General features: G+C 33.0%; 5 protein-coding genes across 11 annotated transcripts; 2 read left to right on the plus strand and 3 right to left on the minus strand.

Annotated features, from left to right (window-relative positions):
* Positions 1–12,654: 12,654 nt before the first annotated feature.
* On the minus strand, positions 12,655–17,319 carry LOC107617250 (uncharacterized). 3 transcript variants are annotated; one of them, XR_015899999.1, is made up of 8 exons: positions 16,915–17,319; positions 16,770–16,816; positions 16,211–16,370; positions 15,907–16,096; positions 15,336–15,465; positions 14,991–15,161; positions 14,642–14,904; positions 12,655–12,982 (listed from the first exon to the last, which is right to left on the minus strand). XR_015899999.1 is itself a non-coding variant. In XM_016318995.3 (7 exons), exons 1-7 carry the CDS (start codon positions 17,120–17,122, stop codon positions 14,746–14,748), a joined length of 1,065 nt encoding a protein of 354 aa, XP_016174481.2. In that variant the 5' UTR covers positions 17,123–17,319; the 3' UTR covers positions 14,331–14,745. The 3 variants fall into 3 exon arrangements, 1 of the variants encoding a protein (XP_016174481.2); XR_015899998.1 differs by having other exon boundaries at positions 12,655–13,893; XM_016318995.3 differs by lacking the exon at positions 12,655–12,982 and having other exon boundaries at positions 14,331–14,904.
* A 661-nt stretch (positions 17,320–17,980) lies between these two features.
* Positions 17,981–20,291, minus strand: LOC107617252 (mitochondrial pyruvate carrier 1). Its single transcript, XM_088497804.1, has 5 exons — positions 20,069–20,291; positions 19,120–19,233; positions 18,937–18,991; positions 18,711–18,846; positions 17,981–18,364 (listed from the first exon to the last, which is right to left on the minus strand). Exons 2-5 carry the CDS (start codon positions 19,213–19,215, stop codon positions 18,325–18,327), a joined length of 327 nt encoding a protein of 108 aa, XP_088353930.1. The 5' UTR covers positions 19,216–19,233; positions 20,069–20,291; the 3' UTR covers positions 17,981–18,324.
* A 1,131-nt stretch (positions 20,292–21,422) lies between these two features.
* Positions 21,423–23,900, plus strand: LOC107617251 (kinesin-like protein). Of its 2 annotated transcripts, none has more exons than XM_016318996.3 (6): positions 21,423–22,029; positions 22,137–22,185; positions 22,313–22,364; positions 22,757–22,917; positions 23,037–23,150; positions 23,431–23,900. In XM_016318996.3, exons 1-6 carry the CDS (start codon positions 21,671–21,673, stop codon positions 23,587–23,589), a joined length of 894 nt encoding a protein of 297 aa, XP_016174482.1. In that variant the 5' UTR covers positions 21,423–21,670; the 3' UTR covers positions 23,590–23,900. The 2 variants fall into 2 exon arrangements, with proteins under 2 accessions (XP_016174482.1, XP_020966651.1); XM_021110992.2 differs by having other exon boundaries at positions 21,564–22,029; positions 23,428–23,749.
* A 194-nt stretch (positions 23,901–24,094) lies between these two features.
* Positions 24,095–37,131, minus strand: LOC107617253 (protein transport protein SEC24 C-like). Of its 2 annotated transcripts, none has more exons than XM_088498392.1 (25): positions 36,702–37,131; positions 35,582–36,522; positions 35,010–35,246; positions 34,624–34,698; positions 34,088–34,186; positions 33,513–33,624; positions 32,755–32,882; positions 32,072–32,191; positions 31,582–31,662; positions 30,987–31,064; positions 30,756–30,848; positions 30,254–30,308; positions 29,439–29,515; positions 29,247–29,318; positions 29,030–29,113; positions 28,579–28,698; positions 28,428–28,496; positions 27,812–27,889; positions 27,525–27,663; positions 27,179–27,343; positions 26,554–26,699; positions 26,041–26,220; positions 25,478–25,566; positions 25,356–25,387; positions 24,095–24,598 (listed from the first exon to the last, which is right to left on the minus strand). In XM_088498392.1, the coding sequence occupies exons 2-25, from the start codon at positions 36,434–36,436 to the stop codon at positions 24,489–24,491; spliced, it is 3,294 nt and encodes a 1,097-aa protein (XP_088354518.1). In that variant the 5' UTR covers positions 36,437–36,522; positions 36,702–37,131; the 3' UTR covers positions 24,095–24,488. The 2 variants fall into 2 exon arrangements, with proteins under 2 accessions (XP_088354518.1, XP_088354519.1); XM_088498393.1 differs by having other exon boundaries at positions 32,755–32,875; positions 33,509–33,624; positions 36,702–36,998.
* A 13,163-nt stretch (positions 37,132–50,294) lies between these two features.
* LOC107619787 (uncharacterized protein At4g15970) lies at positions 50,295–54,162 on the plus strand. Of its 3 annotated transcripts, none has more exons than XM_021110994.2 (5): positions 50,295–50,356; positions 50,634–50,897; positions 52,026–52,388; positions 53,242–53,723; positions 53,850–54,162. In XM_021110994.2, exons 1-5 carry the CDS (start codon positions 50,354–50,356, stop codon positions 53,902–53,904), a joined length of 1,167 nt encoding a protein of 388 aa, XP_020966653.1. In that variant the 5' UTR covers positions 50,295–50,353; the 3' UTR covers positions 53,905–54,162. The 3 variants fall into 3 exon arrangements, with proteins under 3 accessions (XP_020966653.1, XP_016177557.1, XP_088356706.1); XM_016322071.3 differs by lacking the exon at positions 50,295–50,356 and adding an exon at positions 50,384–50,508; XM_088500580.1 differs by lacking the exon at positions 50,295–50,356 and adding an exon at positions 50,402–50,433.
* The last annotated feature ends 6,138 nt before the right edge of the window (positions 54,163–60,300 follow it).

The raw sequence follows: 60,300 nt of genomic DNA on the forward strand, positions 1-60,300 counted from the left end.
AAAGAACCAGTGAAAATTGATTTGAATTGGTCGATTTTTGCCAAAATTGGCAAACCGACAATTTTAAATAATCTAACCGGTTCAAAATGTTTTTATTTTTTGTACACCTCCCCAAATGACGTTTTTTTTTTGTAGTGTAATATATAGGTTTAATAGTGGATTGTTTTTTTTTTCTGATTATTGGTGTATATGGTTTTTTTTGTTGCTGTGAATTTTTAATTTCATATTGTTGGATAGGGGATAGGTTATGTGAATTTAGGATACCTGCTACTTTTATATTGTTGCTTTTCCATATGATTTCTGACTATTTTATATTTTTATTTACGTGAGTTCAGTTCAATCAGTGACTCATCAGTTGAACCAATTAACCAATAGTCTGACTGGTTCGATTACCGATTCAATTCTAACAACTATAGTTTGCACCCAATAATGGCTATATACTGGCTAAAGATTTGTTGGTTATCGAATAAACTTCTATTTTATATTATTTTTCACTGTTTAATGTTGACTCATTTAATGCTTGGTTTTTTTTTTCCGAAAAATGATCGAAAATCCTGGCTTATTTTCCTCTCATTATAACATTACGCATATTTTGCCCCGAATCTTGGTTATACATCCACTAAAAAAGTTTGACTATACAACATGTACACTAAAATCAGTCACTAAGTCAACCACTAGTATAAAATACATATTAGAATACAAATATACATTGAAAATAAATTAAACCATATGTATTTATACACAAATATATTGGTGACTGATTTTAATGACTGATTTTGATGTACAAATAGCATTTTTTAAAAAAAATATTGGTTGTCTAATAAAATTTTATTTTATATTTTTCACTATTTAACATTAACTCTCATTTAATGTATTTTTTATGTGTATTCTCATTTAATGTTTGGTTATCTTTTCTTGAAAAATTACCAGAAATCTTAATTTGGTCTCTTACTTATTTTCTAAAATTAAAAAAAAAAAATTTATATTTAATATTTTGTTAAATAAGTATTCTAATGATAATTAGAAAAATGAATTACAATTCTCAATTATTATTTGCTCAATTTTTTGGAGTCAATTCATCATTCCTTTTTTATTAAATTGAAATCAACAATAATATTATGCATTTAAAGTTCTACAAAAATACGTCTTCACGCATGATTCATTATATTTTGCAAGAAATTTTTCGTGAACAGTAAAAATTGTAACTATTTTTTTATGGTTTAGATTGGACATGATGTCTTTGTTTTTTTGCTATATTGAAAAAGGAACAATTTTGGCTTTTCATTAAAAACACTCTTATTATAACATTATCTATACTTCGCACCTTGGTTATCGGAATTGGACCGAACCCCTTGTCCGGACTAAAAAACTGACAAAGCAATCACAAAATTGGTTCAGTTGAGATATCTGACCGTAAAAGAAAAAGAACCAGTGAGAATTGATCTGAATCAGTTGATTTTGGCCAAAATTGATGAACCAACAATTTTAAATAATATAGCTGGTTCAAAATGATTTTTTTTTTGGTACACCTCCCCAAATGACGTGTTTGTTGGTAGTGTAATATATAGGTTTAATAGTGGATTGTTTTTTTTCTGATTATTGGTGTATATGGTTTTTTTTTGCTATGCTATATTTTTGTTGTGAATTTATAATTTTATATTGGTAGATAGGGGATATGTTCTCTGAAGTTAGGATACCTGCAACTTTTATATTGTTGCTTTTCCATATTATTTCTGACTATTTTATATTTTTATTTACGAGAGTTCAGCTCAATCAGTGATTCACTAGTTGAACCAATTAACCAATAGTCTGACTGGTTCGATTACTGATTCAGTTCTAATAACTATAGTGTGCACCCAATAATGGCTATATACTGGATAAAGATTTGTTAGTTATCGAATAAACTTTTATTTTATATTATTTTTCACTGTTTAACGTTCACTCATTTACTGCTTGGTTATTGTTCACACCCTGGGTCGAGCTATCCGACCCGGGATGTTCAGTAACAAAGCGACCGACCTCTTCAGGTCAGGCTATCCGACTTCTTCTCAAAGAGCTCGGCCAAACCGACAGGAAACCCCAGTAAATGGCCCAAATAGAGGAACACGACCCAAATCCAAAGGCAGTCCCAGCCTATAGAGATAAAGGCGGTTCCCTTGAAGATAAGCTGACTTCACCCAAAGATATAAATACACTGGAGCACCCAGGTATAACTCATACTCTGATTCTACTAAAAACCTGTTTAATACCCATGCTAACTTAAGCATCGGAGTCTCTTGCAGGTACCCCCACCCTCCGGTGACAAAGGATCAGCAGTACAGCCAGTCCAACAAGTCGAACACGACAGCTCCGGCCGCCACTCACCAGCCGGACACGTCAGCCCCGACCAGCACAGAAGATCTCGTCCGAGATCGACCTACAGTTTCAGGTAACCCTCGGAACAGTTATCTTTTTCTGAAAAATGATCGAGAATCCTGGCTTATTTTCCTCTCATTATAACATTACGCATATTTTGCAACCAATGTTGGTTATACATCCACTAAAAAAGTTTGACTATGCAACATGTACACCAAAATCAGTCACTAAATCAACCACTAGTATAAAATACATGTTAGAATATAAATATACATTGAAAATAAATTAAACCATTAGTATTTATACACAAATACATTGGTGACTGATTTTGGAGTACAAATAGCATTTTTTAAAAAAATATTGGTCGTCTAATAAAATTTTATTTTATATTTTTCACTACTTAACATTAACTCTCATTTAATGTCTTTTTTTATGTTTATTCTCATTTAATGTCTTTTTTTATGTTTGATCTCTTAATTATTTTCTAAACTTTTAAATAAAAAATAATATATATTTAATATTTTGTTAATTAAGTATTCTAATGATAATTAGAAAGATGAATTACAATTCTCAATTATTATTTGCTCAATTTTTTGGAGACAATTCATCATTCCTGTTTTTATTAAATTCAAATCCCCAATAAAATTATGCATTTAAAGTTTCACAAAAATACGTCTTCACACATGATTCATTATATTTTGCACGAAAGTTTTTGTGAACAGTAAAAATTGTAAATAATTTTTTTTATGGTTTACGTTGGACATGATGTCTTTGTTTTTTTGCTTTATTGAAAAAGGATCAATTTTGGCTTTCCATTAAAAGACACTCTTACAACAATATTATCCATACTTCGCACCATGGTTGTCAGAATCGGACCGAACCACTTGTTCGGACTAAAAAACTGAGAAAGCAATAAAAAAATTGGTTCAGTTGAGGTATCTGACCTTAAAAGAAAAAGAACCAATGAGAATGGATTTGAATCGCTCGATTTTGGCCAAAATTGGTGAACCAAAAATTTTAAATAATCTAACCGGTTCAAAATGTTTTTTTTTGTACACCTCCCTAAATGACGTTTTTGTTGGTAGTGTAATATATAGATTTAATAGTGGATTGTTTATTTTTTTTCTGATTATTGGTGTATATGGTTTTTTTTGTTGCTGTGCTACATTGTTGTTGTGAATTTTTAATTTTATATTGTTAGATAGGGGATAGGTTCTGTGAATTTAGGATACCTGCTACTTTTATATTGTTGCTTTTCCACATTATTTCTGACTATTTTATATTTTATTTACGTGAGTTCAGTTCAACCAGTGACTCACCAGTTGAACAAATTAACCAATAGTCTGACTTGTTCGATTACCGATTCAGTTATAACAACTATAGTTTGCCCTAATAATGGCTATATACTGCCTAAATATTTTTTGGTCATCAAATTAAACTTCTATTTTATATTTTTTTTCTGTTTAACGTTGACTCATTTAATGCTTGGTTATCTTTTTCCGAAAAATGATCGAGAATCCTGGCTTATTTTCCTCTCATTTTAACATTACGCATATTTTGCACCCAATGTTGGTTATACATCCACTAAAAAAGTTTGACTATACAACATGTACACTAAAATCAGTCACTAAGTCAACCACTAGTATAAAATACATGTTAGAATATAAATATATATTGAAATAAATTAAACCATCAGTATTTATACACAAATACATTAGGGACTGATTTTAATGGCTGATTTTAGTGTACAAATAGCATTTTTAAAAAAAAATAATGATAGTCTAATAAAATTTTATTTTATATTTTTCACTATTTAACATTAACTCTCATTTAATGTCTTTTTTATGTTTATTCTCATTTAATGTTTGGTTATCTTTTTCTGAAAAATTACCTGAAATCTTAATTTGATCTCTTACTTACTTTCTAAACTTTTAAATAAAAAAATATATATTTAATATTTTGTTAATTAAGTATTCTAATGATAATTAGAAAAATGAATTACAATTCTCAATTATTATTTGCTCACTTTTTTGGAGTCAATTCATCATTCCAGTTTTTATTAAATTCAATTCAACAATAAAATTATGCATTTAAAGTTTTACAAAAATACGACTTCACACATGATTCATTATATTTTGCAAGAAAGTTTTTGTGAATAGTAAAAATTGTAACCAACTTTTTTATGGTTTACATTGGACATGATGTCTTTGTTTTTTTGCTCTATTGAAAAAGGAACAATTTTGGCTTTTCAATAAAAAACACTCTTACTATAACATTATCCATACTTCGCACCTTGGTTGTCAGAATCGGACCGAACCCCTTGTTCGGACTAAAAAACTGACAAAGCAATCACAAAATTTGTTCAGTTGAGGTATCTGACCGTAAAAGAAAAAGAACCAGCGAGAATTGATTTGAATTAGTTGATTTTGGCCAAAATTGGTGAACCGACAATTTTAAATAATCTAGCCGGTTCAAAATGATTTTTTTTGGTACACCTCCCCAAATGACATTTTTATTGGTAGTGTAATATATAGGTTTAATAGTGGATTGTTTATTTTTTTTTCTGATTATTGGTGTATATGGTTTCTTTTTGTTGTTGTTGTGCTATATTGTTGTTGTGAATTTATACTTTTATATTGTTAGATAGGGGATAGGTTCTGTGAATTTAGGATACCTGCTTCTTTTATATTGTTGCTTTTCCATATTAGTTTTTATTATTTTATATTTTTATTTACGTGAGTTCAGTTCAACCAGTGACTCACCAGTTAAACAAATTAACCAATAGTCTGACTGGTTCGATTACCGATTCAATTCTAATAACTATAGTTTGCACCCAATAATGGCTAGATACTGGCTAAAGATTTGTTGGTCATCGAATAAACTTCTATTATATTATTTTTCGTTGTTTAACGTTGACTCATTTAATGCTTGGTTATCTTTTTCTGAAAAATGATCGAGAATCTTGGCTTATTTTCCTCTCATTATAACATTACGCATATTTTGCACCCAATGTTGGTTATACATCCACTAAAAAAGTTTGACTATGCAACATGTACACCAAAATCAGTCACTAAGTCTGCCACTAGTATAAAATACATGTTAGAATACAAATACACATTGAAAATAAATTAAACCATATGTATTTATACACGAATACATTGGTGACTCATTTTAATGGCTGATTTTGGTGTACAAATAACATTAAAAAAATATTAGTCGTCTAATAAAATTTTATTTTATATTTTTCACTATTTAACATTGACTCTCATTTAATGTCTTTTTTATTTTATTTTATTCTCATTTAATGTTTGGTTATCTTTTTATGAAAAATTACCAGAAATCTTAATTTGATCTCTTAATTATTTTCTAAACTTTTAAATAAAAAATATATATTTAATATTTTGTTAATTAAGTATTCTAATGATAATTAGAAAGTTGAATTACAATTCTCAATTTTTATTTGCTCAATTTTTTGGAGTCAATTCATCATTCTTGTTTTTATTAAATTCATATCCCCAATAAAATTATGCACTTAAAGTTTTACAAAAATACGTCTTCACACATGATTCATTATATTTTGTAAGAAATATTTTGTGAACAATAAAAATTGTAACTAACTTTTTTATGGTTTACATTGGACATGATGTCTTTGTTTTTTTGCTCTATTGAAAAAGGATCAATTTTGGCTTTTTATTAAAAAAAACACTCTTACTACAATATTATCCATACTTCGTACCATGGTTGTCAGAATCGGATCGAACCGTTTGTTCGAACTAAAAAACTGAGAAAGCAATCACAAAATTGGTTCAATTGATGTATTTGACCATAAAAGAAAAAGAACCAATGAGAATTGATTTGAATCGGTCGATTTTGGCCAAAATTGATGAACCGACAATTTTAAATAATCTAACCGGTTCAAAATGCTTTTTTTTGTACACCTCCCCAAATGACGTTTTTGTTGGTAGTGTAATATATAGGTTTAATAGTGGATTGTTTATTTTTTTTCTGATTATTTGTGTATATGGTTTTTTTTGTTGCTGTGCTTTATTGTTGTTGCGATTTTTTAATTTTATATTGTTGGATAGGGGATATGTTCTGTGAATTTAGGATACTGCTACTTTTATATTGTTGCTTTTTCATATTATTTCTGACTATTTTATATTTTATTTACGTGAGTTCAGTTCAACTAGTGACTCACCAATTGAACAAATTAACTAATAGTCTGACTGGTTCGATTACCGATTCAGTTATAACAACTATAGTTTGCACCCAATAACCAATAATGGCTATATACTGGCTAAAGATTTGTTGGTCATCGAATAAATTTCTATTTTATATTATTTTTCACTATTTAACGTTGACTCATTTAATGCTTGGTTATCTTTTTCCGAAAAATGATCGAGAATCCTGGCTTATTTTCCTCTCATTATAACATTACGCATATTTTGCACCCAATGTTGGTTATACATCCACTAAAAATGTTTGACTATGCAACATGTACACTAAAATCAGTCACTAAGTAAACCACTAGTATAAAATACATATTAGAATATAAATATATATTGAAAATAAATTAAACCAATATTATTTATACATAAATACATTGGTGTCTGATTTTAATGGCTGATTTTAGTGTACAAATAGTATTTTTTAAAAAAATATTAGTCGTCTAATAAAATTTTATTTTATAGTTTTCACTATTTAACATTATCTCTCATTTAATGTCTTTTTTTATGTTTATTCTCATTTAATGTTTGGTTATCTTTTTCTGAAAAATTACCAGAAATCTTAATTTGATCACTTACTTATTTTCTAAACTTTTAAATAAAAAATAATATATATTTGATATTTTGTTAATTAAGTATTCTAATGATAATTAGAAAAATAAATTACAATTCTCAATTATTATTTGCTCAATTTTTTGGAGTCAATTCATCATTCCTGTTTTTATTAAATTCAAATCAACAATAAAATTATGCATTTAAAGTTTTACAAAAATACGTCTTCACACATGATTCATTATATTTTGCAATAAATCTTTTGTGAACAATAAAAATTGTAATTAACTTTTTTATGGTTTACACTGGACATGATGTCTTTGTTTTTTTGCTCTATTGAAAAAGGAACAATTTTGACTTTTCATTAAAAAACAATCTTACTATAACATTATCCATACTTCGCACCTTCTTTTCAGAATCGGACCAAACCCCTTGTTCGGACTAAAAAACTGACAAGGCAATCACAAAATTGGTTTAGTTGAGGTATCTGACCGTAAAAGAAAAAGAACAAGTGAGAATTGATTTGAATTAGTTGATTTTGGCCAAAATTGGTGAACCGATAATTTTAAATAATCTAGCCAGTTCAAAATAATTTTTTTTGGTACACCTACCCAAATGATATTTTTCTTGGTAGTGTAATATATAGGTTTAATAGTGGATTTTTTTTTATTATTGGTGTATATGGTTTTTTTTTTTTTTTTTGTGCTATATTGTTGTTGTGAATTTATAATTTTATATTGTTAGATAGGGGATATGTTCTGTGAATTTAGGATATCTGCTACTTTTATATTGTTGCTTTTTCATATTATTTTTTACTATTTTATATTTTTATTTACGTGAGTTCAGTTAAACTAGTGACTCACCAGGGAAACCAATTAACTAATAGTCTAACTGATTCGATTACCAATTCAGTTCTAATAACTATAGTTTGCACCCAATAATGGCTAGATACTGGCTAAAGATTTGTTGGTTATCAAATAAACTTCTATTTTATATTATTTTTCACTGTTTAACGTTGACTCTTTTAATGCTTGGTTATCTTTTTCCGAAAAATCATCGAAAATCTTGGCTTATTTTCCTCTCATTATAACATTACGCGTATTTTGCACCCAATGTTGGTTATACATCCACTAAAAAAGTGACTATGTAACATGTAAACCAAAATCGGTCACTAAGTCAGCCACTAGTATAAAATACATGTTAGAATACAAATACACATTGAAAATAAATTAAACCATATGTATTTATACACAAATACACTGGTGACTCATTTTGGTGTACAAATAGCATTTTTAAAAAAATATTGGTCGTCTAATAAAATTTTATTTTATATTTTTCACTATTTAACATTGACTCTCATTTAATGTCTTTTTTTTAATTTTATTCTCATTTAATGTTTGGTTATCTTTTTCTGAAAAATTACCAGAAATCTTAATTTGATCTCTTAATTATTTTCTAAACTTTTAAATAAAAAAATAATATATATTTAATATTTTGTTAATTAAGTATTCAAATGATAATTAGAAAGATGAATTACAATTCTCAATTTTTATTTGCTCAATTTTTTGGAGTCAATTCATCATTCCTGTTTTTATTAAATTCATATCCCCAATAAAATTATGCATTTAAAGTTTTACAAAAATACGTCTTCACACATGATTCATTATATTTTGTAAGAAATATTTTGTGAACAATAAAAATTGTAACTAACTTTTTTATGGTTTACATTGGACATGATGTCTTTGTTTTTTTGCTCTATTGAAAAAGGATCAATTTTGGCTTTTTATTAAAAAAACACTCTTACTACAATATTATCCATACTTCGTACCATGGTTGTCAGAATCGGATCGAACCTTTTGTTCGAACTAAAAAACTGAGAAAGCAATCACAAAATTGGTTCAGTTGAGGTATCTGACCATAAAAGAAAAAGAACCAGTGAGAATTGATTTGAATCGGTCGATTTTGGCCAAAATTGATGAACCGACAATTTTAAATAATCTAACCGGTTCAAAATGCTTTTTTTTTTTGTACACCTCCCCAAATGACGTTTTTGTTGGTAGTGTAATATATAGGTTTAATAGTGGGTTGTTTTTTTTTTCTGATTATTTGTGTATATGGTTTTTTTTGTTGTTGTGCTTTATTGTTGTTGCGATTTTTTAATTTTATATTGTTGGATAGGGAATATGTTCTGTGAATTTAGGATACCTGCTACTTTTATATTGTTGCTTTTCCATATTATTTCTGACTATTTTATATTTTATTTACGTGAGTTCAGTTCAACCAGTGACTCATCAGTTGAACAAATTAACCAATAGTCTAACTGGTTCGATTACCGATTCAGTTCTAACAACTATAGTTTGCACCCAATAATGGCTATATACTGGCTAAAGATTTTTTGGTCATCGAATAAACTTCTATTTTATATTATTTTTCACTATTTAACGTTGACTCATTTAATGCTTGGTTATCTTTTTCCGAAAATTGATCAGGAATCCTGGTTTATTTTCCTCTCATTCTAACATTACGCATATTTTGCACCCAATGTTGGTTATACATCCACTAAAAAAGTTTGACTATGCAACATGTATACCAAAATCAGTAACTAAGTCAACCACTAGTATAAAATACATGTTAGAATACAAATATACAATGAAAGTAAATTAAACCATATGTATTTATACACAAATACATTGGTGATTAATTTTAATGGTTGATTTTGGTGTACAAATAGCATTTTTTTTTTTAAAATATTGGTCGTCTAATAAAATTTTATTCTATATTTTTCACTATTTAACATTGACTCTCATTTAATGTCTTTTTTTATGTTTATTCTCATTTAATGTTTGGTTATCTTTTTCTGAAAAATTACCAGAAATCTTAATTTGATCTCTTACTTATTTTTTAAACTTTTAAATAAAAAATAATATATATTTAATATTTTATTAATTAAGTATTCTAATGATAATTAGAAAAATTGAATCACAATTCTCAATTTTTATTTGCTCAATTTTTTTGAGTCAATTCATCATTCCTGTTTTTATTAAATTCAAATCCACAATAAAATTATGCATTTAAAGTTTTACAAAAATACGTCTTCACACATGTTTCATTATATTTTGCAAGAAATTTTTTGTGAATAGGAAAAATTGTAACTAACGTTTTTATGGTTTAGATTGGACATGATGTCTTTTGTTGTTTTGCTCTATTAAAAAAGGAACAATTTTGGCTTTTCATTAAAAAATACTCTTACTATAACATTATCCATACTTCACACCATGAGTGTCAGAATCGGACCGAACTGCTTGTTTGGACTAAAAGACTGACAAAGCAATCACAAAATTGGTTTAGTTGAGGTATCTGACCATAAAAGAAAAAGAACCAGCGAGAATTAATTTGAATTGGTCGATTTTGTCCAAAATCGGTAAACCGACAATTTTAAATAATCTAGCCTGTTTAAAATGATTTTTTTTTTGTACACCTCCCCAAATGACGTTTTTATTGGTAGTGTAATATATAGGTTTAATAGTGGATGGTTTTTTTTTACCTCATTATTGGTGTATATGGTTGTTTTTGTTGTTGTGCTATATTGTTGTTGTGAATTTATAATTTTATATTGTTGGATAGGGAATATGTTCTGTGAATTTAGGATACCTGCTACTTTATATTGTTGCAGTTCCATATTATTTCTGACTATTTTATATTTTTTATTTATGTGAGATCGTTTCAACCAGTGATTCACCAGTTGAACTAATTAACCAGTTAACCAATAGTCTGACTGGTTTCATTACTGATTCAATTCTAACAACTATGCTTTGCACCCAATGTTGGCTGTATATTGGCAAAAGATTTGTTGGTTATTGAATAAACTTCTATTTTATATTCTTTTTCACTGTTTAACGTTGACACATTTAATACTTGGTTATCTTTTCCCGAAAAAAGATCGAGAATCCTGGCTTATTTTCTTAAATCTTGTTAACTTCTAAATATAAAAAAAGTGTTGAATATTTTTTATATTTTTTGTTTTAAAAATAACATATATTAAGTATTAGAATAATAATAAAAAAAAGTTTAGCTAACATGTGCTCTTAGGGCTCATATAAGATTACAATTAGGAAAGTTTTTAAATTTTTAAAAAAAATGTAAAACAAATGCATTGCAAACTTAAAAATAATTTTTTTTTTCATTTATAATCTTAACAGGTGTCCTTAGAACACAAGCTAGCAAAACCCTAATTATAAAGATGAATTACAATTCTCGTTCATCATTTACTCATTTTTCAAGTCAATTCATCATTTATGTATTCTATTAAATTCAAATCCAGAATGAGATTATACATTTATGGTGTTACCAAAATACGTTTGAAACTACTCTGCATGAAAAAAGGTTAGGATTTTCACCCTACACTATAAATTACGAACTTCTCCTTTCTTGCACCCTACACTATAACTTACGAACTTCTCCTTTCTTGTATTGTCGCGGTTTTCACATTGGTGTCTTCGGCGAAAATGAAGCCAACGCCATTGTTCATGGAAGTTGACCTCAAATGCACGGTCCTCAAATTGAAGGAGAGGCTGCAAACGCTTCTTACGCTTCCCATTTCAGACCAACATCTGTTGTTCAACATGCAGATCCTTGAACATGATCAGGTCTTGGAGTCATATGGCATCGCTGAACACTCTCGCATTCATGTGATCTTCGCGTTGGTGCCAGGTAGTGTGTATGCAAACATGGTGGTTAAGGTTCGAGGTGGTAGTAGTAGCACCACCGATCCTGCAGCAGAGACTTACTCAGTGGTGGTTTCATCCAAGAATATTCCAAGCTTCAAGTTTAATGTTCGAGTCACTGCTGGAGATATGCTTCACAAGTTGAGTGAAAATCTGCAGAATTTCGGAGAGAATATTACTCCTGTTGTTAAGGATGGGTGCCACATTCTTCACCATGGCAGAGTGATGGAACGTGATAGATCCATGGAGTGGCAACAGGTTGAGCTTGGTGACAAGATTGAGATCATCCCTAGAGCCACTGATTAAGCCGAAGGAATATGATTTGCTTGTTTATTGTTGAATATGGTTTGATATTTGATATTGAGCCGAAAATAATTGGACCATGTAGTTTTGGTCCTTGATAATAATATCATTTAATATTGAGAAATCTTGTGTGTTTTGATGCATGGTAATTTTTTGGGGGGTTTTGCATTATTGTCGAAATCATCTCTGATCTTCCTTGTTCACACATCCCTTGTGAGACTGCTATTTCTTGTGTTAAATCTATGTGGTTTCCAACAAAATAGAGAATACAGTTGATATGAGAAAAATGCAAACCAGTTGAATCCTATGCTGTAATACTTGCATATGTTGATATGATAATTCAGTTTCTCTCTGGTAATTTGGAAGAATAAAAATAGAGTGGATTTTGATAAAAGATAAGGCAACTCTCCGCTTACAAATTCAAATATTATATATTAATTTTTAAATCAATCAAAATTCCATGATGCTAATATGCTATAGTTGTAACTTACAAGTTACAAAACATAATGTTTATTGTTTCTCTCATTTTTCAAAACCAGATTCACATTATTATTAAGTCGCTTATATTGCGTGTTCTCATATGAAAACAGTAGATATACATAACAATTAGATTAAAACTTTACAATCAAGTAAATAAAATACTTAATCAAGTCCAATTAAATTGTTATAATCGTTTTCCAGCTTCTTCTCCTTTTCCTTCTCATTCTCTTTCATTATCGTCGTCGTCACTACCACCACACCACCACCTCCATTTCCATCTCCTCCTCTTCCTTTTCTCGTATGAATTTCTTTGATATCCTCCTTCTTTTTCTTCTTTCTCCTCTATCATCATCATTGTTATTGTTATTGTCATTATCGTCGTCTTCTTTTTATACGTAGAACAGTTCAAATTCAGAATGCACTGAAATTACTTAATGATGATGACACACAAACTCAGTTCAAAACAAGCACAGACCAAATGCACCTTATTTAAATCCAGAATGCACCGAAATTATTTAATAATGGTGACATACAAGCAAACTCAGTTCAAAATAAGTACACAAACTAGATTCAATCATCCACAAAAATACATGCATGTAAATTTTAAATCCAAAAAAGTTATCAGTAATGACACCAGAAGTACTACAATTATCTTGCATGAACTAATTAACCAAATCTAAATCAATGAAACCAAGCGCACCTTATTTAAATTCAGAATGCACCGAAATTACTTAATGACGACGACACACAAACAAACTCAGTAAAAAAAAAAAGACCAAGTGCAACTTATTTAAATCCATAATGCACCGAAATTACTTAATAATGATGATACACAAGCAAATTCAACTTAAAACAAACACACAAACTAGATTCAATCATCCACAAAAATACATGCATGTAAATTTTAAATCCAAAAAAGTCAACAATATGGCTTAAATGACACCAGAAATACTACAATTAACTTACATGAACTAATTACATCAAATCCAATTCAATGAGACCAAATGCACCTTATTTAAATCCAAAATGTACCGAAATTACTTAATGATGATGATTCACAAACAAACTCAGTTCACAACAAGCACACAAACAAGATTCAATCAATCACAAAAACACATGCATGTAAATTTTAAATCTAGCTAGTATTCTGCATAACTCAAAACATCTCCTCCTCATTCTTCTTCATTATTATCTTCTTTTCTTGTTCATCTTCTTCTTGTTTTACCTTCTCATGATTCTTCTGGTTGTACTCTCTTAACAAGAATAAAAACAAGAAAAAATCAAACAAAAAGAAGAAGAAACACATAATGCTGCAAAATCACTAGGAAGAGGAAGAGGAAAGGAAAAAAAAAAACGCAGCGGCAACAGTAGCAATAAAAAAACGACGATGAGGAGGAAACACGCAAATGAGGAGGAGCGTGGGAACGTTCTATGTAGTTGGAGCGTATATTCACGCTTTCACTAATGAAACTAATTTTCGTTGAGTTTGGACCAACTTGGTTAGACTTAGTAGTTGGAGCATGTAGCATAACGGTAACAATTAACTTATGGATTATGACAATTAAACAAAGTAATAAACAAATATATACTGCATCACATGCTTATTACCACATTAATTGTCAAATTTATGGACCTCAGCTTGTAAGAAATAAGCTTTCTAACATGGTTTAATTACACCTGGACTACTAAATTGACTATACATCATGCATATCAGAAAATTCTATATCAAATGCAAACTATTTTTGGTTTCATCAATATACCATAAAATATTGAAATTGGTGAAGTACAACATATAAACCCACTCATGTATCACAAGATAATACGGGCGGCGGCCATTAGGTCACCTATTTTTAGTTATGGACACAGGTTCCATTGTGTTTCAGTTTTGTTCACAAAACACATTCAATTGACATAATAGCCACATTATAAATGGGTGCAAAATTGACAGCAGGTTCTACTTGTTAACGGAGTCAGAATAATTTGTTAGGCTATTGCTCGTACCTTCAGCCGAGTTTGAGAGGGGCTACTTTTAGTTGTATCAAAGAGTCATAAGGGATGCGCCATGTATTCCAGCATAAGCCATCTGAAAGAATCACCGGGACTTCTCATTCAGCCATAGACCCTTCCTTTGTATTTGAATTCAAGGCCCTGACGCAGAGCCGAGGCTTCGTACTAACAAGGTTCCTAGGGAGGACAGAGACAGCAACCACTATCGACCCATTTGGCACTCCGGAAATGGGGAGCACTTCGACAAGAACACACAGCTGCAACAATAGAGTCAATACTGAGAGTATGCACAATTGTGAGTAGCACAAGCTAGACTATGTTTGGGGGCGTACAACATGTTTACCTCTGGAGTCCTGAGGTCAACTACTGAATCTCCCACCACACCATTGACTGCAGAAGCCACTATGCCAAAGCACTTATTGCGGTCTAGCAAACTGAATGCATCGGAATCCTTTGATTTTTCTTTCACAGACTTCGTCTCTTCAATTCCTCTTCGGTTGTACCCAACAGCAAACTACAGAATAAAATACAATACTGCTAAACATGGACTTTGATTGTCTAAAACTTATATTGTATGAGATTGGTTTAAGATTTTAATTCATCTACAAATATCAAGACTTGTTGATGAGTACAGGACTTAACATGAGGTGAGGCTCATTTGCATCAGAAAGGTAATATTGTATTGCACCTTTACAGGTTGTTCAAGTATGTTCTGTTTATCATCCACAAACTTTTTAACTAGCATTGATACTACTTCTTGCAGCTCTTTTTCATTTAAACCACAGGTAGCCTGGATTGGGAAAATGCGATGGCACCAGCTGCAGAGAAAATATGCTCACCATTAGTGCCAGAAAAGACGTGAACTGAAATCACTCACTAAAAGACTTTTCTAGTCTCCATTCGCAAACCTAATATGCCCACTCAACAAAAATTAGAAGCAAGATATGCAATTCCACATTTTTATCAATCGTTTCAAAAGCTTAAAGTTACTGCATCAATGGTTGTTAGGGCTTGAAGGCTGAACAAATGTATCAGTGGAAGGTCAACCAATTATCAAACTTGTTTAACCACTTAGGATCAAAAAGTCAATCAGTGTTTTCTTGAACAAAAATCTTGGTTCAGCTTTTCTTCAAGAAATACGTCTTCATTTTCTTCCATGGCCAGGAGGGAATGGCATAAATCCACACCACCATTTACTTCCTAGAACCATGAACACGACATTTTGAACTAACACTAAAAGCATAAGCAAATTTACTTACGCTGGCGATTTAACACTCCCAGATTCATAAGCTTGAATGATATTTGACACAATATCAACAGTGTCCAGCAACGCGTCCTCCGGAAATGTAAAGAGAAGCAAACCACTCCTTGTAAGCTTAACCAGGGAAAGACCAGGAACTCCTTCGGCGTCTGTCTCTGCTCTATTACCGCTCCCGCTTAAAAGCTTACCTGCCACCATTGAGGCCATGAATTTTCAGTTCAACAAACCAAAAACACTACCTTCTTCTCCCTCCCAAAACTGGAAGACGAAAAAAAGAAGGTCCAACTATATATACTCAATACCATCTCCAGAGTTAGCAGTGGCAGAGGCTGTTTCCTTTTCCTTGTTGTCCAAACACTCCTCAGCATCATCTTCTGTGCATACCCTTCTTTTCTTAGAAGCATTATCATCTTCAAGGTTGTTCAAACTGTTATAAGAACCCTTGCTGAAGGGCCTGGCAAACTGTATGAAAAGTTAGAAGATCTTGTTTGTGCATTAATATACTCCAATCTCTCTAATTAATGAATTACAGAGAATCATTATTTGCTAATCAATCATGCTACGTTTACATAAAAAATCAGTCACCAATCCGCCACTGCGTATAGAAATCTGTATTTGACATCTCAACCCTTTTTTTTTTTATTATACTACACAAAAAAAGTTTGATTATTCTACCATGGCTGATTATTCCAGTAGCTCATTATTTAGTTAGAAAAATATGTGAATCAACGTGTATAAATTTACACAAATAATGACCCTTTTTTGTGTGCACGTAGCATTTTCTTTTGTTTATTAATAGCATTTAACATTAAAACATGAGAATAATAACGGTGAAGAGAAGAGGGTAAAGAAAGGGGGAACCTTGTGGAGTATAGAGATTGCTTCCTTGGTAGCGCTTTTCTCCCGTTCTGTAAAACATGATTCCAAATTGGTATATATATAGAAAAGAGAGCTAACTGAACAGTGGGGAAATGGAGAAAGAAGAGAAGAGAAGGAAGTAACTGACTGATAGTACAAGTGATAAGAAAGCCCGAATGGGAGCCATGAAGGAGAGAGGAGGGGGCGTTGTAGTCGAACCGGGGAAGCTTAATCACCGCCGAGTGCTGCTCCCATGGAGACATCTCTTTCTTCTCTTTCGGTGTTTCTCTTTCGTCTTCTCTTTCTTCGTGTTCATTCCTTCCAGTTATTGTGGCTACTCCGCCATCCTCCGCCATTCTCTGCGTTTGTTGTACTCCCCGTCCGCCGCTACCTTCCTCGTCTTAAATGACAAACCGTCGCGTCCAAAAGGAAAACTGAACCCTTTCTTTTTTAGCTTCCAAAAATTACTTTATTTCTAATTTCGTGCGTTTTAAGTTTTAACTTTTATGACTAGATGTATTTATTTGCGGCCGCTTATCTTCAAAGGCTTTCCATTTCTTACTAATTAAATTCTTAAATAAATCTTAATTTTTTGTTTATAACATTTTTCTTGATAATTCAGTATTTTACTATTTTTCTTTAAATTTTTTTCCGGACCAAATTAGTATTACTTCCGTGATTTCTCAAGAATTAGATATCAAAACTGAATAATTTGTAAAAATTGATTGTTTAACATACTATAAATTAGTTGAATTTTCCATCCATTTTATTTACTATTTCTTGCATAATTTGAAGAGATTATTCAATTATGTGGAAATCAAACCTCCCCCCCCCCCCCAAAAGCCCTAAATTAAAATGTGCAAATTATCCAACTAAAATTTAATTTCTGAATGAAGATTACTAATGCTGCTGCTCAGAAGTAAGAAGTTATTCAAATATTCAATCAACGAAAAATTATAATTGTTAAAAACGGTTGAAAATAACTTTTAGAAAGTTGGCTAGAATTTGTTAGGAAACTAGAAACTCTCCATGCCAATCAATTTCATAATTCAACACTCTCCTACCTGTTAAAAAAAGGATTTTCATCCTTTTGAGGTTTGCTTTTGACAGAGGCAGAACTGTAAGAGGTTCTTGAAAGAGGGGAAAAATGCTTTAGCTGAGAACGGAAAGCTAGGTATTCAAACAAAGGGATTAATAGCAACTTGAAGAAAGAATTGGACCTATGAACGTTCATTCACATAAATATGAAGGTCCAAATCATATAGTCGAGTCCAATTTTCACCTCCCAGTCTTGGAAGTGAATTTCAGCTATGGACAAATTCTTCGAAGTTAAAATGCTTCTGGGGCAGATACATACAAAACCCACCCATATATGCCTTTAACTAATTGACTAATTGTTTAGACCTTCCATTCAAACCCTCCCCAGATCAAACAAACTTGGATAATCTCAACCTCTCAGTTTCCACGAGCATTTCTTACAATCAATTATTCATAAATACGCAAATTCAAATGGAAAAATCTCTTCAAGTTGCTACATTCAGAACGTGCTAGCATTGAGTCACTGTGGTGAAGCTTCTTCCTTCTTATCCGAGAGATAACTATAAAAGAAAATGAAGAGATGCAAAGGTTATTACATTCATTGGTAGTTAGAATAATGTCCAATATAATGCATATATAGATCAATTATTGCCAATTGATCCTTCCTGTTTCTGGGAATGGCATGTTATTTTAAGAAACATATACCACCCTTGGTGATCAATTCAAAATAAAGGTAGAAAGAAGGTAGAAGTGACTCCCAGCTAATGAGACTAAATGTGTATTCATGTCGACGTATCTTAAAATTAGAAGAGAAACGATATAATATACCACAGCTATCCTCACATGGAGTAAATAGAATAAAAATTGGGTAAGATAAAAGTTTTGCTGGTTTGGTCAGCTACTTACCCCTGTCCCTTTGCCCAACGGGAGAGCTGATAGAGTTGTACGGTCTCATTTGATGCATGGCATGCAAGAAGTAGATAGTTACGCGGCTGTACCATCCATGCGAATCTCATGAATAATGCAGAGTAGACACACATTGCTGCAGTATCAAAAGAAGATGTGCCAATAAGACAAACAACATAATAATAAGAAGAAAACAATATCTTATAGAATCCGGGATTTTACAAACCTGCTGTCATGTTGCCAGAGATCATTTCTGGAGGTTTATTCATGTCAGCCAACCCCTACAAGTCAGAGTTTGGGGTATTAGTGTAGGAGAAGGCAATATTGTGAATGATGAATAACCATTTAAGTAAACGAATGCAGTGGACTCTTTCCATGTATGAAGGTAATGTCATAGCATAATACTCACAGCAGCAACAAATCCCCAATTTGCAACAGGTCCCCAAAAGTGAGTTGTTTTAGGGCCAACCGGACTGTTCAAAAATGCTTTGAAGGAGGAAGCCATTTGATACAAGTACTACTTCTGAATTCCATTAAAACATGTCAGGTAACCTCATAAGAGAAACAACATCATGTAAATACATAATATAAGTTAAAATCCGAATAGTTACACCATAGCACCAAAAGCAAAGTGGTTACACCACAGAATGTTTTATCCATTGCAAAAACAATAATAACAATAACATAAAATCCTACAGCTCTAATTGCGCAAAATATTATAGATCACTCTACAACCACTCGTTTATTCTCATTCATCTTTGTTCATTCTCTTAAATGTTTGTGGTAATAAATCAAATCAATTTTGCAGAAGAATCAACCTTCCTCCATGGTGTATACAGGAATTTCTCCTGTTGCACTCACAGATGCGAGAATAAATCACTGCTCAGCAAAATAACCCTCTCAGTCTTTAAAAGTATAATCTAATTAAGTCATTGGAATCCATTATTGATTATTAGAAACAACTTAAGCAAGCACTCTGTTCATCATAGTCTAACTTCCAATAATAATTGAGCCAAATGCTAATCTCAACAAAGATCTAATCAAATAGAGTACCCTAACGAGACAAATTTGATTACAAAGAATATTTACTTTATGCAAGGGTCATTGCTCATATAATCAGCAAATACACATCACATAACAATTTGTGGATTCAAGTAATTAGTAAGCAATGAAGAAAATTCCTTGAAACAAGTAGCGTAATTCATTTGAACTATAAAAATAGCTAATCAATTAGGGTGAACACGACAGAAGAGAAGGAAAGCAGCTATACGAGGCGCGCGCATAGAAGAAACCTAAAACAGAGAGAGAGAGAGAGAGAGAGAGAGAGAGAGAGAGAGAGAGAGAGAGAGAGAGAGTACCGTGGCTTATACGGCGGGAGAGCGGGTACCGGCGGGGTTGAATCTGAGATAAGAGGAAAGCAGTGTACCAAAAGACCAGACCAAGCATCCGGGAACTTGGGGCCTTACCTACTCTTTATAGCTTCTGACTAGTTGGAGAACATTAGAACACTTATGGACTCTCAAACGACACCGTTTTTGTATTCATGCCACCAGTTCTCACGTTAGACGGAAAATAAAATGCGGAATCAGTTGATACATGTTTAAATATTGAGAAAGTACCGTCTGACCAATCTAAATAAAAGGTTAAAAATTAAAATTTTTTGAATTAATTAAGTTTAATTATAATTTTAAATTTTTTTAAATTATTATCGTTCCCTCACAATCTTATGCCACCACATCGTTGTATTGCGACTTCAGTGCCTTGTAGTTGCAGATGTTACTTGTTTTTTTATCAACTAAGTCACATATTTATTTTATTATGTATGCAGATGATTCTTTTCATTTTAAAATAGATATTTATTTGAATATACTATTGATATTTTACTTGATTTGTTTGATTTTATATATATGTATGCAGATAATTCTTTTTACCAAGATGTGGATGTTTATTTAAATCATACTATTTGAGTGAATGAAGAAAAGCTGCACAAGATAGAAGTGGCGAATACACAACACAACGACGTGAAAGTAAGGGTAGAGATGCAGCGTTAGAGCAACGGCAGAACAAGGTCTCTGACTCGGCAACGGTGCGATATAACGGAGAGGAGAAGAAGGCACACAGCGGCACGATGCACTGGAGAAGAAGGTGTAGCAGCAGCGTCGAGAACAAGGGCGCGACGCAAGGAAGAAGAAGGTGCAACGGCGGCGTCAGTTGCAAGAAGCAGTGCGACACATGTGAGAAAAACGTGCAGCGGCAGGGCAACTCGTTGCTTCGGTGGCGGCAGCGGTGTGGTGCATTGGTGACAGTACGACAGAAAAAAGGGAATGAAACGGCTGTGGTAAAAGAAGAGAAATGTGGAAGGTGAGATGTTAGACTTGTAGTGGATAAATGGAGTGGATTGTTTTTTGTTTTAGTAGACCTGAAGTGCAACCCATTATTCACGTTGTTCGCACCCCATTGTCTACTTAGCTGTCCTAGCTGAACTCTTAAATATTTTATTTTAATAAATGAGTTTAATTTTGATGTACTATGTAAACAATCACATCTGTTTTTTTTAAAGGACCATTCAAGCCATTCAAGTGATTAATATAAAAGATAGTTATTTGACTGATGTGGTATTAATGCCCGTGTAAAACTATTTTACACTTAATAAATATATTTTTTTTAATTAATAACTTTTATATATATAACGTTTGCAACTTGCAAGTTTTTGTGTACTTCACCTAACTGTTGTAGTTTTAAATTAGTCCAATTCAATTGTTTGCATATACTTTCAAGAAATAAATCAGTCCAATTCAGTTGTTTATGTTCTTGTATTCCTTCTAATCTTGCTAATATTAGTGGTATTATATCCTCCAAAATATATTTGTTAGATAAACCGTTCTTTTATTGTTGAACAGAACACTTTCCTAAAAGAGGAAGAGGCATAGGCGCATTGCATTTCAGTTTCTGATAAAGAAATGAATCAACAGCTATTACGGCCTCTAAGGTCATTGCCATGGTTGCACCACCACCACCCAAGAACTGCTGCTACTGCCACCCTTCTTCCACTTCAACATCATCATCTTCTCTCCTCAAAACAACCACCCACGAAATCATCATCATCCTCTCATATTGCTTCAGCTCAACGAAACCTCAATACCCGTTCGCGGGGTCTTCTACGACCCAATGTTCCGCTACCATCGCCATCCACCACCGCAGACTTCGATTCCGAACTAAAGAAGAGCCGCAACCAATTGAAGCGCGAAGCAAAGCGTGCTGTGCAATGGGCCATGGATTTGGCTTCCTTGTCTCCTCCCCAAATTAAACGCATCCTTGGGTCCGTTTTCTCGTTTTCGCTTCTACTCATTTATCTTCCTTTTCTGTTCGAAGTTGCAATCTTTGGTGAAAAAAGAAAAGAAAAAACATTGTCTGATTTGTTTGCAGAGTGGCTTCTTTGGACCAAGTTGTGTTCGAAGCTCTCATGTTGGTTAAGGTGCTCTTTCATTATTTTTCACTCAAGTAATCATGACAGTGATGCAATGCTGATGACTTATTTATCTGAGAATGTGGTCATTTTGGATGAATTTGTTGAAGATAAGGTGTTTGTTGTTTTGCCACAGAGACTAGGACCTGATGTTCGCGAAGGAAAGCGGAGGCAGTTCAATTATATTGGTAATTGCTTTATCAACACTCTGATCTTTTTCTTCTTTTAAAAGAAATTAAACAATGTTTTGGATGGTATATTTAGTATCACATTATCATTGTAAATGAGAATTTGTTTGCAACTAGTAGTCATTCAAAACATGATTGAGCATAGTCACCAAAAAAAAAAAAAAAAAAAAAACATGATTGAGCATCACAGCATCGTATTCAAGTTGCATATATCAAATGTGTTTCACACTTTACAATTTATTTTGCGTTGGTTGGTATATGTATACCTTGGCTTCTTGTGGTAACTGACTGATCATGTGTTATTGTCTTTCAGTTTAGTTGTGTTAAGTTGATGAGATGTTACATACATTCTGCAGTGCAGATTCATGTTCTTCGTGCATAAATTGTCTCAGGAAAATTGCTAAGGGACGTGGAACCTGATTTAATGGATCGATTAATTAAAGCAACAAAAGATTCTGATCAGAAGGAGCTACAAGTTTTAACTGGATTAGGGGACGATGATCTTGAGGATGATGATGACTTGATAGAAATTGAATCGGAGGAGGATGAAAAGGTATCATACGATCATTACATCTCATGCCAACTAGACATAATTAATTGGAAAAATCATCATGATATACTTTTCATTGGTTCTATTGATAGTGTACAACTTTTTCTTGCACATTTGATCAGGAATCTAATTCGTATGATAATCAAGTAACAAAGTGGTTTGATGGTTTGATCGATAAGGACATTCAAATCACCAATGAAGTTTATTCAGTTCAGGGAGTTGAGTTTGATCGGCAGGTAATATTTTGATCCATGCTTCAAAGCAACAAAAGTTCCCTACCCAGCTACAGGCTAAGCTCACTTGTTTACCCGGTAGCTCTGTTCACTGCTACGTTCCTATCTCCAATTTTACTTTAGCTACAAACTCATAACTACTAGGCTCTCTTAAGACATAAAGTCAAACTCATTCATGAGGATTATTATTTGTGCCTTCACAATTTACCAATATATATTATATATTGGCACAGAGAACTTTGTTTCTATTGATATTATAAGTTAACGTCTCTAACTTTAGCAGGAGTTGCGAAAGCTTGTACGTAGAGTGCATTCTACTCAGGAAATGAAGGCTGCAGATGATGAAGAGGAGAAAAAGAAAGAGATGGCATCAACTCGGGCTAAGAAGGCGTTGACTCGATTCCTTCGTGGTCTTGCAAGGAGTCTTACTAATGAATATTGAATATTATTATTTTGAGGCTTCATATTGAGAGATTAATTTGATACCGACAAAATGGCTGAAATGTATGAAAAGTAATATACCCTGTCGTGGGTGGGCAGCATGCTAAGGAAACGTCTTTCTTTCTCATTTGAATTAAACGTAAATTAGTTGTTTGCAACTAGACCATGAAGTGGTGAATATTTGATTTGTGGTGTACAATCGTTAATTTAAGAAATTGTACGATAAGAGATGAATACGAATAACTTAAGCAGAAAAAATACTGATAGAAACATTATCAATTTATCATCTGCAGTTCACCTGTTGAACTTGTATATCGGTTGACTGGTCTTTTCTTGAGCTTATTTTTTGTCAGAAGTCTTGTTGAACAAAGGGTAAAAAAAATGGAACTCGAGTTAGTAAAATTATATTCCCACAAGGTCTTTTATCTGTTGCTCGCTTGTAAATTATCGTCTTTGGTTCGCTACGGTTATTGATCAACAAAAGATTTCGTGTCTAAAGGGGAGAATTTGTTACAACTATTAAAAAAATCGCTTCCTTCACAGGGGCTAGTTCCGTACATAAAGATTTATTCAAATAAGACACACTATAATAATATTTCTCATGAAGAACACATAATTGCGCATAGAATTTGTATTATCAGTATGGCACCCAACTACAAAACTTCAGAAAACAAAAAGAAAAGAGGGGGGAGATAATATCAAACTATTACCAACATCAACTAACTTATACATGTACGTCAACAAAATTTAAACAACAAAAACGTATTTTCTGGTTTTCCTTTCACAAACGCAAGGCAAATGAATGCGCATAAATGGGCAGAATCTCACCTATTCTTGGGGCTTGGGTTTGCTCTATCATTTACGTCTAAAGGCTTGCAAAAATGAAGCAGCAGATCTTGGTTATGATGTCATTTTATTCTGGATTTGCCTATGGACATGGATAAGAAACTCCACATAGGAGTAACCACCGGCGCTCTTATCTTCTACCATATACGAGTAAAATAACATTCCTGCAAGATAGGTAAATAGATGGCCTCAGTTAAAAAATAAGACTAATGCAAACTACACAGGACACAATAGACATTGTAATAAAATCACTTATCCCAAAAACTAAGGTTTTAAGTAGAGGCATAGAAATGGTTATATATCCAACACTCATTGTTGCCTTGTGCTGAAATTCCTTGGAGAAACAAGGTTCAACCCTAGACCTTTATGTAGTAAAAATCATATCATGAAATGCATAACGTAAGATGGTTTCATGTTATATAAAGGCATTTTGGTAAACTTTGTAGAAAATACAGCATCTAAAGAGCTTAATAGACATTCTAAGATTTCGAGGAAAAAAAATAATAAATCAATAAAGAAAAATCAATTTGGGGAAACTAAGCAGACAAGTTGCTAAATCAAAACACGATTGACCTATTAAGCATGGATCTCTTCATGTGGCAGGTTAAAAAGAAAAACTTCTAACTTAAAAATATATATCCAACAAAAAATTATTTCAATTCCACCCAAGAAAGTTTAGCATGAATATATATTTTCCAATACAAGGAGTTCTCTATGGAATAATCCCCGTAAAGGTTAACATACCAAAGCATCCTCGTAGGGTTCCCCCAAAAAGGCAATGAAAAAACAATGGATTCAATGAGAATGTTTAGTACATCAGAAAGACTACTTGGTGTCAAGAAATGAAATATGGCGAGAGAAAAGCTGCAAGTGAAATTTGAAATATAAAAGAAATTGATGGTATGACGTTAGCGCACTTACCTGATTGATCTCCTTTCCTGCACAACTTCAACCTGCCAGAAAGGATAAAAAATTGCTTAAATTAAACTTCATTTTGTAAATGTCATCTTATATTTATTAACAAGGTTTGAAAAAGAGCTTACCTAAGATAGGAACATCTTTGCCGCCGTATCTCATTGACCACTTCATTTAACCTCTTAGACAATGGATTGTCATGTTGCTGCAACACAAACTGAATAAATATAATTGTTAGCTAGCTATACATTGCAAGTTCTGAACAATAAATTACTACAAAGGTAACTGCTGCTTAATATTAACCATTTGTCCTTTTTGTTTTTCCTCCCTTTTTTCCGCCAGAGTGAAGAAGTCATTCAGTAATAAAAAAAACATTGACCACTTTGTGGACAGTGTTAACCACTTGAAGTTCATATACTTGCTCTCTTACCCCAAATTCCTCCTCATTTTTTGGAAACGGGAAAGAAAAGAATGATTGGGCATCTATGGAAAGATGAGAAATCATAAAAAACAAAGGAAAACAAGCAACCATGATGGCTAAAGATTGCATGAAAGCTGTCCAATCTCTTTTTCCCCCAACATCGAATATTCCCTTCAAGACGTCCACTAAGGGAGGAAATTGATATCTTACAAGCCATTAGACAATCGGGTCTAGAAACAATCAAAAACAAAAGAGGATAATAGAAATTACCAGAGTAGGAATTTCATCAACAGAAGCAACACCAAACAGTCTCCTCACAGTCTCCGGACTAACAGCTTCTCCAACATATATCAAGCAATCATAACCGTTCTCAAGAAGATATATTCCCTCTTCACTAATGTGTTCACTAGAAAGTGGAAGAAAGGAAGGAATAACGGATTCCTCACTTTCCTGCAATTGATAATATGGTATGAGTGTCTTTAGAAGTAATATAATGGCAGGTTCAATTGTCGATGGTATAAAACAAAGCCTTACATATGATGACTTTGTCAAAATATTAACCATTGAATTTCTTCATCAGTTAGCTTAAGTTCACAAAATTTCATATTGTCAAACAACATTTACTACTGGTTTGTTTTTTAAGATAAGAATGCAAATTATTTTAAAAATGATCAAATTTTGACTGAGCACTTCCTACTGTGCAATTCATCTGGTTTTCGTCATGTAGAATCTCAGTTTCTCATAACATAATTATATATTTCTGAACATCATTGATAAACAAACCTTTGAGTCAAGATCATGGATAGCCACCATCCTAGGATACACAAGTGGTATTGCCAATGGACAGGAGAGAGAAGATACATAATTTATCCAAAATGATCGTTCATCAATCTTTCCATCTGTTCGCAACCCTGTACTCTTGGTTAATGCTGAAAAGCAAACAGAAAACTCAAGTTAGCCCTCAATTACATTGGCCTTCTAAAGGAGGCCATCATCAACGTTAGACATGGAACAATCAATTAATCATTGACAAAGCTCTAACAGCCATACTCACTTCACAGCCCCCATTAAAAAAGGACGCCATGCTTAAAAGCAAACAAGAGATGGGGAAATATCATATAGTAAAAAAAAAAAAACAGAGAAGCCTACCCATAGCATGTCTATTAAAATGAAGAAAATATTCTTCTAAATTGTATCTTTTACTTCTAAGATCTTTAGCATAACAACACAACAAAGGCAAAATATACACAACATAAAGATAAATAAATAAATAAATAAAAATAAAAAAGTGGTTGAGGAATATCCGTGTAAGGTAGATGGCAGATTAAAAAACTGCAACAAATAATGACATTCACAGAAATGTTCATCATAAAACTTGATGCATAGAAGCACGAAAAATTATACATACCAAGTGTGTACAAGGGCAAAAGCTTTAGTGCCTCTGGCAGAATAAGTTGTCCAGATGAGGATACTGTTGCACAAAATTTACGATACGAGTACAAGGCATTGATGCAAAGGTTCGTCACTTGTTCCCGAACAAGCGGAAGTGGCTTTGAAGGAATTTCACTTGCAGCTACATAAAGAAAACAAAAGGTTATTTCTCTCCAAAACATTTCACCTGCAAACATATCTTCTAAACTAGGTACAGAAATTAAAGCCGACAGAATCCAAAATAGAGTTTTTAAGAGGCAATATATAGCATGCAGAAATGTTAAAACCAGAATATGACAACACACACCAAGGATAAATGTCACCTTGCTTTAAGAAACAGCAGAATTGGGTGTCCAAGTCAGCTGCGCGGAATAGATTACTAAGCATACTAGTGACAGGCAGAGATAAGGTGATGACACGTATTCTTCTTTGACCATACACAGTAGTGTAAAGAAGAGCACACTGAAAAATGAAAATGATCCAAACAATCAGAACAAAATGAACAGAAAATTTCAGTTATGGCAACTATTAAGTTTCCAAACGTAATATAATATATTCTAAAGATCATGAGCTACTTGGAATGAAGTGAAGCAGTAAAATTGCTTAATACCTGAAATGTGCATTCTGATCCATCTTGCAACTTGTCATCATGTTTCAAAGTTACCATGAAAGTTTTGTCACAGTCAATCTGCAGAAATAATAAAAATTAGGCAACTAGTCCAACATGACATAGTAATGACTTGATAATATGACCAACTCTCCCTTTTCTTTAGGATATGAGACAAACAGAAAATACGGACAGACGATGTTTGAATTTAATATACTGATTTAAAATATTCTTTTATCACCCAAAACAATCCAAGAAGAAAACTGACCCAAGAAAGATAATATCCAGAACTACAAAAATTAAAGTAAACCCACAAGGTGGTAAAATAAAAGTTAAAGATGAAATGGGAAAACAAACATTTTTTGACTCCAAATTTATGGAAGGCCAGCAGGATAAACTATGTTAGTTGACCTAGGTAATAGAGTAATACTGTAATAGCATTAACTCAAAAAGACTGAAACAAAGTCAGTATAGTTAACCATGGTCTAGGATATCTCAACATGTCATTCAACCATCAATCTGTCCATGCATATATTCACACAGGTAAAAACATGCTTGGGTTGCACATATGCATACACACATAAAATCATATCCAGCATCTAAAAAAAATTATACAAACCCCAGGTAGGTCAACATCAGTTGGGATGCGTTTACAGAAGTTGCCATAGTATTCCTGAACTTGGATACCCTGAAAAAGAAAACAAGATGAAAATTCAGGTCTATCTGTTTCATGAGATGGCTGCAAAATAGATACTAAACAAGCACATTACCTGGCTGCATCTCACACGCATCACAGCCTCAAAACCTTGTGGCCTGGTGATATTCCATCTTAGATCATTGAAAAGCTTTGCAGGATCAGAAAGTGCTGAGAATGGATAATAGTAGTAGACCTGAGGAAAAAAAAGGTAAGAAGTTCAACAGCTAAACATCTGATGTGCGCAACACATCGGCGTAGCTACTTTTATAGGTAAAATGCTTTACAAAAAGACCATCAGGGGTTTGAAAGCATTTTCAGACAGACAGCTCTCTATAAGTAGAAAATCTGAAAAGATCACACTAAGTAACATATGAATTTATTATTACTGCAAATTTAAATATTATCAACTTCAGAAGAAAATAAGTAATCAGCTCTCATATCTTCAAAAACCAAATGTCATTAAAGCTTAAATTTCAATCATTTACTTGGATCACGAGCCGAAAAAGGATTCATGTATAGGTTACCTGTCCACCAGTAGTTCTTGGGATGACAGATATGGACGCAATATCAACGTAAGTCTGGGTAGTCACAAATAGATCAACACAAACCTGCAGCATTACAAAAAAAATGGTCTAAATCCTCCATACCAAGAAGATTATCAAACAACAGAACCAGCAATCTTAACTGACAAAAAAATGATGTTCAAAGGCAAAGCGAAAGAACACAAGAGACAAGATTGACCTGGTACTCAGCAAATTCAACTGCCAGTTCCTTGAATGCTTTATCTGCTGGTTGAAGCAATTTATGGGCTTCCTGAAATTCAACAAACATGGAATTTCCTATAAGAAAATTCTAAAGATGTCTCCAGTAGAGGATTAGGAGGTAGAACTGAAAAAAAATGATGCAGAGTATCATATGAACCATGGAGAATACCTTTTCCCCAGCAGACATGTTTGTTCTACCTTCAGCCTCCCGAGCAGAAAGGGCACAAATGCCTACGGATGGCAAGACTGAAAATAAAAGAACAAAGTCATGAGAAACAGCAAACATACTTGATGAATCAACCAGTAAAACACAGATATCACACAGAAATTGAGAGAACCAAATAAATTCACAAAGATAAAAACAAAGCAATGACAAGAAACAGAATAAAAAACTCAAGGCAAGACCAGAAAGAAACATACAAAGAGAAATCTAATCACAAAGTCCAAACACAAATGATATTATTTAAACTGTAAATATAATAATAGTTCCAGCCTCAGACCAATTACTGTTGAAATAGTAGAGTGAACCTAGAAGATAACAATCATTTGAGGACAATCAAGGATGTTTACCAAGTATTCCTATCATGCTTCATCAAAGACCCGCACAAACTATTTGTGGACATTAAAGTGTTAACAAACTTGAAAATATATAAATAAATTAGTCGTGAAATTCAAAAAATAAAAGTATCCCTTTGGTAACAAACGTTGCATCATGCATGTTCAAAAGTGACATAATTTCAGCTTCCAGATTTTACCCATCACAGATCACTCAGGGTAAGAATTAGGTTTATATAAATAAATTAGTCGTGAAATTCAAAAAATAAAAGTATTCCTTTGGTAACAAAGGTTGCAGCATGCACGTTCAGAAGTGACATAATTTCAGCTTCCAGATTTCACCTATCACAGTTCACTCAGGTAAGAATATACATATGATTGAACATGTTGATGCTTGATAGCAACAACTATATAAGATAGAAAGCTCACCTGACTGGAAAACCAAGAGCTTTCCTCCAGTGCTCTTCATTGCAAGGAAAGCTGCCTAAAAGAAGAAAACAATCTTGTAAGCATTAACTTATTTGCAAATACAATGATGGATATAATGATCTGCCTTGGTAAGATGAACATATCAAATTGTCAACCTCCTTGAGATTATAATGAATACAATGGTAAATGCCAACATTAGGTCATTAGCACGCTAGGCATCCCTAGTTCCTAAGTGTATGTTACAAGAACCAGAAGAGGTAATAACCAAGGCAAAGCGAACAGTTTGAAGAGGGATCGCACTGTAACAACTAATAAATTAGGGAATGGGCAAGGTAAACCATGGAAAAAACAGGTAAAAGAGTAAAAAACAATGAAATCGAGTGAACATAATAAAGAGTAATTAAATTGATAATGGTACTTTCATCTCCATACATATCACAGCAAATAAAATGCCAAACATTATAGAGGCATACAATTATAACTTGAAAACTTGATGTCATACCTTGATAGCTGCACCAAAGGCAGACTCTGAGGTTCTATTATTCTGAAACATTGTAGGAATGCTTTCCAAAAGTAGTTCTAAGTGTTGACGGCACTAACCACAAGAAACACAAACCAAATTATTAAAGCATCATAAGGGTAGGTAAACCAAGAATAAGAAAAATAAAACAATGTAAATACATTCTTTACCAATTAAAACTATATGAGAAGAGGGAGCAAAATTGAAACTAACCTCAGATAGGGGAACAATGACATCAGTTTGGAGTGGAGTATAGACATCATGTACATCAGGAACAATGAGCATCAAGGGCTGAAAATTAAAATTTAAAAATCAGTATAACACTCAATAACTCAGAACCATAAACAACTATTATCAAATTAGTTGTAAAGGCATACTTTCGCAGAGCAATCACAAGTGGGAAAAAATGGAGAAAGAAAGAAAGACAGAAAAGAAAAGAAAAGAAAAGAACAAAGAAGAAGCAAGATAAATGCAAATAATAAAAGGACAGCAACTTTCCCATTACTCCAATACGTAGATTACATCAACAAAACCATGAAAACATGATTCCTCAACTTCCTTGACACTACTAAACTGCAGTAGATCAACCCAAACTGTCTCTCACCATGCATAAACAGAAAAGTTAAAATTTATTTTGGTCCTCATACGTGAAAATTCTCTGATTCAAATGCACGTAAGCAGAGTATATTTTCTTTAGTTTTTTAATTAGTGTACACAGAATTAAAAAAAGAAGCTTCACTAAAACTTCCCAAATGAATAAAAAGGATTTTATGTATTTGTTTAGTTAATGTACTCATCTTTTATTTACCTGCTGCAAAGCACGTTTCAAGTTGTAGAAGTGAATTGTTGAATCAAAAGTTGCAACTCCCACCAATGTGCGAGGACCTTCCTGCAGCAACGAGACCAAAAAAACCTAGCTAAGTGCAATGATGGGGGGAAATGGGATGATAGCAAAATCTTACTTTTTGCAGGACAAGGGGTGAACCATATCCATTTCTCCTAATTATTTTTTAGTAAGATTACTTATCAGCTATGAGTTAAGAGATTTGTCAAAGAAGTAATTAAAAAAAAGGATAAATAAAAAGGCAATCAATATTCTGCTAATATAAATGGAGTGAGGTGGTGTTGAGAGAAGAAAGAATATCTGAGCTTTTGACTATTGGCATTAAAGTACCTATAAGTGGAGTTTAACTAGGCAATATGAGTTTCAAACCAAACAAAGGGAACATGGAAAACATAAAGCATCAGAAAGATATAAATGATTGACAAAAATAAAGCTGTTTACTGTCAGAACTCACAGGAAGGTCAGAAATAACTTGATTGATGGCACTGCAAGCTGCAGCCGTTGCACCAGTTTGAACAGCATTCATGGATACATCAATGAGAAAGAAATACACAGCAGGCATTGGCTCGCGGACCTACACCAAACAGAGTGAACCTGACATTATCATCACAAAAGGACTAGAGAAACAACAATTAGAATTTTGTGTGTAAAAGAGAGGGGGGGGGGGGTGAACACTTATTCCAGCCTGAAGCACAAACTTCTTACGTTGTATTTCAGCTTAGAGCCATAAAACAACTGACTCAATCATATAATTCATCATATGCATACTTTATCAATCCAGTGTTACAAACAGTTATAAAATAGAAACTTCATTCAATATGCAAAAACAAGCAGTTATAAAATCAGGTAGGAATAGCACCAACAAACCATAGTACCGTACACTTAAACATCAAATTGTCTCAATATTTTGAATTAGATCTGTGATCTGATATTTAGACCAAGTAATATTCCATAAACAGTTTCACAAATCAAAATTGTTTAAGAACTATCAGAATTGCTAAGCTGCTTTTTGTTACCATCACAATTCATAATTATCAAGATTTTCTTATAAATAGCACAGTCTCCTTTGTTGGAATATTTTCAGATGTTATTGAACCTAATCTTGAAAAAACTTGTATAGTTTAAAAAGAAACTAACCATAAATTCTTTAGTAGCAACAAACTCGACTGTTCCTCTACATAGCTCAGCCCTTTCATCAGCATCCCTACGCCTACCATCTGGACCCAAATTGCAGTGGTAGTCCCGCGGAGTTTCATCACTAAATCCTGTCAAACAAATACATAGTCATAAATAAATGGTTGGCCATGCCATGAAAAGCAAAACAGTGCATAATCCCACCATATAGGTACAATTTGACTTAGGTTGAACCTACTGCAAAAGGCTTTGACACATAAGCACAGTGTTTTTTTCTTTTCTTTTCCGATTCACACATAAGCACATCGATTGTTGACAAGCTCTGCTCCAATGAAATTTGATGATGCTCACTCTTTTACATTTATTTCTTTTACTTTTCTTTTTCTATTTAAGAGGATCCCTTTTCCTATAATTTCTTGTATTCCCTTATCTCTCTTAAATAACATTTTTCTTTTATCAGAAAGAGATAGTTTCATGAGCAACAACAATCACATTTAAAAGTAAGCTATAGATAACTAGTGCATCAAACATAAAGGTTTCTATTTCCCCTCCCTTCATTCTATGGGAATGAATTGTGACCAAAATAAATAAATAAATAAAACAAAAAATAAAAATAAATAAATAAATAAAAACTCCCTGCAGACAGTCAGCACCATAGTTACCGAAAAAAGACAGTCAACAGCATTGGCACCCTCCATACTATATGTAAACAAAAAAATAGTAGGATAGGCAATTGTGTAGCAGATATTATTGGTACTAACCACATAAGTTGCAGATGAAACGCCTTCCCTGATCAACAAATTTCATAAAAGGATTTATGTAGGCCTTGCAACGTGAGCAACGGACAGGACCACTCTCCCCAAAATCAACAACCTGTAAGAAGCATTAGGTAATAAGCCAAACAGATATTTTTTAATAAATACAGAAATTCTTGATTGAAAGCAGCATGTTAAAAATAACAAAACACAAATATATGACAAATCTCAAAAAATGCAGAAAATATGCAGATAAGAGGGGTAAATACTAGGAGAAGGGAGGATGAGGAATACTCTTAAATGAACAGAACAAAAAACAACGACGAGAAAATCAATCACACAAAGGCAGGGAACAGTATAAAGTGGCTTAAATCCACCACTACAGCTATACAAAATATGATTTTCAGATAGTAGTTACTGGGCTCACTGTCCCAAAGTCAGAAAAAAGCATTAGTCTATCTTATAAAGCATTCTTCTCTTGACAAAAGCACAAACCGTTTTCATGAATACTTCCGTTGGAAGGAATGTTTTCCATAATTACCAAACAACAAAACAAAACAAAAAAACAATATAATTGTTACTTGGATGGGCTCCTCAGATGGATGTGGAAGGGCCAAAGGTTGGACTATGACAGCCAACTGCATTCCTGATGTTCCCAAAAGGTCGGCAGTGAAAGGAATCTGTTTTGTTCAACATAAAAAGAAAGAAATGAAAAGAAATCAATATGTAACAAGAGAAACACAACATTTAGTAACCAACCTTTGAAAACTACTGTAAGACTTAAACTTGAGTTTAAAAAAAAGCAATTTTTTATGGAAAGAATAATAGAGCTAAAATGGGGGACTTGCTCTTAAGTGAAGGATGAAAAACAAATAAAAGTTAAAGCATAATAAATAAATAAATAAATAAATAAATCAAAAGAGTAAAGTCTGTTCCCTCTGATTTACCACCAAACCACTAAAGTAACAGTAAAATACTATAATATCAAAGCTGCAAAAGTAACTATAAAACAAGTGAATAAATGATATAGATAGGTGAGTACTTATCCTTAACAATCCTATCATTTCTCAACAGCTTAATTAAAAGGTAAAATTATATTTAAGATTTTTAATGTGACCTGATTGATTGTGCACCTCATGTAACGTGGACTGCAGTTCCCTGTATCTCTTACAATGTAATCACTTGTAGCAGGCTGGACTCAAAAAATAAAATTTTAAAAAAAGATGAGAACAAGCAAGAGAAAAGATTAACGCAATACTTATATATAACTTTCAAGAAAATATAAGACATAGCATTAGTTAATAAATCTACATATTTAAAAATGTTTAAAAAAAATTAAAAAGATGATGGCGGAGAAAAGGAAGTTGATAAACGTAATAGAAGCCACTAATACCAAAGACAAGGACATGCAAGCACATTTAACAACCCCTGATTAGAATATAAAGGCAGTTCTCTCTTTCTCCCATATACATATTTATATATGAAGAATATTTGGATGAATACCGGAGGAATGGTTGCCTGATTGCCTTGACGAGTTTCATGTAAGATCACTGAGGAACCTGGGGAAGGCCTTGGAATTTGATTGGGATCTATTTTGGAAGGCCCTACCAAAGGGGCTCCAGTTTGACCAACTGCAGGTGATATTGTAGTAGTCATAGATTGATTTGGCAGTGGTGGTGACATGCTATACATCCGAGGAGGAACCTGTGAAGGACCAGGAACAGGAGGAGGTGGTGCCACCTACAAAATTCCGAATATTCAAAATGCAGATTGATTTTCAAAAAATATGTAAATGCTGTAGGGCATATGAAACACAATTTGATTACAAGATATAGTGAGATATTTGAGAACATTTACTGTCCATAGATGCTTAAAGTAAAACCTGTAAAAAATGCTCGTTCTTTTCTATGATAACAAACACTAGTTTCTCAAAGATTATATGATAATCAGCTAGCTACAGATTAATCAGATAACAGCATAATCATATTATGTCCGTGATTCACCTTCAAACTATATTAACCTATTCTTATAGGTAAAAAGACATCCAAATATCGTATAATATTAGAGAGAGCTACCTGCTGCTGGGATTGCATCTGCCAAGAAGGTGCTGCAAAAGGAGAAGTTGGGGGCTGCATTATTCCTTGAGATGCCATGGGATATGGGGGCTGTGGTTGAGCAACTGGTCCTGGAGGAGTTCTCATTGTTGGAGGTCCAAGGGGCGGCTGTGGCATGCTGCCACCAACTGGAGGGAAACGTGGTGGACCAGGTAAAGTACCACCGGAAAATGCAGGCGGCCCATTACTCATCAAGTTACTTGGTACACCTGTTTGGGGCACTGGTGGAGGGGCGCTCATCGGTGGTGAAGTAAAAGGACTTGGACTTGGGCTTAGGCTTGCACTTGGACGGGCACCTAGAGTTGGGGGCGGTGGAGGCCCAAGTGGACGAGCTGGGGGAGAACCACCAGGTGGAGGAACCCCAGACAATGGTGCTGCTGGAGCCCCACCCAGAGATGACGAAAAAGAGCTATGCGGTGCTGCTGGTCTCATCCCAAATGCTGGAGGTTGACCAGGAGGCGGGCCAGTAGGCCTTCCAGGGCCCAAATTTGGAGGTAATGTAGATACTGGTGGTCCAGAAGGAGGCCCTGCAGGCCTCACCGTTGCTCCTGGAGGAGGACCAGGCCGTGCAAATGATGGAGAAGGACCAGGAATTCCCTGCGATGGAGCCGAAGAAGCAAATGGCGGTGGTTGGCCAAAAGGGGGAGGTCTAGAAACAGGGTTTGAGGTCATAGGAGGCCGATAAAGATTTAAATTCTGCATATTATCAGCTAACCCATCAGGTGTACCCCTTATATTGGGAACATAATTAGGGGGAGGTGCTTGAGGTGTGTTACTTCCGGGTCTAGGTGCCCCTGGAGGCACAGGAGCAGCCATTACTGAATCAAATCAAATCAAATCAAAGCTCGTTCCTCTTCCACAGATTACCAAACAAACACCAGAAGAAAAAAACCGATCCAAATCTACAAATGAACACAGATTCGCAAATCACTTCAATATTTCATTGTCACACGAAAAAATCAAATGAGGAAACAAAGACAGACACGTAAACCCAACCGATCGATCCAGCTAATTGAAATTATCGAAGCTGACAGGAATTCAAAAAATGAAAGATAAGAAAAAAGGAGGGAATGAGCGAAACCTGTAATCAGATCGCTGGAATCTGCAAAATTTGGGACCAAAATTGAGGTTAGATCGGAAAAGAGGGGTTTTAGAGATTGGGAAATGGAACCAGCACCTTTGTTTCTTTGGGCATGTGTAACTGTTTAAGGGCGTTTGGTTCCGGTTATTTTCCAATAAACAAAGGCTGCACAAAATTTTCTGGTTTATATATTTATTTATGTGGAAAGCTGCATAAATAATATTTCATCGTCAACTAGTCTCTACTCTCTACTTAGTACTTACTCTACCACTACCGGCACCACAGCACCACCGAGGGAAGGACATTTTGGTCCATTCAGAGACAAATACCATTAGGTGCTTGTCATCTCTACTAATGACATAGTGACACCTGGTACTTTAGTATGAATTGTTTAAATTATTTTCTGTTTCTCTCCCGAAAATTAAATTTACTTCCATTCGTACTTTTGTAAATTCAATTTAAGGAAATATAATAAGTATTCTACCAACATTTTCTCTCATAATGATAAAATTGAAGTAATTTGGGATAAATGATAATGTGCTCTTGGTCATACTATAGTCCAAATAATTAAAATCATGACTCAATTTTTTTTTTTTGGTAACGAAACGGAGCTGACTCAATTATACTAATTAACCAATAAAGGTATAAGAAAATCCATTTGGACCAACGATATCGGCCCACAGAAGTGCTTAAAGGAGCGTGAGTTATTGCCCTTCTACTACTTTTTCAATTATCATCCACAAAAAAATATCTACATCTACACAACGTGAAAAACTTTTCATGCAACAAGAAAATAAAGAAATCATCCATTATTTACAGATGAGAAGTGATAACCAAGCTATTATTCTTCTCGGTAAATATCTCATTATATTCGGTGTTCGAAGGTTACCTGAAATTGAATCGTATTTGGGTTTGAACATGAGATCCAAGTCTTTAGTGAGGTGGTTTTCAACTTAGCCCGCGTTAAGTAGCTGTTGTCCGAATTATTTGAAAGGAGATGGAGTGGTACCTGCAAAACACTCTGATACATAAATCAACAAGGGTATGAATAGATTTATAGTGTATTGGATCTTAAATATACTTGAGGGATCAATGTATTTATAAATGATGAATCAATAATCACCGTTGGAGTAGTTCAACTATTGGTGGTGGATAATCGTTCCTTTTAAGTAGGAGTTGAAAAGATCTCTCTTCTGGAATTAGTTATAACTCCTTCAGGGGAGAGTTACTCTTTTGTGGCAGCCTGTCCGACCTCTTAGGAGGTCGGTTGCTGGGTGACTGTCTTTATGGGCTTTTCTCTGCTTTTGGGCCTAATTTATGTTTTGGACCAGATATCAACACTCATAATCAATATTTTTTTAAAGAGTAATTATCCAAATCAGTCCCTAAGGATTTTAAAAGTAGACATTTTAGTCCCCAAGAAAAATTAATACACAGATCAATCCCCAAGGTTTTACTCCGGCAGAGAAATCAGTCCCCAGTTCATTTTCTAGTAGAGTAATTACCCAAATCAGTCCCCAAAAATTTTGAAAACGGACATTTTAGTCCCTAAAAAAAATTAATATACAAATCAATCCCCAACATATAGAATGGCACACTATCTCTTGCATATAGAACGAGTTCGGAAGAAAATGAGAAAGGGAGGAAGGCAAGGTGCGATCGATGAGCTTTTGAGAAAGCTTGCTCCATATTTTGTTGTTCATCCATAGTGTGGTGTTGAAGGTGCTTGTTGTTGCAGCGGTGGTGGTAGTGGTGCTACTAGTGATGGCGAATATGTAAGAGAAAGGGTGGAGATGATGATGAAGAAACTAAAGGACGTGATTTAGGAAAATTATAGTTTAGGGTTCTTTCTCTCAACACTTTTAGTATTTTTCGTTTATTGTAACGTCAGGCTTTTATATTTAGGTTTTTTTTGTCAAATTTTAAAATCTTTTAGAATTATTTTATCTTTTGTGTCTTTCAAGGTTCTTTTTATTAGCGCAAAAATCTTTCGGATACTATTTTGGTAGTTTACACATTGGAGCAATTTAAAAGGTTTATCCCGTTTCGTCTCGCCTTTCGGATACTATTTTTGCATTTTGTATAGAAGAGAATATTTTATTCGAAAGCCTTGCCTATAAATACGAAATGCAATTTATCCGAAGTTTCTCACTTCTACTCCTATTATTCTTTCTTGCTATATTTCATAGTTGTGAGTTTTTTTTACATTTATTTGTGTCAAAAAATTCGGGTTAGGTAAAGTTGAGGTTATGGAAGGTATTGCAAATTTGCGAGTGTATTATAACGGTGAGATTATACCAAACATACACGAAGGAGTGACTTTTGTTTGTGAACGTCCCTTTTCATTTGCTATTCTATGCACCATGAGTTTTATAGAGTTGCAAAATGATCTTTGTGATAACATACAAAGTTACATTTCGAAAAGGGTGAGCAACATTTTATACAGGAATCTTGTACAAGTATTTAGTGGGCTGATACAGTTTTAAATAATATCCATACTGACGACGCAAGTATGCAGCATATGTTCTATATTTATCAACAAACCCGATTTCACGTGCCGATGATAGAGTTGCACGTTGAATTTGAACAGCATACGGGGCTGGACACGGTTGGCGAGGAGGTCAATGTTGATGAGCTCAGGGATATAGATTGGGAAGAAGATAACAACGACAGTGAAGAGGAGTCGAAGCCAACTATGAAGTCGATGATGAAAACGATGATAGAGACCTGGCAGGCAATTTAGCGGTGCAAAATGAAGCGGATGCGATTGTAAGCTAGCACCCGTTTGGTGTTCCGTCTTTTATGTGGACTCTGGATCTCAAAGCCATGCATACCCCAAAATTTTCTAAGTATGCGAATATGGGTATGGTATGGTTTTTAATTAAAGTTACCACTACCATTTATTTTATTTTCCTTGTCCGACTAATGGTGGTTCACATGTCGTAGGTGAAGGCAATGTTGCAGCAAAAGATGGTGAGTTTAGTGTCGGAATGAAATTTAGTTCTAGAGAGTTAGTGATATTTGTAATCAAAAGCTACACTATCTTTAGAGGAGTTGATTACACTGTGTATGAGTCTGAGCCGCAGACATTCTATGCAAAATATAAGGGTTATGATGCAGGGTGCGATTGGCTTATCCGAGTTAGCTTGATTCGAAAGAAACGTTATTAGGAGATCAGGAGATACAATGGCAAATACACGTGCACCATGGGGATGATTTCACAAGATCATGCCAAGTTGGACTCAGACACAATTGCATATGCTATTAGGCCGTTGGTTGAAGTAGATCCATCGATAAAGGTAAAGTCTATTATTGCAGAAGTTCAGTCCAAGTTCAACTACATTGTAAGTTACCACAAGGCTTGGTTGGCAAAGCAAAAATCTATTGTAAAAGTTTTCGGTGATTGGGAAGTTTCTTACCAGTCTCTGCATTATGGTTGAAAGCAATGACTGCGAAGATGCTAAGATCTCGTATTCAAATAAAAACGCTCCCCGTTTACCGTGAGAGTGAGGAGATTCAAGGTGTAAGAGTTATTCATCGCATTTTTTGGAGCTTCTATCCGTGTATTGTAGCATTTAGACGCTGCAAGTCATTGGTGCAAGTTGATGGCACACACCTATACGAAAAATATAAAGGTGCACTTTTAGTTGCGGTTGCATAAGATGGGAACCAAAACATTGTGCCTATTGCATTTGCGATAGTCGAGGATGAGACGACAGACGCGTGTGAGTTTTTTCTAACCAATTTGTGGAGATATGTTGTTATCATTGATGGTGTTGGCATTATTTCTAACCGCCATAATTCCATCGACGCAGAACCCTAAACCCTTGCACCCCACAACCCTACTGCAAAGCTTCACTCCAACACGCCCTCAGCCAAGTAAAACTCTTGCTTCACTCCCAACCTGCGTTTTGTTTATAAAAAACCGCTTCAGCACTCTCCATGTACATGTGTCGTCCATGCAGCCAGGAAGCCTGCCAATCGCAACTTGTGATTTGCCCTTGCCGCCTACCAATCGGAAGTTGGAACCTACGTTTAGTGCGTTCCGAGGTGGACAACAATGCTGGTCATATCTGCATGCAGGAGACATAAGACACGTTTCGAGACGTAGTTGTCCCTCCTTACCAAACACAGCTTGCATTCTGCCATACATGCATATTTTTCTTTTTTTTTGTTTTACCTAAAACATTATCTGCATTTTTGTAATTGACTGACCATGGCAGCTCCACATATGTGGATAACACTCTATACATCAATATACTTGAATATCACCATTTTTTTTATCCATTAGTAAATTAATTTCTGTAATTTTATATATGACTTAATTTTTGGGGATCATCTTCTGGCAGGGTGCAAGATTTTTATTTATTTTCTTCTCTCAAGATGGGTAAAGCCTTTTCTATTTTGTTTTTTTCAGTCTGTAAAAAGCATTGAAGTGGTGAATTGCAGAACACGACTAGCTAAGTGAAGTAATATTTGATATTAGATAAGAAATTGCGTTTTATTGATCCTCTACTGTGGACGATGAATTCTGTGAAAGGGATTTCTTTGTAGCAATGGTTGGCAGTGACATCCATAGCAACATTGATGGTGGTAGTTATTAAAGAATTATACGAAAAGACAGTGTCTTTGGGTGGCTATTGGAGTGCACCCCAGTGGCTAAACACATACAAGTATCACCCGTCTAATCCATCATATTACATGATAAGAATTACTTGTCAGGGCTTATAGCAATAATATCACTGACATTAAAAAATTTAAAATTATTATAAAAAATAAATTCTATAACTGCTATTTTTTTTATCATGCCAAACTTTTTTCATTTGTATATATCAGACATATCGAATAATAAATAAAATAATAAATAAAATAGAAGCAAATAAACTTATTTGTAAGACTTGTATTAAAATGTGTAAAAATTGACAAGTACTTAAATGAAAATGATAGAATTTAAATAACAGAAAAGAAAAACGCAGAATTAAAAATGACTCAAAGAAAAATGGAGTCTTTCAATACTTACATGGACTCGTGACTCTTATTTCTGTGTGTAAGTGTGCGTGACTAGAAATTTTTAAAGTGAGTAAGTGTGTGAATGAATGGAAACTCCTTTAGTTTATTGAAACTAATCCTATTTATAGAGAAAAAAAATCCTAAACTAATTGATATAACATTAGACTTCAAGTAAACTTGCACTTCAAGTAGTCTTGGACCTCAAACAAACTTGGACCCCAAGTAATATTGATCTTCAAGTATACTTGGGCACCTAACATAAGGTAACTTGACCATCAAGTCTAACTCATTCTTATTTTCTTTAACCATGGTGTGCTTCATCCATATATGATATTCGACTTTGCTTCGATTTTGATGAAGAAGCATTAAAAACTTCGAAACCACCTCTGAACTCAATCTAAAGTAGTCGAATTGATCTCCGCCTTCTATATCAACATTTACAAATGCATCTTTTATCTTGACTGTTTGACGACTACTTTTCTTTTTCTCTTTTGCAATGTGCCTAAAGCACATAGTCATATTCGTTTTCGATTTTCTTTGTTGAGTCAGAAATTCTAACAAATATTCACCAGCCTTAGGATATACAGGTCTTACATTGAGCATGTTGGTGTTAAACTGCATTTCTTGTTTCACCATCGTATTGACAACAAACCCTTCAAATTCAATAAAGTTTGAGGTCAACTCGCAAAGATTTTCGCCAGCCTTCATATATAATGTCTTGTTAGAAAATCTTAACATGTTTTTAATAATTTCCTTATTTGGAAATACCTTTTTATCGACAAAGTTAAAAGATTGACACATAAAATATGACTTGTTTTTTGTTTTGATTGCAAGCACATCATTTTTGACCTTCAACTCAGAATACATCACACAACCAACAAAAGCTACTATTTCTTTTCAAAAAAGTTCTCATCTTCTTGTTCTTTTTCTTTTTGTAACATTTCGATCTGTTGAACACTGTCCACCAATTAAGCAAGGTCAATAAATTATTGGTTAACTAGCTTTTTTCTAATTTAGAAGTCAAGCCCATTAATCAATATCTTGACAATTTCAGACTCTGAGATCAAATTATAGCGTTTATTTCTCATATTTTTTAATCGAATAAGATAATCTCCCATTGTCTTTGCATTGGGTTTTTTGATTGAGAACAAATCAGAGAGTGTAACTTTTCGTTCTCCTCTGAAAAATTAATCATGAAAACTCTTCTCCAACTGTTCCCATGAATGGATCGACTTGGGATATAAATTTAAAACCAAGTGAAAGCATTCGCAGTCAAAGAAGAAGGAAAGTATCTCATTTTAAGTTACTCATTGCTAGCTAGAACTTCAATTTCGACTGTGTAGTGAGCCACATGCTCGACAATTGACTCACCACTTCCTCCTGAAAATTTAGTGAGTAATTTTGGGTTTTGACTTCTCTGAAAAGTTCTACTTGCAACACATGATCAGGAAAAGAAGATATAGAATATGGTTAGTATGTCAACTTTACGTTGAAACTTACCCTATTTAGCATATGCTAGACAGCTTGTGTATCACCTTGTGCAATGTCACATTGGGCAAATTGATTTTGTCGAGCATTATCAAGGTTTTGCCCCCTGTTAACTATCATAGGTGACTGTCGACCTTCCAAGTGAGGTTGACGACCTCCTAGTGGATTTGGTGCCTTATAGTTACCTTGCACTGTCCCAGTCAATTCTTCATCTATCTCGCTACATGTTCAAACTTAGCATTACTATTTTCAATTAAAAGGTTTAAGACAGTTGTCATTTGCTGAATCAATATGTTGACCAAATCATGATGGTTTTTTGCTATTTGCTATCTAAAAATTGAGAAGGAATCTACAGTGATTCTACTCGACCTTTCTGAGACTAATAGGCCTTTATGCATTTCTTTAAGTGTCAAATTCATAATAAGGGGTCGAACAAGGTACCTACATTTATGTCGATGATTGAATCGACAAATCATTCCGAGTTGATATTGCCCCTACATATGGTTGCGTCAATGTTGACAAAATGCCTTGTTGAGGTAGTTGTGATATCACGGGTCCCGATATTATTGGTCTCAAATAGGGAGGATTGGCTATCATATATTGATATAAGTACGGGTTGTATCCTTGTACAAAACTTTGTGGATTTATTCCAAAAATTGGGTTCGACCGAACATTTGTATATACCCCAGGAATAAGTGGATTAGCCAAAAATGGGCGAATATTGAGGTAACCTATACATAGGTCAAGTAGTCGAATTTACTTCGACTACACTAGGAGAAACCATTGAAGTCACATTTATGTTGTTCATATGCCTAGTGAAACTTCTAGTAAAAGTCATAGGTACTTGTGTCGATTCAGTGACTTGTGGTTGTGGATATAATACTATTTCTTTAGAGTCGTAGTCTAACCCTTCTGTTGAAGAGAACAACTGAGATGACATAGAAATAGATGCGTTTAGAACCGCTATAGGGTATAAATTTACCATTTCACAAACGCATACACAACAACCACTTTAGGCCGCCAATTTTACCTAAGGTCGTACTGGGCGTGCTAATTTGTTTCGTCTAATTTTTCTTTTTTCGATCTCAACAGGAGGTGTCAACCAAGCTTGTAGGGGTGTAAGTTATCGAACCGGACCGAAAAATACCTCAAAAATCGAACCAAATTTTACAACAACCGAATGAAAAACCAAAAAAAATTGTTTTTTTTTTTCAAATTAAACCAATTGGTTCGGTTCGGTTTTCGGTTGGCTTGGTAGGAATCGAACCGAACCGAGGAAGGCGTTCCATAGTGGTTCTTTTTACCGGTTTACCCTTAGTTTAACCTAGTAATAAAAGCCTAAATCTGAAATCCTAACTCTCTTTCCCTTTCACTCGCGCAGTCACCCTCACCCAGACACCCACTCACCCACAACTCACTTCCATCTTCCATTCTTCCTCCTCCATGTGGCCATGCCTGAGAGAATGAGAGCCTGAGAGAGCCAGAGAGTCGGAGAGCATCGTCCACCATCAAGGAAGTCGTCCATCGTCGCTCGAAGTCGTTGCAAGTCGTCCATTCATCTCCATCGCAAACTCCCAGGCGTAGCAAAGAGATGGAGAGCGCTGTCGTCTAGTCCGCAGCGTCGTCCAGTTCACGCCCTCGTGCAGTCCGTGCCGTCATCCAGTCCGCACCGTCGCAACAAATCCTAAGCCGTCGCAACAAACCCTAAGCGGAGCAGCACTCCAGTCGCCGATCCCTCTCCTGCGAAAAGCAACTGAATAATGTCTTCTTTGGAGATTAGAAGTTAAATTTCAAATTTTTATAGTTGATTAAAGGCACATATATTAGTTAAATTCACAAATCAATATATTGTTCACCCATTTTGCGAAGAATAATCCATTTTTTTAATTTAACAGAAGTTGACAAACGCTCTCTATAGTCTGTACATTGAAAGTGTCTCTTACATTTTCAAAATAAATCAACTTTAAAGTAATTAACCAATTTAATTTGTTATCAACTTATCTTAATTAGGAAGATGAGTTTGACTAAAATTATTGTCCCTAATTGTTGTTGCTGGTCTGTTATTAACTAGGAAGATGAGTTTGACTAAAATTTTTGTCTCTGATTGTTGTTACTAGTCTGTGCTTAATTAAGAAGATGAGTTTCACTAAAATTATTGTCCCTGATTGTTGTTGCTGGTCTGTGCTTAATTAGGAAGACGAGTTTAACTAAAATTATTGTCTCTGATGAGTTTGACTAAAATTATTATCTCTGATTGTTGTTGTTAGTTTGTGCTTAATTAGAAACATGAGTTTGAATATAATTGTTCAACAAAATTGCTGTATTTTATTGTTGAATATAATTGTTGATTGTTATGTTTATATGCAGCCAACAAGCAATGAACAGCCTAATGAACCAACGCCTAAAAATGTTGAGTCTGTGGTACTTTCTTCAACGGACAGCGGTGTGCTTACCAAACCCCTGTCTCATCCTAGATCAAAGAAGAGGAAGGCTGATTCAACTAATGTGGGTGCAACTCCGGGAGCAACTCCTACAAATCTAGCTCAAAGCACTGTGGAAACTGATGAAGAGGATGACAAGGATGATCCCAATGAAGGTAACAGAAAACCTTATCGACCTAGGTCTTAGACTTGGGAACAATTTACAAAGGATCCTAAGTCCAAGCCATCACGTCCTATGGCTAAATGTAATTGATGTGGTGTATCATATGCATGTGACTCTCATAGAAATGGTACAACTAATATGCGATATCATATGTTGAACTAATGTAAAAAATTTTCTAGGGACTCGAATGACCCTAGTCAAACAATCCTTACCTTTCAACAAAAAAAAAACGGAGATAGGGTATTTATTGTAGTTACTTTTGATGCTGAAATGTGTAGAAAAGCCCTCGCTAGGATGATAATTGTTGATGAGATACCGTTCAAGTTTGTTGAGAGAGAGGGATTCAGATTCTATATGAATATTGTGCAACCTAAGTTTCCACTTCTGGAAAGGATTACTGTTGCTAAGGATTGTTGGAATCTTTATATTAGTGAGAACAATAGGTTGAAAACTGTGTTCAAACAACAAAATCAATTTGTTTGTTTAACTACTGATTGTTGGACTTCTGTGCAAAATTTAAATTATATGTGTCTCACTGCTCATTACATTGATCATGATTGAAAATTGCAAAAGAGGATTATCAATTTTTGTCTTATTAAAAACCACAAAAGAAAAACAATTGGTAAAAAAATTGAGAGATGTCTTTTGGGATAGGGGATATCTAGAGTGTTCATAATTATGGTTGATAATACTAGTTCTAATGATAGTGTAATATCTTATCTAAGAACTAGAATGGATTATTGGAATTTACATCCTTTGAAATAAGAGCATTTGCATGTTAAGTGTTGTACACATATTCTTAATCTTGTTATTAATGATGGATTGAAAGAGATGCATGAATCTATTAGCAAAATAAGAAATGCTATTAGATATGTGCGTGCTTCACCTAGTCACATGATAGATTCAAAAAATTTTATTAAGGAAGCTAGGATACAAGACAAATGTATTGTTTAACTTGATGTTCCCACTAGATGGAACTCTATATACACTATGCTTGAAAGTGGTTTGAAGTTTTAAAAGGCGTTCAAGAGATTAGGGGAGAGAGATACAGAATATTCTCTAATGCAAGGTGGTATTCAAAGGAATCTTGATTGGGACTATGCAAACCCTTTATGGAATTCTTGAAATTTTTTCATGATGTTACAAAGAGTGTGTCTGGTAGTTTGCTTGTGACTTTTTCTCAATATTTTCATGAGTTTTGTAAGATTTTGCGAGTGTTCAAAACTTCTTGTGGTAGTCGAGATCTATTATTTGGGAGTATGGCTGAGAGGATAAAGCTTAAGTATGACAAGTACTGAATAACATAAAAATATCAATATGATGATTTTTGTTGCTGTGGTTCTTGATCATAGATACAAGTTGAAGTTTGTGAACTTTAACTTTAAAAAGATGTATGATAAAGAAGATGCTGATTTTTTGGGTGCAAAAGTGAAAGATACCTTCTCCAAGATGTTTGAGTGATATGTGAATGCAAATAATGGAGGTAGATTTTATATTTTAGCAATAACAGATGGTGCATCAGATGTGGGAGTACCTAATGGCGACATGGCTGGTAATTTTTTCAAGGAGGTGCATTTTTATGAGATCATCAACAAGAATAAGATGGATTTGTATTTGATGGATGGTTTAGAGAAGTCTCGTGATCAAAATACTCTTGACATATTGAATTGGTGGAAGGTGAATTCCAACAAGTATCCTATCTTATCCCAAATAGCTAGAGATGTCTTAGCAATGCCGGTCTTGACTGTTGCTTCAGAATCGGCTTTTAGCATTGGTGGAAGAGTGCTTAACAACTACAGGAATTCTTTAACTCCAAAGTCAGGCATTGATTTTCATACAAATCTGGCTTCGTGCTTCTCCAATAACAACTGATTTTGAGGAACTTATTGAGGAGTTTGAGAAACTTGAATTAGGTATGCAAAATAGAAATTTAAAGTTTCTTTCATAGCTTATGTTTATAATTTATAATCTATATTGATTTCTTTGTTTTGTTTTTGTAGAAATTGCACCAATCGGAGAAGACGATGATGAATCTGGTGTGGATTCAGATTAAGCATGGTGGCTGTTTTGGATTTTATTTAGTTTTAAAGTTTATTTGTTTTGTTGTTTGTTAGACATTTCTAATTGTCTTTGTTTTTATATTTAATTGTTGGGACAAGTTGAAATGGTATTGAATTCGGATGTGATGTACTCTTGTTATTTTAGTTTATTGACTGTTTTAAACTTTATTTTATGATAATTTAAATTCTGTTTATTATCTTTAAAAAATTCGAAAAAAATTGACCGAACCAAACTGCTGTTGGTCTGGTTCAGTTTGATTGTGTCACAAATAGCAAACCGAACGGTTGATGTCATCAGAGAACTGAACAGGTCGGTTCGGTTGGTTTTCAGTCCAAAACCGAATCAAATCGAACCGATTACACCCCTACAAGGTTGTATCAAGATCTCAATTCGAAGAGCAGATACAACTCCTTTTTGTAGGTTGCTCTTAAGATTTAGAGATCATGCCCAATAAAAGTGTAAAAACAAAAGTAATTATGAAAGGTAGAAGTAAGAAAGAACAAGTGCAAAAAATAAACAAATAAAAATTGCAAGACTTATATTAAGATGTGCAGAAATTGACAAGTGCTTGAATGAAAATGACAGAATTTAAATAACAGAAAAGAAAAACACAGAAATGAAAATGGCTGAAATAAAAATGGAGTCTCCTAATACTTACATGGATTTGTGACTCTTGTTTCCAGCATTGGTGTGATTAGAAATTTTTAGAGTGAGTGAGTGTGTGAATGAATAAAAGCTCCCCTAACTTATTGGAATTACTAATCATATTTATAGAGAAAAAATTCTAAATTAACTGACATAAACTTCAACTTCAAGTAGTCTTAGACCTCAAACAAACTCGGACCCCAAGTAATCTTGAACTTCAAGTGAACTTGCGCAGCTAACATAAAGTAACTTGACCATCAAATCTAACATATTCTTATTTTCTTCAACTATGGTGTGCTTCATGCATATATGATCTTCGACTTTAACCATTGAATTCTTTTTTACATCGACCATTTATTCCATATTTTTAGCACAATAGAAATGAAAATGAGTTTCTTTTGACCCGAAATTTCTCTTCCTTCTCTATTCCCGTGTAGTAAAATGTTTGTTGCCTCTATTATATTTTTATCACATATTTCTATTTATTTTTCATCACACAAGAAGCGAATGTTCGTAGGTATTCCTGGATGTTAAACTTGATTTTTTTTAAAAAAATATAACACAACCATAATAAAATCTAATATAATTCAATTAAATTTATCAAATTAAGCCCAATCCAAACGCAAATTTAGTATAACCAACATACGCAAAATTTTCAACAAATAAATTAAAATAAAATAAAATATTTTAACAAAACAATATAACAATTATTTATTATTATTAGTAGAAAGAATTAAGATTACTTACACAATTTATATATATATATTAAAGAGCATTTAACTAAATTTTTCTTCGAAAAAAATTTTCTATTTATTCACAAAGACGGATTTCCATCGTTATAGAAATTTTACGGGTCTTTTTTAATCTTTCTGTTGCGAATAATTCATACGGATACAAATTTTTCTAACATCCCTAATGTTATTATATATTTATTTTTATTTTTAATTTAAATTTAAAGATATTAATAAGATAAAAATTAATCTAAATCTGCCAAAATAAATGACACAAAAAGGACATAATTTTTTTGTTAGAGAAAAATCACCTTGATTGAAGTACTTAACTATCATTAAAAGAAAAAATATTTTTTTATGAAAATAAAAGTAATGATATATCGTAATATTATAATTTTTTGTATTTTTTAAAATTGTGGAAGGCTCCAAATTGTGTACTTTTAACAAATTAAACGGTTTAATTTTTACTTCTCTAATTAATCGATTTTACATTTGAGAATAACACCTCAATAGTTTATATTTTAAAAAAGGGAAATATTAGGTAAACAATGACCATTTAGAACAACATAAACAATTATCAATCAAATAAAAACATACTACACCTCTAAATTATCCATTTAAATCTTAATATTAAAATAATCATCTGTACACTAGTGAAATAAACATCTAATATATCTATCGTTCACATTACTTAATATTTTCATTCTATACCTATATTTTTTTTTTAAATATCATTACCACTCCAATATGAAAAACAAAAAATGAAAAATAAACCCCTCATATTGAGGACGGAGAAATCACCTTTTTTGGTGGAGGACCAAACCTCCTTTGAAACCGAAGATTATTCAGATTGGGTATTACGTCATTGCGTCGGCCGTCATCTTCTTTTATCGCCCCCTGGATTGACTCATCAGCTAACACAACCGAGTAAGGATTAAAGCAGTAAGGACAAACATTACGTAAACAGGAAAAATATTCTATATTCTTATTATATTTTGGTGGTGAAATGAAAACTCTCTAGTCTCCACAATCGAATTCAAAGCTGCACAAAGTTTAGATTAAGTCAATTTTTATTTAGAAGGGAGAAAATTCCACGTCGGCAGGCAGTTAAAAATGGTAACAAATTGAGAGCATCAAACCTCACCTCAGTTTCTCACACTACTCACGTCACATCACACAGCAGGAACGTGAGAGTATGCGTTCCGCGTTCGTAACAGATTTGCCTCGAATCTCGATTTTTCAACTTGCACACTTCTTTCATCACTATTGTTACTATCTTTAGCTTAGCTTCTTCCATTTTCATTCGTTTTCATTTCCATGCACTCTTAGAACTCTAACTCCTCTCTGTTTCTTTCTTTCTCTCTCTCTCCACCGAACGCGATGATGACGTCAGCTACGACATCTTCATTCTCGCCGGAGACTGTTTCCAACGGCAACGACGCGCCTCTTCGCTGTCGGTGATTCCGCCGCCGAAATGTGGCCGGAGGCTAAAGTCCTCCACCTCCGGCGAGCACTCGCCGTTGCGCTCCTCTTCGCCACTGTTTCTCTCTCATGCTTGGTTCTCATCAGAGATGTCGAATCCTACCATTTCTTCTCCTCTTATCCTCTGTCTAGTTTTCCGAGCATTTTTCCGTCGGCGTCCACGGATCCCGTGGCGGTAAGTTCCTTTAAGTTTTCTGCTTTGTGTTACTCACGGTTTCTATGTTCTCTTGCATTTACAGCGTTTGTAATCTTTTATTGCGTTGTTTGCCTTATTTAAAGCAATGTGAACTTTAATTTCTACTGTGGACGTATTTGAAAATTGAAAGTGCGTAGTTGCGCTGTGCTGGCTCGTGTTTGTTGATATGCCTATGCGCATTGAGCTTCCTCAATTCCAACTGATTTAAATTCAATTTTATCTGTACTTGACTTGAGAATTTTCATCAAATATTCTGGACATTGTGTTTTTTAAATTGTATTTTACCTTGAAATATAGAATGAGACGGCGTTGATTTGCGAAAATTTATCCTGAGTAGCTTGTATTATTTTCGACTAAATATGTGTTATTAAAGGATCGGTACTTGTTATATTTGCAAGTTCTTTAGCAATCTGAGTGAGGAATTTTGAAAGCAGAAATAATGAAGTACAGCAGCAATCGGATAAATGATTTTGTTCGATTGGATATTTTCGAAAGTATTAGGGAAAAAATGTTTTAGGAATGTTCAATGTTGGAGAATTAGATACTGTACATGTATAGAAATATCTGTATGTTGAAAGCGGAAAAAAAAGGAAAAGAAAATAAACGAAAGAAAGAAGCTCTGCATGTTGAATAGCAGGATGTTTAGTAGTCTAAGGAAGTAAATTGATATTCTGGTTCACCAAGTTTGCCTTGAGCTGGTAAGTTCTGCACGTATTCCTCATGCAATGTTTATATTATTTATACTGGAAAATTGAAGAAAAAATTGTCGCCATTAACATAATCTAGAAACATTATATGTTGATTGGTGGTTTAATGATATTAAATTCTAGTTGCCTTTAATTTGTTGATTCGTTGATAATGGTGAATTTTCGGTGAGTGTAGCAAAAATGTGGATACATTGCTCTCTGCTAGCAGTGTCGGTGTTTTTACGTTTTTTTATACCTTTGTATTGCGATCAAAGAGAGTCCTACCATGAAAATGTTAAACTGAATCTCCTATTGGAGTACTAATTTAGTTTCATTAGTACTTATGGTTGTTTATTTATGCCAACTTTTCCATGGAACGGTAACCGTGTTCTTCATTAATTTTGAATTGATTCTTCTGCAGACAAAGAATGAATATCCACTTGGAAAGATCCTCAATGATGCGGCAATGAAGGACAAAACGGTTATCTTGACCACGTTAAATGAAGCATGGGCAGCTCCAAATTCACTCGTTGATCTTTTCCTTGAGAGCTTTAAAATAGGAGACCGTACCCGTAGGCTTTTAAACCATTTGGTTATCATTGCATTGGATCAAAAGGCGTTTGCACGCTGTCAAGCTATACACTCCCATTGCTTTTCTCTTGATACCGAAGCTGACTTTCATGAAGAAGCATTCTTTATGACTCCTACATACCTGAAGATGATGTGGAGAAGGATCGATTTTCTCCGCTCTGTTCTTGAAATGGGGTACAATTTTGTGTTCACGGTAACTTTTATATCCTATCACTAACATCTTCACGCTCAAGATTGCTTGGCTTAAATCCTAACAGACGTAAAAATTTTCCCGGAGTTGTGATGCTCATCAATTTTGCAATTGGTTTTCTTCAAAAGACAAAAACTAATGCTCAATGGGGAGGTTTCTTTGTTACATGAATGATGGAATCTGGAATGGTTATTTATTAGTTGAATTTGGAACCTTTTTATGAGTTAGGTTGGCATTTTTTCAAGTAAATAATACATTGATTGCAGAAATACAAATGCATATTGTTGTATTGATCTTTTAGGCTAGGTACAAGTATGCTGCAATTTTCTCTATTTAGTTTGATAGGGAATTATAACATTTTAAAATGGTGGTTATGCACAAACTAGGAGTTCATTTTTTCCATGTAAATCATCTTGCAGCAGTACTCTTCCTCAGTTACTAATGATATGAAGAATTTTAGAATGGCAATTTCCCTTTTCCCACCTTCTAATTTTTTTGCAGCTCCAGACATCACAGTTAAAGATGCAACAAATATTTATGTTTTCTGAAAATATATACCTGCATCTAACTTTATTGAATCAATAATATTATTAGATGTAACAATAATATTATGCTTTATCAAAAGTCCTTTGAGTTTACCAAATTAGAACCCAACTGATAGAAGAAAGTATATCAGTACATAGTTTTCTGCAACAAAGTGCATTCATGGTTTTTAGTATGTTATATCTTCCTGCCTTCTAATTTTTTCTCAATTCAAGACATGACAGAAAAGATCCAGTATGCATTTGATGTTTTCTAAACCTATGTATATACATTTCTAAGGTGTCTAAATTAGATACTTGTGTTCCTCTTACAGGACGTTGATGTCATGTGGTTTAGAGACCCTTTCCCAAGGTTTCACCTTGATGCAGACTTCCAGGTAGCATGTGATCATTTCACAGGTACCTTCGATGATGTACAGAACAGACCCAATGGAGGGTTCAACTTTGTAAGGTCCAATAATAGGTCAATAGAGTTTTACAAATTCTGGTACTCGTCACGGACAACCTATCCTGGATACCATGACCAAGATGTCCTCAATTTCATCAAAGTTCACCCATTCATTTCTGATATCGGACTAAAGATGAAATTCTTGGATACAACTAATTTTGGTGGCCTTTGTGAACCAAGTAGGGATCTAAATCAAGTTTGTACAATGCACGCAAATTGTTGCATTGGTATGGAAAACAAGCTTTACGATCTCAGAATTATGCTTCAGGATTGGAAACATTATTTGTCTTTGCCTCCAAGTTTGAAGAGATTGTCGGTTGTTTCCTGGAGGGCTCCTCAGAAATGCAGGTTGGCCGTATACTCAAGCCTTTCTATTCATAACCTTACCTTGTCTTCAGCTTACTATTCTGGAACTAGTCTTTGTCTCTTTTCCTTTCTTTAATGTGCTCTTACTGGTGTAAAATTTCTCCTCAGCATTGAAGCTATCTTCAAACTCAATGGTACACCAGAGAAGAATGTTCAAGGTTGAAGTGCATCAGTTCGATTGCATGCGTTACATTTCTCACGTGTACAGGTGGAAGTTCAGAGTTCTCAAGGATTAAAGGTTAGATATAGGTATGATTAGGAAAAATCAGTTTTGCTAAAACTCTTTAAGTGAAGTATCACTCCAACTAAAAAGCATATAGGCAATATGAAAGTTGTAACATGCTGTTCAATTCATTGATTTGACGTGTTTCCAGGTGGGAAATTTCTGTGCTTAACGCAATGTTGTGCACGTGTTTAACTAGTTTCCCCTATCTCCGAGAAACCCAAGCGACCTCTAATTCTCAAACTACTTTCTTCTTTTTAAATCAAGTGTCTTTTTTACTTTTTGAAAAATCACACACTTATTGTGAGAAATTGGAAATGAGAAAGTCTAGGGGGCCATATTAGAGTTGGAGAAGATGATGTCGGTTATAGATTCCCGTGTTTTCCCCCTTCCCTCCGTTTTCTTCTCCCATCTGCCTTGAACCTTTTCCCTTGCTTCCGTTCCTTTGCTTTGTAACTCTAGTTACTACTAAGGGTGGCAATATGTACCCTACCCGCAGGTATCCAATCCGATCTCATCCGGTCCGGTAGGATGTGGGTAGGGTTCTCATGTGGGTCGGGTAGGGTAGCGTGCGGGTTAAACTCAACTCTATGTGACCAACTCGCATATGGAAATGGATCCTCTCTATTTTTTTTAACATTTGAGAGAATAAAGTGTGATTTTTCACCTTTAATTTTATAAGTGGGACCAAAATTAAATAGGAGAGAGAGAGCAATGAAGGGTGAGATCCTACACTGGATACCATCCAGTTTTTTTTCCACTAAAGAGGATCCACTCCTCCCGCACCTTATATATGTATACATTATATATTTATATAAAAATATATTTCAACTGGATGTTAACCAAAGATCTCTCACTAAATGTAAAAGATTTGGAAATGGATCCACTTAATTTTTTTTAACAATTGAAGGAGTAAAGTGTGAAAAATAGATCCTCTCCATTTTTTTTAACACTTGAGAGAATAAAGTGTTATCTCTCACTTTTTATTCTATAAGTGGGACCAAAATTAAATAGGAGAGAGAGAGCAATGAAGAGTGAGATCTTACACTGGACACCATCCGGTTTTTTTTCCACTGGAGAGGATCCACTCCCGTAAAGTGTGATCTCCTACAATTAATTTTATAAGTGAGACAAAAAACAAATATAAAAGAGAGAGTAATGAAGAGCTAGAGATCACACTTTACACTCTCAATTTTTTTTAACAATTAAGAGATCCATTCCCCAAAAGATCCTTAGTGCTTGTTTGGGGTCATTATCTTGATAAAAAAGAGATCTTTTTTTCAATAAAAAATGATCTTTTTTATTTTTTAGCGTGTTTGACAAATTTCTAGTAGTAAAAGTAAAAACACTAAAAAAATTAAAAAAAACATCTTTTTTGAGAAGCTGTAATTTACATCTTTCTTACTAAAACAAATAAAAAATATCTTTTTTTCTTAAAAAAAAGATATTTTTCATATAATAAATAAATAAAAAAGTACTTTTATATTGTTATACCCAAACATAATTGATAAATAAAAAGATATTTTTACATGAGATATTCAAACATAAAATTACTTTTACTTTTCCATGAGATTTAAAAAAAAAAAAAGATAACTCGAAAAAAGATCTTTTCTTAGAAACTCACCCAAACAAGCCTTAGTCATTAAAAAAAGATCATTAATTGATAATTTAATAATATTTTTTTTACATAAAAATCAGTTCTATTTTAAATTATCATCAAGTTATATAATAATGTTACATCTTTTTTGTAACCCGTGGTTAGGGTCGACTACCCGCAGATTAAGAGTGGATAGGGATAGGGTTGAGATATTCTCAACCTGCAGATAGAGTAGAGTTAAATTTATATAAAAATCAGAATTCGCGAATAGAATTAGAGTTGGCTCCAAACCCTTCCCTACCCTATCCATTACCAACCCTAGTTACTACTTACCAATCTTGATGTTAATGATGCAGTCAATCGTTTAGGCCAAATTGAATTGGCCTTTAAACCCTGGCGCTCCTGGAGGGATAATATTTACCAGGAAACCAACTAAAAATGTGTTTCGAAGAAAAGATATCGGGACTTACTGACTAGGTTTTTGTTAGACAGGGTTGGAAAGGAGGTTGAGATCGAGACATATTGGGATACAGATACTGAGAGACTAATTTTTTTTATTGTGTTTGTAGTAAAATGTAATTATCAGAGTTATGTTTCGTTATCATATTTATTTTAAGATAAATATAAAAATTAAGATGTAGATTTAAAATTTAAAAAATTAAATAAAAATATTTTTAAAAAAAATATTATTTAAAACTAAAATTTTAATTTTAATTTTGATCACTAAATACAATATTCAGTCTTAATTCTCTAATCTCAATTTTAGTCTCAAGGAAACATATACATCTTTAAGGCTGTTTAGAAATTAAACTTTCTTTTAGCTCTCGTTTACATTATTTAGGATCTATTTATTTATTTTGATAAAGGTTCTATTTTTATTAGAATTTTGGTGATAAGTGTCTTTAGAAAAAAATACAAAGGTTCTATTTTTATATATCTAATTTGAAACTTCAAACTTTTATTTTTTCTACAAAAAATTTTATATATTAATCTTCTTAACAATTGCACCAAGAGCAACATGCAGGTTTTCCATAAAGGTGTTTTAACGATAAAACTTTTCATTAGAAAAAGATAGGAGTTAGTGCATTAGCTATCATAAAGAGCCTAATACTTTTGTTTTGTCAATAAAAAAAATGTTAGTATAGACATAAAAAGATGTTCATTATATTACCTGCATTCGTTAGTAAACTTTTGTTTTGTAGCTATTTTAAAAAATGTTAAATACTATGATTCCAGTGCTTTTGTTATTTGAATTTAATTTCAATCCTTAATTAAATTCAATTGTGGTATATTAGTATATTTGATTTAAGTTCTTTTGTTCGAAATAAACCAATAAGTATAACACTGAATTTAATCACACTCTTCTAAGAATTATGTATAAAAGTTAATTGAATTCCTTATGTTTAACTATATATGTTTTCTTCATTGAAGCAACAAAGTTCAAAACTAGACTCAGATATCAAAATTATTATTATTTTTTTTTATTTTTTTAATAAATACATAACATATACATTAAAAATAGAACTGAATGATTTTTTTTTATTTCTTCATTAATTTTTTTAGTTAAACTCTAACATCAAATCCACTAAAACCTCAAGATTTGGAGTTTTTAAGGTTTATTAATATGTTTTTAGTCCTGAATGATTTAATTGTTTTATCCATGTTAAAATTACATAAAAAGAATTTAGTAGAGAGGGGTGGGGTTTTCTTTTTTGTTAAAATTTGAAAAAAGAATAAGAGGGATAATTTTGAAAATTTGTATAATTTTTAAAGGTTTGGATAAAATTTTCAATTGAAATTCTTCTTTTACAGCTACAAAGTTATTTTTATTTTTTTGGATAAATGATGGATACAAAGTTTTTTTTTTTTTGAGATAATTTTATCAATATTCTAAATATTTATAGATAAAAATGATAGTATATTCTTTGAAATGCCTTTCGAATTGTATTTTCCCGTAATTAGAAGTGAGAATCCTATTAAGGTTTGCATTGTCAATTCGTCATGGTCTTTTGGTACAATAAATCCCGTAGTAGTAGTAGTAGTTAATATGCAGGACTTTCAATTAGGTTTTGGCATTTATGATTCAAATGTCAGACAACTTTATTATTGCATTAAACGTAAACTAGATTCATCTTAATTTTCGTTTTATACGCAACAATAAATTACATTTTTTAGGCACAGTTTGAGTAAACAACTTAATTAACTTTCTTTTAAAAAAATAATTTAAATAATAAATAACTATATTAAAAGTAGTTTATAAATAAATTATTTTATATTTAAATTTTTAGTTTTAAAAGTGTTTAATTTATAAAAATATAGTAAAAAGTAGTAGTATTGTGAGAGAAATCATTTTTTTTAACTTCTCTATAAACTCCTAAATAATTTTTTAGAAAGCCACAATTTAATTTTAAAAATTGCACAAGACATTAATACTACTACTTTTCATAAGTCAAAAACTCAAAAAAACTACTTTTAAAGTTTTCCAAACGGACCTTACTACTCTATCACTAATTGAGTTCTAGACTTCTAAGAATATAATAAAATAATAGTAAACTTATGAACATGCAAGAAATATGAGAATTCAACTACATTTAATTAGATTTATTTAATTTTATGTTAAATAGTATTTTTGGCTCTATATTTGATTTCTTTTCGCTTTACTTCTGAAAATTTTAAATTCTTTGTCACTAAAATTTTCAAAGTTTGTTGTTTAGATCTCCAATTCTCCACAATTCAATTTCCTGTTTTCACTTTCATAAAAACCAAAATAGAAAGAACAATTCTTATAAATACTTAAAAAGTTAAAAAGTTAAAAAGTTAATGCGTATAGCTAGTTCTAATGTACTTCAATAAGGAGTGCAATATTTCAAAAAATTAACTATTGAAAAAAAAATTATTATTAAAAATAAAACGTGCAATAAAGAGTGCAATATTTCAAAAATTTATACAAATTATTAAAAATAAAAAAATAAAACACTCTAAATTCTAAAGCTGATTATCTAAACTATGAATCTAAAATATAATAAATAAAAAACTAAAATTTGTTTAATTAACAAAAAATATCACACTATTTAGTAAAATACATTTAAAGATGAACTAAAACATATATAATCTTCTAACCTTTAATTTTATACTATTGATTAACGCACATGATTTTATTATTTCATATACTTCGTTCATAAAACTTCCATGATAAATTTCGAAACTCGCCATTATGAGTTTTCAATTCAACATGATGCAAAATAACCATATATCTTGCATACTCTAAAAACATTTTTAATGCGTATATTGTAAAACAATTACAACCATATCATTATACAAAAATGCTATTTATACACTAAAATTAACCACTAAAATCAGTCATCAATATATTTATGTATAAATACATGTGCAGTTTAATTTATTTTCAATATATATTTATATTCCAACATACATTTTATATTAGTGACGTGACTAATTTTGGTATACATGTAGCATTACTCTTCATTTTATTATAAGGATTAAAAGTCATTCATCAAAAATTAAAAAGAATGGTTATAATTACTCTTGAACTACACGATAAATATTGACAACACTATAATATAAATCTTTCTCGCAGAACAGCTGGTGTATAAGGGCCGCATAAGAAAATAATTTTAGTATTTCAGTACTTCCAAAAAGTGAGAACGCAGAGGGCTAAAATTTTTAGAGGTGGAGAATAAAACTTTAATAACATTTTATACCTAAAATACTCTCATTTTAATTAATTAATTTCAATTTTATCCTTTATGCAAATTAAATTAAAATTTCATTCTTGTTTCAATTTCTGTCTTCTATTTTTTATCAAATAGAATACTAAGATTTATTTTAATCCCTATCTCTTAGTCTCTGTTTCTCAATCTCAGTCTTTTCGTCTCTATCTCTCCACCAAATGTTACCTTAAGGAATTCAATCTTTTCGTTTCTATCTCTCCACCAAACGCTACCTTAAGAAACTGATGGATAAGGAGCAATACGAGTATGAAATCAGACATATCTGGCTATATTATGATGAATATAATTACGAGATTAAAAGTATTACACGACTAACATTTTTTATATACTAATACTGATAAATTCTCTATTTTTTTTTCTCTAAAAGTGTTGACTCCTAATGTTTCTCCTAAGAAATTATTCACCTTCGTGCAGGATACTATTAAATTAACTAATTAGTGCTAAATTCTCTAAAGATAATGGAAATAGAGGTTTTAAAGTTTTTCGTGGATCGAATATTATTAAAACTTAACCATTTAACTTCTTCAGCAAAATTCTTGAAAAATCTTCTATTTTTAATACTTTAGCAATCCACTTAAAGATGAATAAAATGTTTTTTCAAACTTTCGGAGACTCATTTTGAAAAGATTTAAATTCTTTCATATTATAAGAAATCACGTATTATTTAGAAATATATACTCCTAGTATTAATTAATTGTTCACTTTAATAATTTGACACAATGCAAAACCAATGTATTGTTTAAATACATTAAATTTTTGATGTAACATCATTAAAATAGATAATTATTTGATGGTGGGAATTCATAGAGATGATTTTATGTGAAGTTGATAGTTAAAACTTGTTAAATAATTTCGTCAAATATATTAAATCATCTAACAATTTTCAAACATCTTCCAATTTTCAAATATCTTCACATAAAGACTACATGTAAATGTCCATATGTAAATGTCCATGGATATCAAATGAAATAAAGCCATAATTAACTT

This window comes from Arachis ipaensis, chromosome B9 (genome assembly GCF_059453495.1).
Source record: "Arachis ipaensis isolate K30076 ecotype BB chromosome B9, ASM5945349v1, whole genome shotgun sequence".
NCBI classification, from domain to species: domain Eukaryota; kingdom Viridiplantae; phylum Streptophyta; class Magnoliopsida; order Fabales; family Fabaceae; genus Arachis; species Arachis ipaensis.

Bases quoted from the DNA above. Each gene is read 5' to 3' on its own strand.
- LOC107619787 (XM_021110994.2), top strand. The intron at 52,389-53,241 runs GTAACTTTTATA...TTCCTCTTACAG, and splicing joins GGTACAATTTTGTGTTCACG to GACGTTGATGTCATGTGGTT. The intron at 53,724-53,849 runs GTTGGCCGTATA...ATTTCTCCTCAG, and splicing joins AGGGCTCCTCAGAAATGCAG to CATTGAAGCTATCTTCAAAC.
- LOC107617251 (XM_021110992.2), top strand. From the start codon at position 21,671: ATGAATCAACAGCTATTACGGCCTCTAAGGTCATTGCCATGGTTGCAC. The intron at 22,030-22,136 runs GTCCGTTTTCTC...ATTTGTTTGCAG, and splicing joins CAAATTAAACGCATCCTTGG to AGTGGCTTCTTTGGACCAAG. The intron at 22,186-22,312 runs GTGCTCTTTCAT...GTTTTGCCACAG, and splicing joins AAGCTCTCATGTTGGTTAAG to AGACTAGGACCTGATGTTCG.
- LOC107617250 (XM_016318995.3), bottom strand. From the start codon at position 17,122: ATGGCGGAGGATGGCGGAGTAGCCACAATAACTGGAAGGAATGAACAC. The intron at 15,466-15,906 runs GTAAGTAAATTT...TTTTCTCTGCAG, and splicing joins GGGAGTGTTAAATCGCCAGC to CTGGTGCCATCGCATTTTCC. The intron at 15,162-15,335 runs GTGCAATACAAT...TTTATTCTGTAG, and splicing joins TACTTGAACAACCTGTAAAG to TTTGCTGTTGGGTACAACCG.
- LOC107617253 (XM_088498392.1), bottom strand. From the start codon at position 36,436: ATGGCTGCTCCTGTGCCTCCAGGGGCACCTAGACCCGGAAGTAACACA. The intron at 27,664-27,811 runs GTATTAAGCAAT...TTCATTTTTCAG, and splicing joins GATCAGAATGCACATTTCAG to TGTGCTCTTCTTTACACTAC. The intron at 24,599-25,355 runs GTAAGTGCGCTA...CCTATCTTGCAG, and splicing joins CAGGAAAGGAGATCAATCAG to GAATGTTATTTTACTCGTAT.
- LOC107617252 (XM_088497804.1), bottom strand. From the start codon at position 19,215: ATGGCTTCCTCCTTCAAAGCATTTTTGAACAGTCCGGTTGGCCCTAAA. The intron at 18,992-19,119 runs GTGAGTATTATG...TCTGACTTGTAG, and splicing joins ATTGGGGATTTGTTGCTGCT to GGGTTGGCTGACATGAATAA. The intron at 18,365-18,710 runs GTAAGTAGCTGA...TTTCTTTTATAG, and splicing joins CGTTGGGCAAAGGGACAGGG to TTATCTCTCGGATAAGAAGG.